Source organism: Copadichromis virginalis, linkage group LG12 (assembly GCF_057382275.1).
Source record: "Copadichromis virginalis isolate Kocher_CV1m ecotype Utaka linkage group LG12, C_Virginalis_male_GT1.1, whole genome shotgun sequence".
Classification (NCBI taxonomy): Eukaryota; Metazoa; Chordata; class Actinopteri; order Cichliformes; family Cichlidae; genus Copadichromis; species Copadichromis virginalis.
Window position 1 is genome coordinate 158954 of NC_140629.1, and position 72089 is coordinate 231042.

The 72089-nt window shown below is 41.2% G+C and overlaps 2 protein-coding genes, 1 long non-coding RNA gene and 2 pseudogenes across 5 annotated transcripts; 1 reads left to right on the forward strand and 4 right to left on the reverse strand.

Moving 5' to 3' along the window:
- Positions 1–19951: 19951 nt before the first annotated feature.
- LOC146696137 (glutathione hydrolase 5 proenzyme-like) lies at positions 19952–33786 on the reverse strand. The gene is made up of 11 exons (XM_085474040.1): positions 33645–33786; positions 33463–33570; positions 27390–27567; positions 27141–27301; positions 26766–26912; positions 26501–26631; positions 25448–25623; positions 25190–25281; positions 21916–22022; positions 21636–21746; positions 19952–21549 (listed from the first exon to the last, which is right to left on the reverse strand). The coding sequence occupies exons 1-11, from the start codon at positions 33784–33786 to the stop codon at positions 21313–21315; spliced, it is 1590 nt and encodes a 529-aa protein (XP_085330166.1). The 3' UTR covers positions 19952–21312.
- Positions 33787–38784: 4998 nt separating this feature from the next.
- LOC146696138 (uncharacterized) lies at positions 38785–41158 on the reverse strand. Its single transcript, XR_014923074.1, has 3 exons — positions 40841–41158; positions 40215–40758; positions 38785–39242 (listed from the first exon to the last, which is right to left on the reverse strand). It is a non-coding gene; the product is annotated as an uncharacterized LOC146696138 (long non-coding RNA).
- A 13568-nt stretch (positions 41159–54726) lies between these two features.
- Positions 54727–56465, forward strand: LOC146696139 (ribosomal biogenesis protein LAS1L-like; annotated as a pseudogene).
- Positions 56466–59614: 3149 nt separating this feature from the next.
- Positions 59615–65563, reverse strand: LOC146696140 (uncharacterized). 3 transcript variants are annotated; one of them, XM_085474258.1, is made up of 7 exons: positions 65264–65563; positions 63431–63549; positions 63160–63348; positions 62409–62561; positions 60813–60971; positions 60273–60368; positions 59615–60194 (listed from the first exon to the last, which is right to left on the reverse strand). In XM_085474258.1, exons 4-7 carry the CDS (start codon positions 62529–62531, stop codon positions 59874–59876), a joined length of 699 nt encoding a protein of 232 aa, XP_085330384.1. In that variant the 5' UTR covers positions 62532–62561; positions 63160–63348; positions 63431–63549; positions 65264–65563; the 3' UTR covers positions 59615–59873. The 3 variants fall into 3 exon arrangements, with proteins under 3 accessions (XP_085330384.1, XP_085330385.1, XP_085330386.1); XM_085474259.1 differs by lacking the exon at positions 65264–65563 and adding an exon at positions 64542–65237; XM_085474260.1 differs by lacking the exons at positions 63160–63348; positions 63431–63549; positions 65264–65563 and having other exon boundaries at positions 62409–63152.
- A 3616-nt stretch (positions 65564–69179) lies between these two features.
- On the reverse strand, positions 69180–70920 carry LOC146696141 (ribosomal biogenesis protein LAS1L-like; annotated as a pseudogene).
- Between the last annotated feature and the right edge of the window lie 1169 nt (positions 70921–72089).

Sequence of the window (72089 nt, forward strand, 5' to 3'; positions counted from 1 at the left end):
TGTTTTCTCATAATGTTACATGTACTCCCTGCCTTATCATTTCTTTCCTGCTTGCAGGCTAGTATTGTACCAGAAATAGAAAATAAAAGCAGTCACACCCGATATATTGCATAGATTAGTTATTAAGGTCAGAAACTGAAAGCACAGAAACATTGTTTAGTCTAGTAAATTCAACGTTCTGTAATGTTACTGATCGGCTCCACCTTTATAGTGTGTTGTTTTAGTTGTTTGTTTTCTGCCATAAAGTATTTACTTAAATTCAGTGCACATATCAAGATGGTAGTGATTACACCATTCTTTCGGAATCTTTCGAAATTCATGGATTATCTTTTTAGCATTCATTTTGAAGCGAGTTTCATAAGAAAATCGGCTTTGTCTATGACAGTGGAATATGTTCATTCTCTTTGTCTATCTGATAACGGAACACGTATTGAGAATATGTGAAATCCTTTCTCGCTCTTGACGGAAGCAGTTGCATCTTTTCCCTCTCCCTTCCCTTATCTTTCCTGCTTGACTTCTCATGTCCTTGTGTATTCTCGTGTAACTTTCTAACCCTCAGAGAGTCTCTCAGTCTTGTTCTCTAAGACCTAAAGAATTATGAATTTGATCAACTGGTCCCTTAACGAAATTGACACCCTATTTTTGATGAGAAGCCTGGGCTCGGGAGAGCAGAGCCCCTTGCTGCCGGATACTTGATGGTCGGTTGCGTCGTGTGTCTGGCGACACTCTCAATAGAGGACGTTGAACGAGATCTACCCATTCGGAACCATGATAACAGAGTTCTGGCTGATCGGAGCTGGCTTGAACCTGGCTTATCGAAAACAAAGAAAGCGGTCCCACAAGGCTGGCCGACGTGATTGACGATGGGCAATCTCTGAGTACTCACACTGCGTTTATTGAACGCAATATGGATAAGATCTTAGAGAAGCTCACGGCTCTGCAATGGGAAATTGACAGATCAAGTGACCAGTGATGGACATTAGACCAACTGTGAAATTGCATGCAGTTGTTCACATTAACCCAAACAATCATCTCCTTCACTCATTTGGCTCCTGAACAAGAAATTCTCTCTGATCGTATCCTTCAAGGACACCTGCGTCGGATCAGGACTGTTGACTTTGCTTAACCAGGTAAAAGGACACTCTCTCTCAAGTTGAACAGGACACACACACGTACACTGACGCAGATGTACACTCTCCCCCCTCCAAACGCCTCCAATGGTTGCACCCACCCGATGCAGACGGCGATTGACCGGGCCAGCGTGGAATCATGCTGCTGTCTACACTGGCAACCTCTCACCCCATTTACCCATCCCTGTTGCTTGTCATGTGTTTTCATGGTGTTACAGTGTGAAGATTCATGTGCTTTTTGTGCTGAGGAATTTTTGTTTTCTGTTCTCATACTGATCCCCTACCAGGAGCTCAGTCTGAGTAGAGTTCTCTTTTTTCCTCCTCCACTCCCCTATTGTGTTGTACATTTCACTGTTTTTCTGTAAGCTCCCTGTTCTGACCTGTCTCCCCAATGTGATGTTTGTGTAATGTATGTATGGTCAGAAGGGGTCCAATTTTGCTGCAGGCAACTGCAAGTGACGAATAAAGCTTCATCATCATCATCATAATGTGAGCTATTTTTGGAAAAAGTAAATACACAGTTGTACTACTATAAAGTAACAAAAGACTGCATGAGCTTGAATTGGAATAAATAATGGAGCAACGACTAGCCACGTCTCCCTGGCTAGTAATTTCTTTCCTGGTTGCAGGAAAGTAATTTTGGAGTAATTTTTGACCAGGATATGTCCTTCAATGCACATATTAAACAAATATGTAGGACTGCTTTCTTCCATTTGTGCAATATCTCTGAAATGAGGAATATCCTGTCTCAACGTGACGCTAAAAACCTAGTTGTAACACATGATACTTTACCACTACAGAACGTAGAGGAAGTTAGGATCTTGGGTTTATGTTCTCTAGAAATCGACTAAGGAGCACGTGACACACAGTTAAAAGAACAGTTAACATTTATTTAAACAAAACCATAAATAGTCATTCAACAATTCACAATGAGAAAATTCCAATAGTCCATGTTTGTCAGCCTGTGTACTCAGTTCAGAGTTCTTTTCAGTCTTTTCTGTTCAGGTGTGTGAAGTGTGTGTGGATAGTGTTAATGTTAGTAGTACTACCCAGGCAGTGTATTGTTTTGAGATCTCATAAGCTTATCTGTCAGGAAGTAACGCGTCTGTCACTTCTAAGTAGGCTGCAAACCTTCCTCCATCGCAGCTGGGATCCTGAATCCTGGCTCGCTGCAGGTGAATTTACTGGTCTCACTCGCACAATTTCACACTCCAACAAAAAGACCAACCTGCACAGGGCAGTGAACACATTTTGCATTAATATTATAAAACAACTTAATCAACACTAGTGACCATACACCTCTCATTTTCGTAAATGACAACTTAATGCAATCGATAATAACAGAATTAAAGAACCTTAAAACGGTTTCCATAGGCACTTATCACACAAAATTAACTCACATCTCCTCTTTTGTGAACAGCAGTAACAATAATCCAGCGCTTACTGAATTGTGAGAATGCACCTCATCGATGCACGAGAGAAGTACAAAACGTGGTCGCAGTACTATTTATTCAAAGACTGGTCATATTTATTTCACTTCAGTTCATTTTTATTTCAAACATGTACATTCACCATCATTACATAATATCATTCAATTCTTTTGTTTGAAAAGGAGTAGGCAGAAGTATACACTTATTTGCCCCTACCCCCTCAAATTTTACATCTCATTCATTTAATTTTCTTTTAGTCTTAAATTAAACAAACAAACAAATGAAACAACAGCAAAACAAACAAAAAAATGACAATATCATTTCTTTCATATAAATAAAGACAGAATATGTAAATTCGATTCACAAATAATGAAACAAACAAACCAAAACATCACTTCAATTACGGTCCTGGGTTTACCCCGTTTTCTTCATTCTTATATTTGTTTTTTATATTTTATTTTAAACTGGTTTATGTTAGGGGTGGGTGATATAAACGATATAATTTTGGCCAACGATAGAGATTTTGACTGTATCACTCTATCGCGATGGCGCATGTTGATGATGTCATCAAACTGCGCCTGTTTTGGTTGAAAGCATCGCAGCGGCTACAACCATTATCATCTGCAAATTATGCTGGGCGACAGTCATAGCAAAGAGATGAAGCACTTTTGAAATATGGGGAAAGCCAAAAACTGCGCTTCCTCCACTTCCGTAACATTGATTCATTAATGTTGAATTCTCTCGCAGCTGTTCTATTCTCATGTTGTTGCAGTATATTAATAACTAACCTCGTATTGTGGATGAATAATCTTAGTTGTTCTCCTGACTGAAGTTTGGCCCGTGTATAGCATCCTGCTATGCGATTGCATTTGTCCCTGACCACCAGAATCCCTCACGTTAAGTTTTAATGAGTGATAAAAAAAAGTTGGCGTTCATCCTTCATCCTTCACTGTGCTAATGTTATGCTTAAATAGCTGTGTCGCTAGCAATCACGTAGCACAACATTATATACCAGGTAGTCCAACTTCAGTAACCCTACAAACACCACTGCTGTTTAGTTTCCTGTTTTCATTTATGTTGGAAGTGGTAGCAGAGCTGTACGTTTGAATTAGTTTCAAAAATCTCTCAGTCAGAACATGGTATGTCATGTTTAGGTGTAAACTAGCGAGCTAACTTCCTGTTAACTTCTAACTCCGTTAAATGTAATAACTTCTGTTTTCATGGACGCATGGATGTTAAACTTAATTGTTACACCTGATAAAGCAGCAACGCTGATAATTTTATTAAAGATGAAAGAATTTAGACCGTTTTTAACTCTCAGTGTTCGTTTGACTTTGGGACCTGAAGCAGACGGAGTTTTGGACCCAGATTACTCCGCGAGGCTCCTCACTACGGCAGCTGTAATGCTCTGACGATCCATCAAGCAGTGCGGCTTAACAAAGTTGTACTAAAACATTTTTTAACAGATTTCTGCACGCCAAAATCGGTTCGAGGTCCGTAAGCACAACCAGAATTCATACATAAGGCACACTCTCGATTTTTGAGAAAATTAAAGGATTTTAAGTGCCTTATAGTGCGGAAAATACGTTATACAGAAGAAAAGAATATATCGCGATATATATCGTTACTGCACATGCTTCAAATTATATCGCGATATGAATTTTAGGCCATATCGCCCAGCCCTAGTTTATGTTGTTACTTTCTTTTATTTGTTCTGTTCTGACTGTTCCGTAATTTAACTCCCGCTATTGAGATAGACATACTTTGTCGTTCTAGGACTTTGTATTTTTAAATTCCATTTTCCTCTTAAGTTATACCCCCCTTCTCTTTCTATAAACAATTTACAGATGTCTTTTGGAAGCATTTTATTTCTTGCTTTATATATTATTTGCGTTGTTTCAAACTTCACCAAGTCTTGGAATTTCATGCATTTTGATAAAGAGTGCATTTGTATGTTCCCTGTACCCTGCATTATTTATTATTCTAATGGCCCTTTTCTGCATTATAGTTATTGTTTGTGTATTACTTCTGCATGTGTTTCCCCAGACCTCTACACAATAGCTCATATATGGTAGTAGTGAAGCACAGTATAATATGTGAAGTGCTTTCTGATCCAAGATTTGCTTTGTTTTCCCCAGAACGGCAATGCCTCCTTTCCAATTTCCCCCTAACAATGATGGTGGTCAATGATCACACCAAGAAATTTTATTTCATTTACTCTTTCTAAATATACATTGTCAACACATATTTCTACTTCGATATTTTTCTTATGGTTTCCAAATAACATAAATTTGCTTTTATCTAGATTTAATGATAATTTATTTATATCAAACCACTTCTTTAATATCTTTAATCCCTGTGTGATCACCTCCAAAACCTGTGGCAATTCCACACCTGAACAAAATATATTTGTGTCATCTGCAAATATTACAAACTTTAGAATCTTCGATACTTGGCAAATATAATTTTTATACATAATAAACCTTCTGCCCCCCAGGCAGGAGGCTCAGGAGCATTAAATGCAAAACCACCAGACAGAGAAACAGCTTCATTCCAGAAACTGTGAGACTTCTCAGTCAATAATGGACAAGAACTGTTATTGTAGCACCTAATCACTACTGACATCGTCACTTTATCAATGCTAGACATCATGCCATTTGCTGCTAAAGTATTTATACCTACATTTCTATATCTATACTCCATACTGGTACTCAGGTTGTTGCACTCTATTTATTTTATTTGTATTATTTTAATACTTGCATTTATAATACTCAGGTTGCTGCACTTAATTTATTTGAAATACTTATTACTTGTTATTCTGTTTTCTTTTTATTCTGTTTCTTCGTTACTCTGTTTCTTTCGCTCCGGGACCACGTGCACGTAATTTTCGTTACACCTCATGTAAACATGTGATGCGAATGACTATAAAGAATCCATGAATTCTTTTGGACCTAATACTGATCTTTGAGGTATGTCACAAGCAACATCCATCAATTTAGATTCCTACTCATTTATTTGTACATATTGTTGCATATTCACTACATAGCTTTTTATCACTCCAAAACCACTCCCCTAAACCCATACTTTCCATTTTTTTTATTAGAATTTCATGACTGACAGTATCGAATAGGGCTGCCACAAACGTTTATTTTGATAGTCGACTAGTCACCGATTATTTTTGCGATTAGTCCACTAATCAGATCATGCAACACAGAGCTTACTGCACCAGCATGCATCTGCTCTAATATAACTATCATTAGCTTACAGCTTTAAGTGTATGTGCTAACTAAAAAATAAAGACAAGATGATAGTTTATTAAATTTTAATTAAATTTGCAGATTGTTTCGGTGAAGTTTAATAAACTCAGCCGTCTGCTCCTTGCTATCTAAAATATAACAGGGCACCGGAGTAAATTCTCAAGCATCTCACACTTCTGATGATCAGCTGTCTGCTTGACGTTTATTCAGCTGTGTAAAAACTATAACTTTAATCTTAGCCAAACCAATTTACTCAGGAACAAATAAAATACTGAAAAAAGCCAAACAATAACATTTTTAAGTTATCTAAGTGACTTGGATATCATGTTTAACCTGAGTAGCGAAAGACGGCGGTGGGTTTGAAAATGGTTTGCCAGGAGTCTGGTGTTCTCACCGGCTCTAGCGAGCCTTGAACCCCGGCTAGCTATCGAGCTAGTGGGTAACAGACGTCTCCGAAAATGTCGGGGCGCTTTTGAAAATATGTGGTGTCTTGATAAACTGAGCACATATTTGAAGTTTACACAGCTACATTCTCTCCTGAAATATGTTAAACATTTATTTTGTGACCCAGAAAGAATAATAAGAGTAATATTAAAACTAACTAGCTGCTGCCATTTTTGGAATCTTCTGTTTCAGTCCGTTATTACACTCTTAAATCCTACTACTTATTCCTGTGTCTTTTGGGATCTTACAAAGCTTCAAACGACGCGTCGACTATTAAATTAGTCTTCGACGATTTTGATAGTCGATGTAATCGTGACTAGTCGACTAATCGTGGCAGCCCTGGTATTGAACAGTTTTTTTAATTTAAAAAAACTCCAAGTGTGTACTTCTTATTATGTAGGCAATTCACATTTGTCCACAAAACTGTCAAATCTTTTTATAAATTTTTATAAACTTTTTATAAATAGTCACTGGTCTATAATTTGCAAAGTGATGCTTTTTACCTGTTTTGTAAATTGGAATAACTTGAACAACTTTCATTTTTTCAGGAAAAAAACCTTTTTGAAAAGACAAGTTGAAAACGTATTTTAACGGTTTTCCAATACCATAAATAATCAGCAACTCTCTTACTGTTACAACATCAATGTCATTCCAATCTGTACTGGTTTTGTTCTTAAGTCCTCTAACGATGTCATATATTTCATTCTCTTCCACTGCTCTTAGAAACACTGAGCTTCTATTCCTTTCAATATTTTCACCAGTGTTCCTTTCTATTCCATCGGCCTTTATTTCCTCTGCCAGTTTTGGCCCCATATTTACGAAGAATTCATTAAAACCATTTGCTTTCTCTTTCATTTTGTTAATGCTTTTTGTCCCTTCTATAAAGTACCCAGGGTAATCATTGTTCCTTGATTCATTTTTGATTGTACTGTTTATGACATTCCATATACCTTTTGTGTTTTCTTTATTGTGTTCTAACCTTTTAATAAAATATTATATATATATATAAGATATAGGGTGTTCTTTTTTTCCTGGCATTTTGCAGTCCTTTAGTCATCCATGGTCTTCCTGCATAGTTGTGTTTCCTGTTGATTTCAATCACCTGGCAGTTTTTACCAAGTAATGTGTTACTAATGTGTGTTTAATGTGTTCTTAAAAATGCTTCATAAGGTTTATTAACTTCTTCGTGTTCATAAACATGAACATGAAGAAGTTTCTTGCTTTAAAAGTTAATTTTTAAGACAGTTAAATGTCTTCTCTGTTCGAATTCTTTTGTAAATAATCTTGTGTTCATTTCTGTTAATTTTATAATGGCAATTATAAGATGCAAAGACTGGTAAATGGTCACTTATATCATTGATTATCATTGATTGATTATCATCTCCTTACAGGAAATAAAACTTACTTCCTAGCTTTCAGAAAAAAAACATCTCCGATTGGCTTAGAGTATCAAAGATAATACAGCACTTAAAAAACACATAGAATTTACACTACACTTAACTAACGATTAGCTTGCTATGCTAACGTAGTGAGTCAACTCACCGGAAATGAACAGGGATCATAAAAGAGGTACATCGGCATCAACCAAAAATGTCCGCATTTCCCAACAAGCGGAAGAGTAAAATCCTTTTTTTTTTTTACAAGAAATAGGGAAAAATTCCTGGTGAGTTGCTCCGACCAGCATTTGTAGCCTTAACGTTGTTCTCCTTCGCGATAACGATTCAAGTTCACAAGCACTACACAATCTCAGAGTGCCACCTACTGACATTCTTTGGGAACTGCAGTTAATTTCATGATGCAATTTTAGGTGGGTTACATAGTTCATGCATTTATTACTTCTAGGCTGGACGACTGTAATTCATTATTATCAGGATGTCCTAAAACTCCCTGACAAGCCTTCAGTTAATCCAAAATGCTGCAGCAAGAGTACTGGCAGGGACTAGAAAGAGAGAGCAAATTTCTCCGATATTGGCTTCCCTCCATTGACTCCCTGTTAAATCCAGAATTGAATTCAAAATCCTGCTTTTTGCATACAAGGTCTTAAATAATAAGGCCCCATCTTATCTTAATGACCTTATAGTACCGAATCACCCCATTAGAACACTTCCCTCTCGCATTGCAAGCTTACTTTTTGTTCCTAGAGTATTTAAAAGTAGAATGGGAGAGAGTTCTTCAGTTTTCAGGCCCCTCTTCCATGGAACCAGCTTCCAGTTTGGATTTGGGAGACAGACACTATCTCTATTTTAAGATTAGTCTTAAAACTTTCCTTTCTGAAGCATATAGTTAGAGCTGGATCAGGTGACCCTGAATCCTCCCTTAGTTATGCTGCAATAGGTGTAGGCTGCTAAGGGATTCCCATGATGCACTGAGTGTTTCTTCTTCAGATTCACATGGACCAAATTCAAATTCAAATTTTTATTTGTCACGTACACAGTCATACACAGTACGATATGTAGTGAAATGCTTTGACAACTGCTCGTGACCTAAAGAAAACAAAAAAGGAAAAGGCTATGAATAAGATAGGAAATAAATATGAAAAATTAAAAAGGGTAAATTTAACTAGGAAGGAATAAAATATAAATTAAGGTTAAAAATGAAATAACTGTACAACACACTGGGAAAGAATAAGATAAAATATATAAATTAAATTGAAAATAAAATAACTGTACAACAAAATACACAATATAGAACTATATAAGAATGTATGAACAAAATACACAAGAAGTATAAATAAATATATACACAATAACAGCAGCAGTGATTTAAGTGATGAAGTGAAAACAATGTCCAGAATGTCCAGTGTGTGTGTAAGAACTATATGTGTGGGTCAGTACTGTGTGGTGGTGTGATTGAGAGACCGTATCGCCTGCGGGAAGAAGCTCCTCCTCAGTCTCTCTGTGTTGGTCTTCAGGGAGCGGAATCGCTTTCCTGACCTCAACAGAGAGAACAGTCCGTTGTTGGGATGGCTGAGGTCCTTCACGATCTTCCTGGCCTTGGTCCAGCACCGCCTGCTGTAGATTGAGTGCAGGTCAGGGAGCTCGGAGCGGATGGTGCGCTCAGCTGACCGCACAACCCTCTGTAGAGCTCGTCTGTCCTGCATGGTGCTGTTCCCGAACCAGGTTAAGATGTTTCCCGTCAGGATGCTCTCTATGGTGCACGAGTAAAAGTTCCTGAGCACCTTGGAGGGCAGTTGGAAGTCTCTCAAGCGTCTGAGGTGGTAGAGACGCTGACGGGCCTTTTTCACCACGGAGTTGATGTGACAGGACCATGACAGGTCCTGCGTGATGTGAACTCCGAGGTATTTGAAGCTGTCCACTCTCTCCACTGGGCACTCGTTGATGACGGGGGTCTGGTAGTTCCTCTCCTGCTTAGTGCTGAAGTCCACTATCAGCTCCTTTGTCTTACTGACGTTTAGAAGGAGGTTGTTCCTCTGGCACCAGTTCTCCAGATTCCTAATCTCCTTCAGGTAGGCCGTCTCGTTGTTATCAGAGATCAGGCCCACCACGACGGTGTCGTCAGCAAACTTGATGATGGTGGTGGAGCTGGTAGTGGCCACGCAGTCATATGTGTACAGAGAGTACAGCAGGGGGCTCAGAACACACCCCTGGGGGGCTCCAGTGCTGAGAGTGGTGGAGGCTGAGACATGTCCGCCCATCCTTACTGCCTGTGGTCTGCCAGTTAGGAAGTTGGAGATCCACTGACACATAGATGAGCTGAGTCCCAGATGCTCCAGCTTGGTGGTGAGTGTGGAGGGAATTATGGTGTTAAATGCAGAGCTGTAGTCTATGAAGAGCATTTTAACATAATTCCCCCTTCTAATGTCCAAGTGAGTGAGTGATGTGTGGAGGAGATGAGAGATGGCATCGTCTGTGGAACGATTTGGACGGTAAGCGAACTGTAGTGGGTCCAGTGTGTCTGGTAGTGAAGAAATGATGAAGTCTCTGACCAGGCGTTCAAAACACTTCATCACTACTGAGGTGAGGGCTACAGGGCGATAGTCACCAGATTGGACACCAGGGATCAGACATCAGTTATAACAGCATCTGTCACCAGATTGAAGAGGGTCTCAAAGAACAGTTTAATGATGCCGAAATTGTGATGTCTGTCATGATATAAAACCTGGTAATTTCAAAGACGTGCTAATGAACAATGATGAAATGACTGTAGAGGACAGTAGAAAGTAGAGCTCAAAGTGTCATGGTCTGGAGTCTGGTGACTCCATGTTCATGTTTTGTGTTTATTAATATTTAGAGTTTTCAGGTTTGTTGTTGTTTTTTCCAGTGTTTAGGTGTTCTCTGTGCTTCCTTTGTGTTTCTTGTGTTCATCTCATTTTACTTTGACGGTCCCGTGTCTCATGTCAGCGTGTCTAGTTTTGTTTTCCCTTGAATGTTATGTCTTATTACTCCCAGCGGTGCTCCTAGCCCTGGGTTTCTCTCTATCAGTGTCGCGTCGTCCCCTCACCACTCCTATGTGTATGCGTTTTTCCTTCCGAGTTCCCTAGCTCTGTTAGCATTTAGTTTCGAGTTTTGGTTTGTTTTTTGCAAGTGTTTTTTCATGGTGTTTTGCAAGTGCAATAAAGCAGCCTCCTTTGGTTAACACTTTGAGTTCGAGTCCTGCATTTGGGTCTACATCCTGCCTGCCACACAGCCGTATCATGACAGAACAATGTGACCAAACAATGGACCCAAAAGTGGCTGGATCATCCTGAGGAGAAGTATTGCTTGGTTTCCGGTCTCCCCTGGCTACTGAGTTCCCTTCATCCGCTTATACAGGATTTTCTCCTTAACACTTTTCATCTTCACTCACCAACTGCAACCAATCACCTGCCACCTCCGCCGGAGGATTTGCTGCCTGGCCTGCCGGAGGACTTGCTGCATGAACTGCTGGACGTAATGTTACCATTAGCAACTTTGACATAGAGGCATGTGGCTCAAGTCACTTCCATTAATATTTATGTGGCGGGGTGTGGTCAGTGGTGCAGCTGCGGCAAGGTGGACACACCTGAGTAGCATCAGTGATCATCTGTATTAAAAGGCTGTATTGGGTTTTGAGTGTTGTTGTTAGTAGTGTGTATGTTCGGCTGCAAGCTGAAAGGCTGCAGCCGTGTCTCTAAAAACACCAGCCACCAGCCAGGTGATAGTACCTGATACCTGGTACTTTTTTAGTACCTACTCCGTCAGGGTTCCAAGAGATTTGAGGTGATGCCCAACAGTGTGAGCATTCATCCATCCACCTATCATCCAGTAGAGTTAGAAGTCTCGCCTGTATGGGCAGTTAGCTGCCAGTGTCCATCCCAATTATCAGACTCAAGCACCCATCAACCATCTGGGACCAGCACCATTCTTTAGCAGCACAAAAACCCATCATAACATCATTCCAGTATTTTTTTTAAAAATTTATTTATTTGATTAGCATTCAAATCTCTCAATGAATACAGAATAAAGATCTACCACAAAGTAAGAATGCACGAGATGAGGCTAATCAAAAAGGTACTGGCTGAAGCACATGCTTATTATGCCAAGCCTTTTAACAAAAGATCATTTAGCATGCAGCTCATGTAGATAGAGCTCGAAGCAAAAGATTAAAACAAAACAAACAAACAAAAGAACAAAACAAAACAAGTATAAACCTCATTCCTCCCTTGCATACCAGCCATCATACATAACTGCACAAAAGAGAATGTAAAACTCCTTCTATTCCAGCCCCACCAGTTAAACTCACAGAAAGATTGCAAGTGTCATGGATGCACCAGATATCCGTCGTGGGGATGTGGGGACTTTTGAGAATTTTGTGCTGCAGATTTGTGCTCTTGTTGGTATGCTGAAGACCCTTGGTCTGGATGGTTAAGTGAAACTGATTTGCGGTTCTCACGTGTCATGACTCCTTAGTAAGCTGCCAGCTGAAATGAGGTTTGAGTTTTGGAGACACATGTGACTGGTTGAAGCTGAAAACATGGAAACATTTAGATACTTGGTAAGTTTATAGCAAAAGGACAGAGAGAGGACCATCCAGAAATCAGCACCTGAAAGAGTCAAAGCCAGTAACACGCACAGCCACTATACTCCATGGCACAGAGAATCTGCTGGCAAAGCAGTCTATTGAGCTACTGAACTGCAAATCGTCTGCTCAGAGCAAGAAAGGCCCACTGAAAGCCTACTGTCCATACTGCAATACAGAGGACTAACATTCAAATCCTTTGATAAGGTTCAAATCATAGACTGGGTTAAGACAAACCAACATTGCTGGTGATGTGAAAGATCACATCTAGCAGTACAGTGCAACCTGAAGAAAGTGTGCACCATACATCAAGTCAAACATCTCGGGATCCTACATGAGGTCAACATCAAGAGTGTGAAGGAAGGTACTTTCCTGGTGAGCTCTGCCACCGAAGTCCTCCAACTAGACAAACCTTCAGACCTCTCCTGTGTTCTGCTTAAAGTGATCAAAGTCCTACTGAAACATGGAGACATGACACTGGACACTTATGCTGTCTTGCATGATGGCTCTGACTGCACCATGCTACTTTCATCTTCAGCTTAGCAGCTAGGATTAACAGGCACTCCTGAGGACCTTTCCATGAGAACTAGCAAATATTTCATGCCTTCACTACTTAGCGTTTTGATTTAGCTCAACATTCATATCCAGCTACTTTCCTCAAGCAATCTACAGACTTCTCGAGTATTTACGCCTACAAACCTTCAGCCAAGTTTCGCAGCTGCACCTTATAAACTCTGCAGAACCTGTGCACTTTGAATCACTAGGGGGGACAGCTGCAAGGGTTGGACACTGCAAGACACAGCAAAGACTCTTGAGTCACAGCTAGAGCTGCAACTGTGCCTCCTGCAGCCCCCTATCTGTTGAGCTTCAGAGGCGTGTTGAAAAACAGTGGCAAGTTGACATTCTACCATAAAAAAGTGAAAAGGAGGTAACAAAGTCCAAGGAGGATCAGAAAGCCCTTTAGATACTGTACCGGTATGCCAAACCCTTGTTGAGGAGAAAGGATATGCCATTTTTCCAAGCAACCCAAGAGGCAATATTGCCAAACTATAAGAGTATAGAGAAACATCTAAGCAATGGGTGCTGCAAACAATGCAGAAATTGAAAAACTGGTAAGCTGTGGTGTTGTAGCCAAACTGCAACCGGATGTTACCTCCCAAGAGCAAAGAGAGATGGTAAATACTTCATCACATGGTCCAGCGCAATGGCAAAAATAGAATGGTGTTGAACTGCTCCTTTCATTACAAGGAACTTAATTTGAACAAGACTCTATTGCCTGTCTTGAGTTCTTCCCCGGTTGGAGTGCGCTTCAAGGAGCACAGCATCAGTGATGTAGGGGCATGTTTCACCAGGTGTGCCTACTCTCCAAAGACAAACAATTCTTGAGGTTTCTTTGGTGCATAAACAGAGATGAGCCCCCATCCATACATGGATAGCAGGTCCTTCCATTTGGGAGTACCTGTAGACCATGTTGTGCATCTTTTGCTTTTCAACCTGCTATCAACATGTCGTCCTACACAGCAAACCCACAGAGGATGTAAGGTTTTTAATCCATCAGACAGTGATTCTATGTAGACAATTATCTGAAAAACTGTTTCATCAGTTAAAACTGGGGTGAAGTGCACCAAAGCGTTGGATTTAGTTGTGATCATGTGATCTGTGTGTTTTGAAAGGCATTCTTTTCTATAAGCTTCTGCAGCTTCATAAAGTTTCCTACGGAGCCCCGCAGGGGACATGGGAGAAAAAAAAATTAAGACGGACTTTTGCGAGATCTCGCAAAACAAACTCGAGATCTCGCAAAACTTTTAGCCGCATTCCTCCCGTTAGCTCGAAGCTAACGGGAGGTCGAGACCTACTACAGCCGGGTGGAACACCGCTTTCCTGGCACATCGTGCCTCGACCTCCCGGTTGGCTTCGAGCCGGCGTCTGAAGAATGCGGCTAAAAGTTTTGCGAGATCTCGCCGGAGTTTGTTTTGCGAGATCTCGCAAAAGTTTTGCGAGATCTCGCAAAAGTCCGTCTTAATTTTTTTTTCTCCCTCCGTAGTTTCCGACTTGTGATTTCCATAAGGGAAATTTGGATGCAATCCAACAATAAAAACAAGGCAGACATTAAAAACTGAAGAAAAGAATTTATTGTACACAAAGCTGACAGTTTCAAAACAAAACATATCCAGTTTAAGTCCAGGTTATCTATTCCTATCAGTAAAACACATAAAACAACTAAAAAGTTCAAGGTCAAATTTATTTATATAGCACATTTCCATTGATTACTGTGGATATATTTCATGGAGCCTCTCGACAATGGTGAAGCCCAAACTTAAGAAGAACGATGCGAGCGATGTAGGCCTCGAAGCCTCTTCAGACTCTGGTCTGATGTGCCCCCCCGCCTGCACTGGAAAAGGATGAATGCGAGCCGTCGAATAAAGCGTTACTAACCGCTATAACTAGCTTACGTTCAGAGATAAATTCCATCAAGTCTGAATTGTGCGCTACACTGGACACTCGCATATTAGAGATTTCTACCACCATAAGAGGCGAGATATCATCCTTGAACCAGAGCATCCAGGCCTCAATTTCGGACATAAAAAGCGATGTGGCCAGGCATGATAACACTTTAACTGAACTGCAGGCCTGTGCCTCAAACCACTCTGACACCATTGGCACTCTCGAGGCCACTGTGGAGCGTTTGTCTACAGAGTTAAAGAAGTTAGATGAGAAATGTGAAGATCTTGAGGCACGCTCCAGGAGGAATAATGTAAGAATCGTGGGAATACCAGAGGGCACAGAGGGAGTTTGTTTCGCAACTTTTGGCAGAGGCGCTATCTCTCGAGGAGAAGCTACTTATCGATCGAGCACATAGAGTGAATCGCCAACGTCCCAAACAAAGTGATCCTCCTCGGCCCATCATCTTGAGATTGCTCTACTACAGGGGTCGGCAACCCTGGGCACACGTGCCACAGCTGGCACGCGAAGGGTTAAATAATGGCACGACCATAGCTGGACTGGCCAGCGGGCATTTATTTGCCCGGTGGGCCGATGTGATATTTCATTTTTATGGGCCGATGATTTTTTTTTTTTTTTTTGTAACGGTATAAACAATGAAAGGTGGTGGATTGGCCAGATGCTGGTCGTTGTGTAAAAATAACTCAGGATATACAGGAGGAGGAGAGACCCAAGGCGGTGAACTGAACTTCAGGTAAGAAGTTATGAACTGCAGTCTATCTGGGTCAGATATAAACCAAGTTTAGATGTTGTTTATTTTCGTTGTGCTGACTTTTTACAGTCAGTTACAATCAATAGCGGTTTTTGATACGGGCGACACAGGCGGTTGCCCGGGGCGGCATCGTGGTGGGGGGCGGCATCACAGGCATCGGCAAAAAAAAAAAAAAAAAAAAAATGCTCGTACTCATGCTGCCCCGACGCCAGCCAGCGCATATTGGGAATGGTACAGGCACCGATCGGTTTTCTATCGCCCATTTGCTGGGAGTAAGGGCGCCCTCCGTTTGCGACGTGCGCCTGCTGCTTGCGGTGCAGAGAGGAGAGGGCGGGGCGGCGGGGGATTTTCTGACCGGCTGGAGCAGCATCTAATAACCATCTCGCAAAGTAAAACAAAATAAAAACAAACCAACAAACACAAAAACATCAGACATCATGATACAGATTTGTAATTTGCACCGATGTTTTTTCGAAATTCTATACACAAAAAGTGAGCGCGAGAGCCCTCGGTGCGCCTGCTCGCTGCTGAAGTCAAAGTAAACTTTGTCATCTCCGCTACATACAGTCCAGTATATAGAGAGACGAGACGGCGAGGCTCCAGTTACAGCAGTGCAAGTAAACAAACAATAAATATAAGAAGAGTAAGAAAATAAATATACACTTTAGGACCAGGGGTAAAGGGAGCAATAACAATTTAAAATTTACAGTTTGATGATTTAAAGTCTCACACACACCCATCGAAAGGGGAGGGGCCGGCTGCTTCCAAATAGAGCACATTTCATTTATAATATTGTAAATCCAAGCCCATTATGTATTCATGATTTGAATCCTGGGTTGTGTGAAATCTCAGAAATGCACCCTAGACAAAGTGAATCTGTGAACTAAGGTGTAGGTGTGTTAGATCATGTTGTGGTGATCCTTGGGTTGGGGGATGGGTGTTCATACTGGAGTGCAAAATTAAAACCAATGGAAGATGGACAAGAAAAGTTCAAAGCCATCAGGTCCTCAGTTTAGAAAAAAGAGAAAACAAGAGGAGGAGAAACGAGCAAAAGATACAGGTAAGCAGATGTCTGATTGGACAATGGCAGGTCATCCTGAAACAATCAGAATCAGAATACTTTATTAATCCCTAAGGAAATTATGTGAGTTACAGTTGCTCCAAGAAGAAATGGTAAAAATAGCAACAGTAACAGACTAAACTCCAAACAATACATTATGTTACAGATTTTAATATTAATTAGTCATTGTCAATTGTTGATTTGTCCTGTTCTCATTGTATGACAAATTATGATGGCTGTTTGGTAGCCATTTGCATACTATGCATACTCTCTCTCTCTTCATATGTGTGTGTGTGTGTGTGTGTGTGTGTACAACAGTTTTATGTTAATGTACAATCCTTAATATGTTTTGTGTGTGGCAGAGGGAGTGTTCGAACACGCCAGAGGGAGTGTTTGCCCAGGGCGCCAAACTGGCTAGGACCGCCACTGGTTACAATAACTTGTACTGCGTGCTAGCTAGCATGACGGAGTTTCTATACATTGGGTGGGTGCTATGATGTTACTGATAGTGCACTATTAGACGGAATCGTCCCGTATTCAGAGAAAATATTGCGCGTTTCGTATTGAGCTGAAAAGAAACACAGTTTGTCCCGAACTTCAGCTAGAATGAAAAAGAGACAAAGCTGGAGTTATTCTGTCTTTGCTGCACAGCTCTTTCTTCTTCTCTCATTTTCGCCCCTCCCTCTCCTGTTGCTACTTCAATCATGAAACTGATCAATGATCAGCTGATCGGCTTTTCTCTCTCGTTTGTTTATCGCCCACTTTGCGCCTGAAAGAGGAAACCAGCTGATGTCGCGCTAAACAACAGCAGCACGTTTAAGCTTGATCAGCTGTTGTTAGAATTTATTTAATATTACGGTAATTTCTAGTATCAGCTGATGTTTGCTGGAGCCACAGCTGTAAAAGCTGCTGGTCATGATGTCGGTTTGGTTATTTTTGGAGAGGGAAACATGAAGATGAAACCAGGAGATGTCCTTATTGAATCATCAGAGCTGAACAGGTGATGGAGAAACAGGTTTACCTTTTAGGTGACATGAATGAGTTGAAGGGGAGTTATGAACTGTTTCTGAGAGACAAATAACCCCAGGATCCTTTTCTAAGTAGCTGACAGCTGGTAACTGTGCAGGGGCAGGCCTAGCAATGTTTTGCCAGGGGGGCCAGGTAGGGCATTAACAGGGAAAGGGGGGCACAAAGAAATACTTTTCTTTCTTATTCTCATTTAAAATGTCTCGCTTTTAACAAATAATTATCTGAATCTTACAACAAACGTTTTCATCTGATGTAAAAAGTATAGAAATCATACATATACCAACAAGACTGTACATCACTGTCACAACAGCGTTTGTTTTCATTCAAAGGCTTTATGGCTTTAATACCTGGGGGGCCGGTCTCTTGTCAAAATGCCCGTGCCGATTTTTTGTTCCAGTCCAGCCCTGGGCACGACACGCAGTGAGTTTATCTGAGAAGGTGCATTAAAAAATAAATGGCCGGGCCATCACTACCTGGCAAGTTTAACTGTCTTCAGAACATTGCAGAGGCCTTATTGACTCTGGCTCTCCAGATCTGTGTGAGAAGATTTTCTCTCACATGACTGTCCTCAGGTAGCCGTCTGAACGCTGGACACTCGGAGACCTGTATCTCTGAGTGGGAGACCAGAGATCACATTAAAATGTGTATCTCTGTATTAACAGACATGCCATATTGGCCCAGTTTATTTTTCTATTCATTGTTGTGAGGAGACAGTCAATAGCATTTGCATTTTCTGTTGTACAGTTCATTTGCTGATATGGAGTTCTTGTTATGGATCAAATGTCTTTTTTTTTTTTGTTTCAAAATATCTGATAACTATTCACTGATAGCTGCCAACATCTGCGAACAAATGTAATTCTATAAAGTTGTTCTATATAGTGTTTAACTGTTAATATAGAGCGTTATTAAATTTATTGCTAATGCAATCATATGGAAGATTGACTTCTGAGGAAATTTTAGATGGCACTCATCAACCAAAAGGTTGCCTACCCCTGCTCTACTACCACGTTCGCAGAGAACAGGAACCTGACGTATAAGGGGCTTAAAATAAACATCTTCCCAGATTTCCCTCCCTCTGTTGTCAAGCGCAGAGCCACATTTGCAAATGTGAGAGGAATGCTACATGGGATGCCCGGCGTCGGGCACGGACTGGTATACTCTGCAAAGCTGTTAGTGACCCATGGTGATGTGAGGAAAACTTTTACCGATCCCAAAGAGGCCCTCGACTACGCAGAGAAGCACCTTTCCCATCCACCTTAAAATGTATTAAAAGCACAGATATATCTATATCTATAACATTGACACAGGACTGTGTTTTTTCTTTTCTATTTATATCCCACTTAAATGTGAATACGGAGCGTTTATTACTATTGACGAGCTGTCAGTTAGAAGGTAAGAGTTACTAGGTTAACAGAGGTTAGCAGTAACAGTACGGGGAAGTATATTGTGTTGTTCTTTATTTGATTTTACTTTACTTTTTGATTGTTATTTTACCTGTTGTGAGTGCTTCCCGTAGTTCTCTTTTCTCACGCCGCTGCTTGTTTACCCTTGTATATGCGGCCAGAGTTCACACCCATGTTTACTGATTTAAATCTGTTTTTAAATCTGTTTCTGCTGTCTCCCCTGCCCATTCAAAAGTCTACATATGATGGCAATGTGGTAATACATAGCACCATACGTATTCTTAAGCAGATTAAACTACACTTTAATTTGAAGTCTCTATCCCCCATTGAACCCATTGTAGGGAATCCATGTTTTAAACTGTCTATTCTAGACAATACATTTAGACTTTGGAAACAGGTAGGACTTTGCACAATCAGTAATCTATACTGGGAGGGTGTCTTTGCCTCTTTCAAGCAGCTACAAGAGATATACAAGCTATCAGGGAGAGACTTTTTAAGATACCTGCAGATAAAGGACTAATAATATTTCCTGACATAGTCTCTTATTTATCCAGGTAAAAATCTCATTTCCAAGAGAGAATTGGCATCATGGCAACATTAGGTTGCAACATGTACAGGGCTTCGAGAGTCTCAACATTTCCGGTCTCGAAAAGTGTCTCCAACTTTCACCTTGTAGTGAGAAATTTATCTCTGGCACCTATCAGAATCTAATGTCAATAAGCCCTGTGACCTCATCCTTTATCAAATCTAAATGGGAAGAAGAATAAGGGATCACAATCACAGACATTCAATGGGAAGAAGGTTTACAAAATATCCATAAATGCTCCTATAATGCAAGACACTGCTTGATTCAGTTTAAAACTTTACATCGTCTATACTTTTCAAGAGAAAGGTTAAATAAAATATACCCTGAGGTCTCTCCTATCTGTAAGAAATGCTCCCTAGCTGAAGATACGTTAAGCCACAGTTTTGTTTTTTGTCCCAAGGTAAAAAAAATATTGGGCCGACATCTTTGATTTAATCTCTCAAATTCTTCATGTGCAGTTGAACCCTGATCCACTAATAACTATTCTGGGCGTATTTGATGATACTGTGGGAATAGTCCTTGCAAAGTGGTGTTTTATATCCTATTGTATTGTTATTGCAAAGAAACTATAACAAGTTATAACAAGCAGTTATAGTTTCTTGTCTTCTCATTAGGACAAGCTAGCTGGACAGCTGGGACCGGGGTTGTGGGTGTGTGGGAGGGTATTGTACCATGTTATGTTATGCTACATTTTGTTATGCTATGTGATGTTAATGTACAAAAGTAGAGCAACTATCTGATGCTCTAAATTCCACTGTCATACAAACATGTGAATTGCTCAATAAATATATCTTGAAAGAATTAAAACAATAACTAATATTATTAAATAAGACCAAAATGCTTGGGTCATAATGTATTAAAAGCCAGGCCATAAAAATGTGTCTTTAGAAGTGATTTAAATTGATCAAGTGCTTGTGCAGATCGAATATTTATTCCAAAGTCTGAGACCTGCCACAGAGAAGGCTCTATCACCACGAGATGTGAGTTTAGCCCGAGGGATATATAGCATTAATCTTGAACTGGACCTCATGTTTTTTTCTGGAGCATAAACAGACAGGAGCTCAGACAGATACCGAGGTAAAAAGAAAACTGTTGCCTCACAAACTGCTTGTCAGATTAACTTTTACCCTGAGCACATCAGCAGAATTACCCACACTTTATAACAGCAAAACAATAGCAGGATGAACTAACGAAGCACAAAATCTTAATATGAAAACTAAATATAAAAACATAATAATAAAAAACATTGGGTGGGGGCTGGGGGGTTAAACTACAAATCAATTGATAGATAACTTAGGGCTGCCCTAAAGTGTACCCTACTTTATCTCCCTTCTGGACTATCCAGTGGGCTAAAATCTACAAAGTAAACATGAATTTGATGAGACTTGAAAATATGAATTGTTTACTATAACCAAAGATTTCTGCAGTCAGTCTCAACCTGCTGGCCTGCTTTTTAGAAAGAATGCAGGTCAAAGAAACAGGCATGGGCTTCACATTTTGACCTGAAAGCTGTTTCCTTGTTTAGTCAATTCTATATGCATCAAAACCCAAAATAAACAAATATTTAGAAGGTCATATTGATTGTAAAAAATTGAGGCGGATATCAACAGCAATCCCTACTTTTTAAAAAAATTACATTTCTAGTTTTTACAGTGCTATCTTTGCACATTTTTGCATGAAATTTGTGATTTATCGTGATCGTTGCATTATGTTTTCAATATTACAAACTTTTTAGACACATAAGCAAAGCATGAATGATCTATCAGTTAACAGACGAATATAGATTTACCAATGTTGTAGCTACAGCAGTGTCCATAACCTTAAGACCATGCTGTATAACTGACATCACTGACTCTTGGTCTCGGTAACCAGCTGCTTTGCCTTTTTTCCTTTCATCAGACCATGCAGAGATACAGCTGCCCGCCTTTTCCACAGCGTTAACTGTGTTGTAGAATTTTGCTATTTTATGTCCCAGAGCTTCAAGACCATCAACTACATCCTGCAGGGCAAAGAGGAGAGAGACTCAGATGGAACAAGAGAAGTAGAACTTATTAATTTATCATTTAAATACATTGAATAAATTACCTTTTCAAGCTTGGGTTCAGGTTTTACTTCACTTTTAGAGTCTACAAGAACAACAGGCGTAATAATTGCCTCCTTAAGGCTCTTTCCAAACCAAAGGTGGTTCATGAGCGCCTTGGAGAGAAAAAAAAATGAGATGAGAAAGTGATGATTACAGGATAAATTAGGGTGAAGAATCTTGTTACTATGATGCAAGCTTTAACAGCAAAGACCAGCATCAGTCCACATCAATTTATTTTATTTAATATGTAACGGCACCTTTGTGTGTACCATGCATACATACCGAGGCCACAGCCGGTGGAATCATTTCAGAACCAGACCCTCCAATCACCAGCGTCTTCGATGGAGACTTCAGCACAGAAGGGGCCATATTGGAGGGAGGCCGCTCCCCTGAGAAATACAACAAAGACCTTGAATGACAAAACTAGAAAACAGAAATCAGTCTGTACACACATATCTGTGCATAAATCATTTACACAAATGTTTCATACACGAATCAGTGACTGTATTTTCATGCAGTATTTTCATACCTGAATTTTTTATACTCTACAACAGGGGTGTCAAACTCCAGGCCTCAAGGGCCGGTGTCCTGCAGGTTTTAGATAAGACTCTGGGAGAACACACCTGAATCAAATGATTAGTTCATTACCAGGCTTCTGGAGAACTCCAAGACATGTTGGCTGTATCCCAATTCAGGGTCTGCAGCCTTAAAGTACGCATTTCAAGGCCGATTATGTTAAAGTGAATTGTTAAATGTTTGTCATTTTTATGCTTACCATCTCTACATTGTTTTAACTCTGTGATGAAAGAAATTCTTCTGTCCCCCCTCCCCAGATTCTCGAGGTTCTGGGTGGGGGCTGTAGTGTTTTATCACAGGCACATCCTTGTGAAGGTCTGTTTGATGTTGGTAAACTTCCTCCCCTTTGTATGGCTTCACTTTGTTATCTAGGGTGAACCATGAATTGGGTGTGGGGGAGACTACCCTCTTTATGACCAAGGATGTTGCTCCTGCTTTTATGCTTTTATGACCCTTTTTGGTCAGCAGGAGAACACACACATACAGTGCCTTGTCTTTGTAACCAAGGGGGGTTATGAGGGGAGGTGTTTGTAAACTATTGTTTATTGTGTGAACGTTTTCAATAAAAGGCAGCGAGAGGAGGCCATCATCGGGGTCACTCGTAAGGAGATTCGAAGTGCGTTTCTGAGATACCGACGAGGCCTCCCTTGCAAGTAAATCGATTGATCGCTGTTGCCTTGTTTTTCTTTCACGGGAATAAGTCCTGGATACAGCAGGGTCTGAGTTTAGACCCAACAGATTACGTCACAGCGACGCGACGAAGGCTGTCCCAATTCAAAGGCTGCTCGAAATGCTGCCCTCAAATGCGTCCTTCATTTCCCTGAATTTTAAGGATGTAGCAGTGTAGACTTCGTGGCCCAACATATCCCATAATGCATAGCATGGCGGTGGGTGTCGATAATTTTGCCAAAAAAAAAAAAAAACGGCGGATGAGGGGCGCCCGAAGAGTAAACTTTAAGTAAGTACTGAATATTATGTCACTTATTTATGTGCAAATGTTTAATAACGAAGAACATTAAACATTACTGTTGGCCACATGTCGGCAAAGTTATGTGACATTAGTGACGTTTGTGCTAACTTGGTTTTAAAGCCTTTACTTTAAAATATACGCCGTTCAATAGCTGAGCTTAATCTTACAGAGAATGATCAAAGCTCATGTAGAAACAAACAAACAAATGAACAAAAAGGTTTCTCCTTCATTCCTGTCAAACAAAGCTGTATGAAACGTTTCCAGCTGTTAGTATCATGGTTGCTAGGCAACCTGGGCAGCGCGACGGAGGCTAGACCGTCCCATTTCACAAGCCTCGCACTTCCGGCCTCAGCGGTCTTTGATTACGCGGCCCTTGTGGACCGTTAAGGCTGCGTACTTTAAGGCTGCAGACCCTGAATTGGGATACAGCCGCTGAGGAGGTAATTTATCTGTGTTTGATCAAGGACACATGTAAAATCTGCAGGACACTGGCCCTCAAAGCCTGGAGTTTGACACCTGTGCTCTACAAACAAGTTTAGAATTGCATCCGCCCATGCTTATCAACAAATGATGAAAGTGCACACACAACAAGTGAGTTATCTCTACTGAATCTGTATCAAACTAAAGTGAAATGTCTTTCAAAGTGCAGCTATTACTGAGACTCTGTCAGTGTGTTAGATTAATGTTTGAATGATGCTATGTCCAAACTGAATTATACAGAACCTTGAACACACTTGAATCAATATTATAGATCTATATATAGATTCATCCATCGATTATCTTCAGCTTATCCTTCTCAGGGTTGCAGGGGTGGTGGAGCCAATCCTAGCTACCATAGGGCGAGAGGCAGGGTAAACCGAGGTCAGGTCGCTAGCCGGATGCAGCGCTAACACAGAGAGACACTCGCATTCACACCTATGGGCAATTTAGATTCACCAATTAGCCTAACCCTACTAACTGCATGTCTTTGGACTGTGGGAGGATGCTGCAGTACCCAGAGAGAACTCACACAAACATGGGGAGAACATGCAAGCTCCACACAAGTGGGATCAAACTCAGGGCCTTCTTGCTATAAGGCAGGGGTGTCAAACTCAAATACACAGTGGGCCAAAATTCAAAACTGGAACAAAGTCGCGGGCTAACATTAATATTTATTGAAATATATTTATTCCTCCAGATATAAGAATGAATCTTTTCTTATGGACTCAAACACGTTTTGCTGAAAAACTGAATATGGAACAAGCAAAGCTTAATACTAAACAATATATCTATTAGCTGTATAATACCAGTAGGCCAGCTCTAATAGTAATTTGGTATGGCTTTGCGGGCCAAATGTAATTAGGCTCCGGGCCAAATTTGGCCCGCGGGCCAGAGTTTGACACCTATGCTATAAGGCAACACCGTGCCAGTGTGCTGTCCTCTATATAATTTTAAATGAATATAAATATCCATATACCGTCAAATCACAATGGTACATTTATATTATAAGGTTAACCCACTTCAGTAGAGAGAAACCCCCAACAATAAGAAGAGCCCCTTATGAGCAAGTACTTGGTGACAGTGTGAAGGAAAAACTTCACACAACAACACGTTGACATGGAAACAGATTTTACTACAGCAGTAGTAAAACTGTGCCTGTTCTTGAACATTCAAACATTTTAGCAGGCTATGGTATTAAACAGAAAATGCAATTTTAGTCCAAATTCACATGATGTGTTTCAGTTTGGCAAAACATCGTGGAAATGATCAACAAGTTTAGTTTTTCCATGATCAACAAAATATGATGCATCACAATGAATTATGAAATGCCATTTTCTCCTCTCATTTCCTCAATGGCACTATTTTGCCATTATTAGAAATTACTTAAAGAAATATGTCCTGTCAGGAAAATAATTTCAGGAAAAAAATTTAACTCTTTGTGGTATTAGTTTTGAAATAATCCACCTTCCTCGTCTGATTACTTGTATTTCATAAATAATAAATGTAAAAAGCATCCTACTGATCTCTTACCAGGAGAGACGCTATCAGCTCTACCACAGAAGTCAGACAGCTGGTTGTTGAGAATGATTCCAGTGCTTGGAGAGAGGACCCCGGAGCCGAATCTGTAAACAAAAAAACTAAATTAACTACAAAGCCAAGACACTCTTTGTAGTATAGAAATAGTCTAAAAATAAGTTCCTCCATAATCTCTTAAATCTTCAGTTTCAAGAAAGAAAAATATCTGATAGCTGGTTTCTAGCAGTGAAACAGAATGATGCAGGTACTGACTCGTCGTTGATGCTGCTGGTGACAGACACAGCAGATCCATCTTCAGCCAGCACAGATACATGTGTGGTGCCGATGCTGTCCAGATACAAGTTGATGCCAGGATCACGAGTCTTGTCGCTGCTGATCAAGCTTCGTTTGCTGTCTGCAAAGCTATCCTGTGTCAGTTTCTTTGCCATCTGTGTGAAATACAGAGAATTAATAAAATGAATTAATAAAACTAAATAAATATGCACATTACAGAAAATACATTGCTGTCAAGAAATTTATAAAATTGGAGCCAAATGTTAACAGAATTTTGATCATTGATCCATCACTGATGTAAGATGAATGAATGAATGAATACTAGAGGTTATAATATTGGTTAGTGATCAAGCTCAACATATGACTGCCAAAGATAGAGTCTCTGAAATTCAGTCATCTGTGTGAACTACAGAGTATCTGAAAACATCACATTACACAAAATTATACTTATATTTAAATACTAAGATAATAATAACAATAATATATACATACTAAATTAAAGACAAATATTAAGCCAATTTAGGTTTATGTGCTTTTAAAACTTGTATTTATATGTATATGTTTTAAAAGCTACATCACTGCTCAGAATGATGCTGAAATGAAAATGCTGAGACTCAAAGAAATTCTTACAGCACTCTACTGGTTTTCTACACCCTTAGTGCTTCTATAAGAACTTTAATTGTAAGTAGCAGCCAGGTACTGATAATCAAATGCCCCTGATTGATCATTAACAAAGGTGAACACTTCTGTAAAAGCACTTTGTTAACACAAAGTCACAATCTCAACCCAACAAATTAACCTAAAGTCCAACTGTGCAAAACTCAGAGATATTACAAAAAAACCTCAACTCATTATCAGTGTGCATAAACTGACTGTGGTGGGGTGTAGTTTGTGGATGAGCTGCAGGCAAGGGGCGGTTTGTTTTGTGTTTTGTGATGTGGTATTGTTACTTTTAATTGTTTAGTCACTTAAATAGAATCATTCTTTATGCAACAAAGCAGGTGCAAATCTGTAGGATTTTCAGATACTTACTTCATCTGAGCTGAAGTTTGGATCGCTGATATTTGTCTTTAATTCATTGGCAAATTTTAAAGCTTCAATATAACGGTGATAAAACAAAATCTTTTCATCAGTCGTCTTAGGTTCTGAATTCATTTTGTATCCTAAAAATACTTTAAAAAAAAAAATTTTTTGGATTGAAAACATCAATTCTTAGTGTATCACATTTGTAAAGATTGATAAGGATCATTTTCCTATATGAATCAAACTCTACATGCTAGAAGCAACAATCAGGAACCTTTCATGATGTTGAGGATGAGGCTGAGGATGGCTCCTCCTGCAGGGGGCGGAGGGAAGTACAGCTTATACTCTCCCAAAGAAATATTCCACGCATCAGTCACTTTAGCTTCATACAATTCCAAGTCCTTCCGTGTGAGGTTTCCTCCTGAGCAAGAACAGTGAAACAAATGATTCTGCTGAGTACAAATGAACACAATGAATTTCATAATCAAGAGTTTGAATGGATCCAGACAGATCACAGTGTAGCCTGTGAGGGATCATGTTACAGTTTTCCAAAACCAATAGATTTTTGTAATTTATAATTAGATCATTGTGCCTGGCAGACATAGAAAACGGTCAGAAAGAGAGCAGGATGAAACCCATCTGATAATACCTTCATCCTGTATGTCACTGGTTAAATTCTTTGCTATTGTTCCGTTGTAAAACACATCTGGTCCCTCGTTTGCGATCATCTCCAAAGTGTCAGCCAGTTTCTCAAATTTCACAGTATCACCGGTCTTAAGCTGGTTCCCATTTTTATCTAAATATAACTCCCTAAAAGACAAAGACAGTGAAATAAAGCTGAACCATTCATTGTTTGCTCTTTGTATTTTTGAAATCACATTGTGGGTGTTTTTCATACCGTAGTGACGTGTTACCAATGCGTGGGATGTGTTGACCTTGGTAGTAAGAAATAGGGAATCCTTCTCTGGCTAATTTGATGGTCGGCTGAAAGAGGTCGGCCCACGGCAACTTCCCATAAAGCCGGTGTGCCGCTTCATAACCTCGAATTTCCCCAGGAACCCCAATCCATTTGCTACCTGGTTAGATAGATAATGGATAGTCAGTGCTGGAAAGTCCCACATACATTTGCTCGTGTTTTGAGTAAACTGTAAGGTCCTGACCTTTAATGATCTGAGATGATGTCTGTTATAATTTGGTGCTTTGTAAATACTCTATTCTATTCTGCTCCATTTCAGAGGGAAATGTGTGTCTGTTTGTAACTGATTATGTTAGAGATAACATTTTGCATCTTACAGTTATTTTAAGTTTATTTCACTATATTTACACTATTTCTGGCTCAAAGAAGCATTTAGCATATCTTATATTTACTTTTCTTACTGTTTATGCAGCCTGTGTGCAGGAGTGTAGCACAGAACTCTGGGCCCCATAAATAAATAGTGTCTGTAGCCCCCTTTCTTTCCTTGATTCATCTTTCTCACACATATTCTAATGTCTAATTTCTTTATTTTTTAATGTCTGCCACAAGTGAACTGCTCCAACTACTCCCAGTTCTTATTGCTATCCATCCCATACTCAAATGCTGTCAAAAGACGCTTCTTAACAGAGACTATGCTGATTCTACATATGGATCCACAGCTTCCCTTCAAAGTCAACACACTATAGACAATCAGGGAGTAATGCATGAAGGTCATTTGTACTCTGCTGACAGCAACATAAGGGACAGGGACATGTGCATCCACAGCAGCCTGTGTCTCTGGCCCCACTTTAGCATCTCACAACATTTCCAGCTTCACCTCCACAGACAGATAATCTGCCAGGGAACGAGTGGAGATTAGCCAAATTAGAAACAATGACTGATAAAGATGGACTTGTGAGGAGAGTTAAGATTTGTCCTGGGGAGGAATTAACATTAATTGAAGACCAGAAAATGGGAAAGATGGGACAGCATTCTGGCAAGCTGTCTATTGTTGAACAGCCCATTCAGTAACTGATCTTGCTCTTAGAAGCTGTTTAATGCGACGATTATATCTATATCTGGCCACAACCAGGCTCTACCACAGGTCGACTGGGTCTACCTTTTTTTTCCCTGTTAGTCAGCATGTTATCCTCAGTAGCCTTTTTTCCTTTATTGATTTTATTGACAGCTTTTTGTCTACATGAGGTGCAGGAACAGTCTGCAGAACAAGGGAAATCATACTTCTTACTCCTCTCAAAGGGAACAAGGTGGGATTTTACATCTTTTAGAAGCTTCTCAAATGTGATCATCAGCAGAGATCTCATTCCATCTGATTTAACTGATTTATTTATTCCATATCACTGGTTTATTTCCCAATTCTCTCACCACCCAAAGAGATTGAGCTGTAAGAGAAATCAGTCTGTTAAACTACAAAAAAAATCTGTGAAAAGAAAATGTTTTTGTTCTTCTGCTTCTTTTATCTGGAAATACAACCTAATCCTGGTCCAGATTGCAAATGCTTGAGTACTCCTTGTGATTTTAAAGCTTGAACGGGTCTTGGTATCACTCATTTAAATGTCAGAAGTCTTCTTCCCAAACTTGATTTCATGAAAATTTGGATGAAAGAGTTATATACTGATATTCTTACATTATCAGCAAAGTGGCTTACAAAATCGGTTACTGACAAAGACATTGCAATAACGCGCTATAATCTTTTCCGTTGCGACCGCACCAGAAAGGGTGGCGGTGTTGCAATTTACGTAAAAAACAAATTCCATGTTACTGTCCAATCATCAGTATCTGTTTGTAAACAGTTTGAACTTCTTGCCCTCAAGCTCTAACTTTTGAAGGGCTATTTTATTACCATTGTGGGCTGTTATAGACCCCCCTCAGCTAGTAGTGAGGCTTTAGTTTCACTTAGTGAAAAACGATCTACTTTAGATTTTAATGAAATTGTGCTGGCTGGAGATTTCAACTGGGACTGGTTGTCTTAGGGTTAGGGTTAATTAATCTAAACTCGCTTTGTGAAACCGAAAACCCAGAGTTTTCGTTAACTCAGGGTATACTTACTCAGAGTTTGCACTAAACCGGCTTCCTGAAATAGGGCCCAGGGCTCGTCGGGGGAGCTACTTAGGAGAATGTTGGAGCTCCCACTGGCGTGGGATCATTGAGTTATCGTACCAAGTTAGTGTGTGTCAGTATATGTCAGTGCTGTTCGTATATACCTGCCGAGGGTTAGTGTTGACGGCTGCTTCTATGGTTTCCCTGCAGGAGGAAGAGTGGTCCAGAAAGGCAGCACGCACGGGGTGTGCGGAAACACAACAGCAGGGAGCACGAACACAGACGTCGGAGGGAAGCATGCACACGGGGTTCAAGGGAGCAACGGGGAGTTATTGTGTTTACAGCTTTTCACTGTAAATAAAGAGCACTGTTTGCATCGCAGAGTCTGCGTTTTGGGTCCTCCTTTCCCCACATCCCCACGGTCTGCCAGCCAGACCATGACATCAGCTCTCCAGTCTACTCAAAAAAAGGGATGCCAGAAAAACCAAATCTGAAGCGGACTGGCTGATTTTTAGACAGCTCAGAAACCGTTCAACTTCCTTAATTTAAAAGGCCAAATCAGAATTCTATCTTTCAAAAACTACTAAACATCTGAACGATCCTAAGAAATTCTGGAAAATAATAAAATCTTCTTATGGAGACATAACTACAAATGAGATGCCAGCCTTTGTCGTAAAAGACTCCTGCACCTTAATGGAGAAATGTGATATTCTAAACTGCTTTAATGAGCTTTTTCATTCTTCAGGATCTCTATTTGAATCTTTATATCCAGATTTAAAACAGCTTAATCAACAGGAGGCTCTCTCTGCAACCACTCAAACTGAATCTTTGGTCCAACCCTTCAGTTTTTCTCCACTAAATGTTTTTGAGGTCCACAGGGCTTTAAATCTGTTGGATCTAAATAAATCTGCAGGACCAGATCAACTTGATCCTTATTGTCTTAAGTTGGCTGCAGATTTTATAGCAGAACCACTAACTTACATTTTTAATCTTAGCCTCTCGAAAGTGAGATCCCTGTAATACAGAAATCTGCCTGTGTTCTCCCTTTGCTGAAAAGAGGTGATCCTTCAGATGTTAATAACTACAGGCCCATATCGAAATTGTGTGTTCTAGCAAAAGTTCTAGATTCAGAGTTTAGCTGTTCATTAGTGAACAACTGAAAGACTTTTTTGACAAAAATTCAGTTCTTTCCAACATCAGTCAGGATTCAGAAAACAACACAGCACACTAACTGCTGCTATTTAAGTGGTTAATGACATCATTGATTCAATGGACTGCAAACTTCCTCTTTTCTCCCAGTATCCAAGTATCCAAAGAAGTTCCACAGGGCTCCATATCAGAGCCATTGTTCTTTTCGCTTTACATAAACAACCTTTGTGATAATTTGTCAAATGCTGCATTTCATCTTTATGCAGATGATACAATTATCTATTGTTCATCTCCTTCACCAACCCTGCAATTTCTGCAGTCTGCCTTTGATGTTTTTCAGTCCCATTTAACCCAACTTAAGTTGGTGTTAAATCGATAGAAATACAAGTTCGTGTTATCCTCAAATGGCAAAGAGTTGTTAGCTACATCTCCTAAGATTACAACAATTCAAGGAACTGAAATTGAAATGGTCACATCTTACAAGTATCTAGGGATCATTATAGATCAGAATTTGTCATTTAAAACTCAAATTCAAAGGCTTGTGTCGAAGTTAAAACTAAAACTAAGTTTCTTTTTTAGAAATCAATCCTGTTTCTCCCTCCAAATGAGAAAACACTTGATTCATGCAACTTCTTTACCTTTAATGGATTTTGGTGACCTGCTTTTTATTTTTTAATGCACCTGCTCACTACCTAAAGAGGTTGGATACTGTGTACCATTGTGCTTTACTTTTTATTACTGGTTATGGAAATTGTGTACATCATTGTTTTTTGTATGCTGCTGCTAAATGTCCATCTTTCCATATTTGTAGACTCTCCCATTGGTTGATGTTTATCTATAAACCTCTCCTTGGGCTGGTTCCATCTTATTTATGTGTTTATATGTGTAAAAACCACAACCAATACAGCCTTCATTCGCACAATATCATACAATTGATTGGCCCAAAAATCAGAACAGAATTGGAGAAAAAGGCTTTTAATTACGCTGCCCCTGCTTCCTGGAATAATCTGCAGGAGGAACTGAAATGATCAGAATTGGTTACCTTGGGAGAGTTTAAGTCTGTCTTAAAGGAACGAGAGAATAACTCTTTTACTCAGTGTCATTGTATTTAATGTCGCTCTTAATTAGATCTGTTATTGTATATTTCTCACATGTTTGTACGGGATATTGTATTTTTTTAAATGTTATATACTTATGTGGTACGTCTATTTTGACTTTTGTTGCCATGATGCCATGGCTCTCTTGGAAATGAAATTTTTAATCTCAATGAGATTTTTTACCTGGATAAAATAAAGGACTAATACTGTATGAAGACCTTATGTGTGGACATTCTCTGCAGACTCGATTAGAGTCTATTAGAGTTGGCTGTACCACAGTCACCTTTCATTATTCTCTGGGCTGCAATTGCTTATTAATCCTTTTTTGTCTTTTAACAAATGCATTTAATAAAGGCATTTTAATATTGGAAATTCCCCTAGGTGGCGGTGTTGCATTTTAAACATAAACATGTTGAATGGGCCAAAGCTCATTCAACAAGGACTGAGGCAAAGTGGAGAACTGTTCTAATGTCAGACAAATCAAATTTTTTTTTAGAAAATGTGGATCCTGCATTCTGGGCTAAAGAGTAAAGGGCTTTAACGTTGTTAAGTGCTGCTGTTTTTGCAGCTTGTTATCAACACTCAATTCAAAACCTCTGAAGGTATGTAATTATTTTACTGCCTATAGAATTGGCTGCTTGCACATCTGGCAATGCACCAGTGCTGAAAGGTGTACACAGGCAACTTGTGCTCCCATCGAGTTGACATCTATTTCAGCAAGACCACGCTAAACCGCATGCTGCATCTATTACAATAGCATGGCTTCACAGAAGAAGTACCTGGGTGTTAAAATGGCCTGCCTGCAGTTCAAACCTTTGACCAAGAAAAAACACATCGAGTGCATCATGAAATGACATATATGACAAAAAGGACCCAGGACTGTGGAGCAGCTATCCTTTGGCAAACAAAAATGTGGGTTTTTTGACCCAGTATTTGAATTTCTCTGGTCTTGTTATATATTTCTTTGAAGAGGTATAAGATCATTTAGGTTTTTGTTGCTGACTTTATTATTATTATTTTTTTCCAATAATTATTATTTTCAATAATTAAATAAGAATAGTTGTGCACTCTTTAGTGTATTAGAGTCTTGACTTTAATTCAGTAGATGAGGTTAGAGGTGAGGAGGAGGATGACATTTTAACAAGACACCAATCATGCTGTCTCTTTCCTCCGCTTCTTTGATGACAAGAACCCTCTCAGGTGATAAAACAAAGGTATGATCCTTCATATCTTGAGTTTGACTTGCAGATTAAGGTGCAGAATTTAAAATATATCTCTACAGATAACTGACTACACCTTTAAAACCTTTGTGTTACATCTTGTGTATCATTTGGAGAAAGACCTGTTAAGACCAGTTTGGAGAAAAACCTGACTACTTCAATCTCTCTGGTTGTTTCTGAAACTAAGGAGCATGTATTTCATGGTGTTTATGCTAGATTATTCTGATAGTGTCATATACGACACCGACTCATTGTCTTTAATATCTGCTGACAGCCAAACCCTCTGTAGTGGTTTGCTTTATCTTTTTTCTTTTCTTTTTATATTATCCCAGTTTTGCTTTTTTGAGGAAAGCTGAATGAGGAATGACTCACAGTGTGCATTAGCAGTGACCTGTACAGAATAAATTAGCTGTGTCATAAAGGTGAGTCCAAGAGCAGATTAGACTAAAACCTTATAAATATTAGCATTATGCCAGATAAACAGCCCACCGTGCGGCCACTCCACGGTCCACTCTGTGGTGTTAGGACACGACTTAAGCAGGTCAGAGGTCACGTTGCTGGGGACAGTCTCTCTGGAGGTGATGATTTTCACTTTACCTTTGAAAAGATGACATATTACTACATTAATCCACAGCAGAGCTGAGCAAAGAGTAGCGAGGGTGTCTTGTTACCGGAGCTGTCCATCACAGTGAATATGACCCCGCCTCCAATCCCCATGCACTGTGGGTTCATGATGGAGGTGCACAGCAGCGCAGCAATGGCAGCATCTACTGCAGAGCCATTTTTCTGAAGAATGTCCCTGAAAGAGTTCATCGTTATCACTTTAGTGTTATTGTTATCATGTGTGCACAATTAATTTAATTTTAATCTTCATCAAAATTGTAATGTCCCACAATTAAATTGTCATGACAGAACAAAAAGAACATGCATACTCTCTGTCATATGGACCTGCATGAATAAACTTTCTGAATCCTTTATCATCCGCAACTGAAAATAGTTGTGGATGATTACTATACCTTTCTAATCTGACGTTGTTGTCCCTGGCTCTCTTTCTCTCTCTCTCCCTCCTGCTCTGTTCCTGTGCTACTGCCAGTGTAACTACCGCCCCTCCCCCCTCATCCCAGCGCAAAGCTCAAATGCTGAATGAAGCAAAAAAAAAGTGCAAGAGGGAGAGAGGGTGAGAGAAAGAAAAAGGTGGCCATGTCATTATGTCATTAGTTTTTCTTCTTTTATACCCTTTCTTGCCAGCCACGCTGTGGAGTACTTGGACTCGTGTGATGGAGCATTGTCCTGCATGAAAATCATGTTTTTCTTGAAGGATGCAGACTTCTTCCTGTACCACTGCTTGAAGAAGGTGTCTTCCAGAAACTGGCAGTAGGACTGGGAGGCTCGCGATAAGGAGCCGGCTTGCGTCGTTCACGTCAAAGACCCGGCTCTAAGAGCCATTTCGTTCACAACTGACACATCACTAAGGCACACACAAATTCTTTTTACACATACAAATCCTGATTTACAAGTACAAAATATTTATGACCACAATTTGAGCCCATATGTTCGCAGTTCTTGGAGATTTTTTAGCGTTTGCATTTGGATCAGTGCATAATCGTATGTGTAATGTGAAAAAAAATGTATCAGAAGTTTCAAATGTTACTCACTTTCCAATCTCCGAACAATTCTCGGAGTCTGCGGCCACTGCAGCTTTTGAGAAACGGCAATTAGGGTCCTCGTCGTCCGACGGGGCAACCTGACCTTTACTTTCACATACCCCTAACCAAATACCACAAACTATTGCACAACCAAAAAAAAAAAAACAAAACAAATCCAGAAGATGGCGTGACCGTTTGGGCTGCATATTTTGGGACACCAAGAGAAGCAAGGTAGTGTCACCATAACCCCCTTGGGGCTATTAGGAGTCGTATTTGCCCCCTCAGTGTTCTTGCTGGTGCGGAAAGTATGACGCTCCTCGTCTGACTCAGACATCGCTGTTTTCTTCTCTGCGTAACCGTCAGTAGTTCACTTCCTCTGAAAGTTTACCGCTTGTTGATGATTCCCCAGACAGCACAGCTACGTGTTGCGCACATATTTCCGCTGTGTGGGCACTGATAGGCGCAGCGTGGCGCAGACGTGTTCATTGGTAAGCAGAGGTATCTGCTACGTCGTTTGACGCTGCTTCTCTCTCTCTGGCCACTCCACACAGAGAGGGGTCCGGTAGCCAGTAGCGGTTTTTGATACGGGCGACACGGGCGGTTGCCCGGGGCGGCATCACGGGCATCGGCAAAAAAAATAAAAAAAGAATGGTCGTACTCATGCTGCCCCGACATCAGCCAGCGCATATTGGGAATGGCACAGGCACCGATCGGTTTTCTATCGCCCATTTCCTGGGAATAAGGATGCCCTTCGTTTGCGAGGTGAGCCTGCTGCTTGCGGCGCAGAGAGGAGAGGGCGGGGCGGCGGGGAAGTGTCTGGCTGGCTGGAGCAGCATCTAATAACCAACCAAAATAAAACTAAATAAAAACAAACCAACAAACACGAAAACACCAAACATTATAATACAGATTTATAATTTGCATGTTTTTCCGAAATTCAGGCGCACCGAGGGCTCGCTGCTGAAGTCAAAGTAAACTTTATTGTCATCTCCGCTACAGTCCAGTATATAGAGAGACGAGACAACGAGGCTCCTGTTACAGCAGTGCAAGTAAACAAACAATATATATAAGAAGAGTAAGAAAATAAATATACACTTTAGGACCAGGGGTAAAGGGATCAATAACAATTTAAAATTTACAGTTTGATGATTTAAAGTCTCACACACACCCATCGAAAGGGGAGGGGGCCGGCTGCTTCCAAATAGAGCACATTTCATTCATAATGTTGTAAATCCAAGCCCATTATGTGTTCATGATTTGAATCCTGGGTTGTGTGAAATCTCAGAAATGAACCCTAGACAAAGTGAATCTGTGAACTAAGGTGTAGGTGTGTTAGGTTATGTTGTGGTGATCCTTGGGTTGGGGGATTTGTGTTCATACTGGAGTGCAAAATTAAAACCAATGGAAGATGGACAAGAAAAGTTCGGACCGATACGGTATCGGTCCAATACTGACGTAAAATACTGAATCGGATATTGGAGATGCTCACGTGATAGAGCGGCTGAGTGTATTTGTAGCCTCGCTACCAAACCAGCATTTCATCTGGGATGAAGTTATCTCAGAGAGAAGTAAAGCAAGTGTGTAAGTTCATCTCTGAATGTTTGTAAAGCATTCCCACGTTAAGCTTAACAACCGATATATGGAGCGAGTGCCTCTCCTTGCTGCTACTTCAATCATGAAACTGATTAATGATCAGCTGATCGGCTTTTCTGTCGGAGTCCGTCTCTCTTGTTTGTTTTTGGCCCACTTCGCTCCAGAAAGAGGAAACCAGCGGCTGAACAACAGCAGCACGTTTAAGCTTGATAAGCTGTTGTTAGAATGTATTTAATATTACTTTCTACACCAGGATCTTTTTCTACGTAGCTGACGGCTGGTAACTGTGCAGGGGCGGATCTAGCAAAGTGTAGCCAGGGGGGCTGATAGGGCATGAACAGGGAAAAGGGGGCACAAAAACATACTTTTCTTTCTTATTCTCATTTAAAATGTCTAGCTTTTAATAAATAATTATCTGAATCTTACACCCAATGTTTTAATCTTATGTAAAATATATAGAAGTCCATTACTGTATATGGTAACTGTTAAGTCTAATATACGCTAGTACAGCGGTCCCCAACCTTTTTTGCGCCACCGACCGGTTTATGCCCGACAATATTTTCACGGACCGGCCTTTAAGGTGTCGCGGATAAATACAACAAAATAAAACTAGTACCGGTACCGAAAAAAAGACAATTTATTCATAACACACGTGAAAAGACCCAGGAAGACCGAGTAAACGATAAAAACTATAACAAAATAACGCTGAAAACCAATAAAAACCCTGAAAACTATACATTTCACACCTGAACCTCAACTCTCGCGGCCCGGTACCAAACGACTCACGGACCGGTACCTGTCCGAGGCCTGGGGGTTGGGGACCGCTGCCCTAGTAAGCTATACTACTTTTTCCTTTGGGAAGGTACCATCTCTGCAGTCTGCAGTTCTGTTGAAGAAAGATGTTGAATCTATTTAATTATTCTTGAAAAATAATTTATTTCTGTGCATTTTTTCCCCCACACTGCATCAAATTAAAGTTGATTACGTCGATTAAGCATCATGAGGTGGAGGGTGGGGGGTGGTTCCCTATTTTTTTTTTGCTGGGAGTTTGCAAGTCTATTAGTTAGGTTGCTTAATACTCTTTAAAATACCAGAATAGGAAGGATCGAGTATATTAGATTGATCAGTATTGCTATGAAATATTTTGGGTGCAGTGAATTTTTTACATACAAGTATAACAGAATAGCTTTAGTGTTGTTGTTTATTTAAACTTGAGTATGAACTTATACAAAATGCAGCAAGATATTAAAAAAACAGTTTTATTGATTAAAACACACTATATCGGATTCATATTGGTATCGGACATCTGAGATATCCAAATTTATGATATTGGTATCGGACATAAAAAAGTGGTATCATGCCATCTCTAATATATATATATGCAACATATGATCCCTGTTGTTTCATCTTGGACAATGTTTTTGACACTCACTAGTCCTCGGCCTACTTCCTTCTCCTTAGTGTAAAGTCTCAGGGTGCTGGATTTGGATTGAAACCCTTTGATGCATGGTAGATAAATTTCTTGTTTGGATGTCACTGGCTTCTGTCTCATTTTTTGGCCAGCTTATTCTCTCAAAAGGGTATCTGATCGCGGGCAGGGCATAGATGTTGATTACCTGGGTCTAGTTCTTCCTAATTTGCTGACTCCTCAGCTATTGCCTTACTCTGGCTGTATCCAAATTCAGGTTCTGCAGCCTTAAAGTACGCAGCCTTAACGGTCCTCAAGTGAGAGGCTTGTAGGCTTGTTAAAGCCTCTGTCGCGCTGCCCAGGTTGCCTAGCAACCATGACACTAAAAGCTGGAAATGTTTCATACAGCTTTGTTTGACAGAAATGAAGGAGAACATATTTTGTACATTCGTTTCTATATGACCTCTGTGTGATTTAATAAGTATCTGAGGCTGAGACCACAGGACTGTAAAACATGATTGTTGGGCTTCATTTCTGTACTGAGCAGTCATTTAAGATTAGCTAGTAAATAACAATTAGCTCATGTTGTTCATGAGTTTAAAGTCTCACTGTGATAATGTAAATATAATATGGCCAATATTATAGTTATTATATTAATCATGATTAGTTATTACAGCAGTGAGTTTGAACTCCTTGTCAAATACTGAGCTTCAGTAAAGATTCAAGTTGCATTTATTTATATGTCCTATTACCTTAAATCTTCACTCAAAGACAAGTATCTTTGACAGTGTATCTATAGATGTATTATAAGAGGCAAATATTGTTCTTTTAATATGTTGGCATTACTAAATTTGGCTCAATGCTTATATATGTGTAAAAAGCAAATTTATGAGCTGTGATAACCGTTTCTGATAGAATGAAGAGTAGACTGATATATTAAATATTCCTTTATTGGGTGAGAAAATCATACCATGTCATAACTGCTGTAAGTCATACAGAATAGATATCAGAGCCTTAAACAGGCTGACTTCTGCTAAATGGGTCAAACTGAGCAGAAAGTAAACAAACACATAACATCCTTATAGAATATGATGTAACACTATAGATCAACTTACCTCAGGATATATAAAGCATATTTATCAATTACAGCAATATGATGCAACAAACACAGCAGTACTACTAATCCAAAATACTCAAAGCTTCATAGAACTGAAACAAACATGGACATTTATGATAAACACTTTAGGTTTCTGAATATCAAACTTGTTTCTGCCTTTCATAGTGTGTAACTTGAAGGCCCTGAGTACTTTCTCCCACACTGAAAACACTGGGATGATAACATTATTTGAACATTACCTAATAAGACTGATTCAGGACAGACAATTAGTGATTTTAAACTTTTCTAGCAGTCCTTCACAAACAGGGAACAGTCTGTCTATTCTCTCCATCTGTCAGCTGCTGCTGGCTCTTCCTCCTCCTCTTCCTCACACACTGCTGAGTTTGTCCTGGTGGATCATCAGGGATGCAAAGCCTCACAGATGATGTGCAGCAGTGGGTCCCTCAGTCTGTCCTCACTCTGGACACTTGCAGTTGTCACACATGGAAATCAAATGTGTGATAAGCTGCAGGATTCAAACACAAGTGTAACTTATAAATACATGTTCATACTTAAATTCCACGATCAGAGAGAAAGAAACAGAGAGAGAGTGCAGGACAGACAGACAGGTGGCAGTCTCAGGTGTACACACTGCTACAAAACAGCACAAGAGAAGGAGGATTTAGTGTTTGTGTTATTACGAGTGCTAAACAAGAAGAGTTCCAGATGGTACAGTGGACACATGTGTGACTGCTGTGATTAAAGCATCTTTCTTTCAGCTTAACGAGTGAACCGTCAGCTCGTTCAAACACACGTTAAAGTCCCTTTGGCTCGACACCAGCGAACAGAGGCAGCAATATAACATAGCTAACATTAACAGTGCAGTGAATCCTGCTTGTGCTGTGATATTCAGGACTGCAAACCGAGCAGCATCACTGACTTTCAGCTTGTTTTGTTTGTGGATATATGACTGACTTTAATTATCCATAAAATGTCACATTCTCTGTAAGATTAAGATCAACTATTGAGCGGCGTATATTTTAAAGTAAAGGCTTTAAAACAAAGTGAACGTTGAAAGTACAAACATCACTAATGTCACATAACTCTGTTGACATGTGGCCAACAGTAATGTTTTCATGTGTGCATCTTAACTGCAATGATACTTAATAGTAGCTTCCAGCTGTACTGAGGCAAGTTATTGCCTGGATGCTGGATGGGACCAATTCCTTCTGGAGATTATCCGGTTGTTCAGTGATGACGCGACGAATCCTACTTCCGGGTCTAAAGTAGTCTGCGTTTAATATGGCTTTTGTGTTGTTAACATGTTTAACGTTATGTATTTTCTTCTATTTGATCTCAAAAAGCTCCTAAAACAATCAGTGATCACTGTTGACCTCCCTCGGCTTTTATTACCACTAATCATTCATTTAAGCTCAGTTTTTAAAACCTTAGGATGTAACTACAGCCCATCCCATGCAGCAGTATATGAATGACTAACCTCATATGTGGATGGATTATCTCAGTTGTTCTCCTGGCTGAAGTTTGGTCCTTTTACAGCATCCTGCCATGCGATTACATTTGTTCCTGACCACCGAGAACACTCATGTTAACTTTTATCGAGTGGAAAAAAAGTTAGCTTGTTTATATTATGCTAACATAGCTGTGTCGCTAGCGGTCACGTAGCACATCATTATATACCAGCTAGCCCAACTTCAGTAATCCTACAAACGTCACTGCTGTTTAGTTTTCTGTCTTCATTTATGCTGGAAGTGTAATCCAGTATAATCTGGCCACTGTCATGGCACAGTGGCCCGTGGAAATGGGATGGACTCAAGTGCAGATTCAAAACCGGAGGCCAGGGGTGAGGTGTAACGAAAAGAGATTTTATTTTACAATGCTCAGAGGCTAACAGAAAGTGCAGACTAGAATCAATGAACATAAACTAGATGTCTGAGGCGAGAGAAAATACTGTGATGATAACTAGATGGCAGGGATAACTGGGTGCAGGTACTGGGCAGGGGAAACTGTGGCGGGCCAGGGCACTGAAACAGAGGAGAGAGCAGTCAGGGGAATCCCACAGAGGGTTGTGAGTGAATCTAAGGATAGTACACAGAGCTGTCTTACAAGCTTGCAGGTGGGGTTGCGTGGAGGGGGGAGGCAGGAGAGGTCCAGGTGGGTGCTGTATGCAATGCAGGGAGGCAGGCAGGAGAGAATGGCAGTTCCAAAACGGAGAGGGATTACCGGCGGCAGCAAACTGGTATCCAGGAGAACTTGGTAGGTGGGTTTCACAGGCTGACGAGAAAAACAGAGATACGGTTAATACACACGATGAGTCACCAAGGAACGGATATGAGGCCGAGAACTGACTAAAGTTGGCAGATAATCTGGCGAAGACCAGTTGAGTGCGCCGGTCATAAATACTGCTGGTACGATTGCCATCAGGTGAGGAACAACAAAGACTCCACCCAGTAGGGAGGAGCCGATGCTGTGGAAAACCACCCAGACCACGACAGGAAGTGATAGCAGAGCTGTACGTTTTAATTTGTTTCCAAAACCCCGCAGTCAGGACATGCTATATTGTATTTAGATAGAAGCTAGCGAGCTAACTCCCTGCTAACTTCTAACTCCGTTAAATGTCATAAATTCCGTTTTCATGGATGCCTGGATGTTAAACTCAATTGTTACACCTGGTAGAGCAGAACGCTGATCATTTTATTAAAGATGAAAGACTTTAGACAGTTTTTCAACTCTCAGTAATGCCATAGTGATCGTTTGATATATGGACCTGCAGCGGAGTTTAAACCCAGACACGGCTAGTAACGTCAGACTGAACAATCGGATTGGGGATCAGGCCTGTCTGCCCTTGTGTGTCATCCAACAGCAGCAGGTTTATTTGTGCAGCCAGGTGCTCATGGAGTGCAGTTAGCTTCTTTAGCCACTGGGCAGAAATCATACCAGGGCCTGGTGCTGTCTAACACTTCATGCTCGAGGCTCTTTCTTGGATGTCTGTCACTGTCATGGTCACTGGAGCTAGTTCAGGGAGGTCGCTGTAATGTGCTCTTATCTCCACTAGCCACTGGACATTGTTGTTATGTGTTGTGTCTTTTTCCATGTGCTATTCCAGTATTGCTCTGCAGCATAACTAATCAAGGATTCAGGGTCACCTGACCAAGCTGGTTCCACAGAAGAGGGACCTGAAAACTGAAGGCTCTGCCTCCCATTCTACTTTTAAATACTTTAGGAACAACAAGTAAGCCTGCAGTGCAAGAAGGAAGTGCTCTAATGGGGTGATATGGTACTATAAGGTTATTGAAATAAGATGGGGTCTGATTGTTTAAGACCTTGTATGTGAGGAGCAGGATTTTGAATCCAATTCTGGATTTAACAGGGAGCCAATGAAGGAAGCCAATATAGGAGAAATATTGAAGGGCATTTCCTGGTCAAAAATGACTCCAAGGTTCCTCACAGTGTTACTGGAGGCCAAGGTAATGCCATCCAGAGTAAGAATCTGGTTAGATACCATATTTCTAAGATTTTCTGGGCCAAGTACAATAACCTCAGTTTTATTTGCATTTAGAAGCAGAAAGTTAGAGGTCTTCCAGGTATTTATGTCTTTAAGACATTCCTGCAGTTTAAACAATTGCTGTGTGTTATCTGGCTTCATGGATTCATAAAATTGTGTGTCATCTGCATAGCAGTGAAAATATATGATATGCCTTTTGATTATACTGCCTAAGGGAAGCGTGTATAATGTAAACAGAATTGGCACAGAACCCTGTGGAATGCCATAATAAACCCTAGTGTGTGAAGAGGACTCTTCATTTACATAAATATATTGTAGATGTGATACAAACCACTGCAGCGCAGTACCTGTAATCCCTACAGCACGCTCTAATCGTACTAATAAAATATTATGGTCGACAGTATCGAAAGCTGCACTGAGGTCTAGCAGGACAAGTACACACCGAGTCCACTGTAAGAGGCAACATTTGTAACCTTCACTAAAGCCGTTTCTGTGCTGTGAGTTCTGAAACCTGACTAGATCTCATTTACAGTGGGGGCAGGCTCAATTACAGTGCATATGAAAAAATAGCTATTTACAAAATCTTTAAGCAAGGAAAATCTACAGTATTTGTTTGCAAAGTCCATTGTTTTTTTTTTGCCTGTCCCGTTTGGCTCTTTTGTCATCAGAATTGTTGTCTAAAGGCAAAGAAAGATGCCCAACGGATTTACTTTACCAAATTGACCATCCCAGCCTTGCCGTAATGGTCCATTTGATTCACCTTTTATTGTTTATTTTATTTTCACTTACTGAATACGGGACAGACTTGACTGGGGGAAAGAAGGGGAGAAAGAAAGAGGGAAAGAAAAACAGCTGAGAAGAGGGACGGGGGAGAAGGGCAAAAAACAAAAACCAACAGAATGAGCAGGAAAAAAAAAAAAAAATGCATATATCAATCACCTGGATCACCTGCTGAGAAAGAAAAAAGAAAACAAGCAGAAGAGAACAAGAGTAATAGAATAAACAACATCACAATGATATATGGGAATATGACAGTAAATACTAAATGTTAAACATTATTGTGCAGCACATAAGATCAACAGAACACAGTGTGCTTTGAGGTAGGAGCCAAAAAGGGTGTAGTTTGTGGGTGTGATCACCCGTGTGTACACCTGTGAGCATGGACGCGCTTGTTTTTTTTTTTGGTTTTTTTTTTTTAAAAGGTTCCTTCATGTAATGATCTGCTAGAGGGTGTGGGGGGGGCCACAGCCCCGTCCTCCAGGGCATGAAGCAGGTATGGAGGAGATCAAAACTCCAGACATCCAGAGGCCCCCAGAATACAAGAGACCAAGGAAGACCAACAGAGGGGCAGCCGCGCCACTGTCCCAGAAAGAGCTGAGGAGAGTCCCAGATGAGGGCTCACTCAGCAGCCGCGGAGCAGAAGCCAGGGGGAGTTGGCAGCCAGCCGTGCCTGAGTGACCGAGCCCCAGGCCGAGAGGCCGGGGGCACCCCACCTCCGAAGTGGCCCGAGCGAGCCCCAGGCTCCAGGCCCCGATAAGCGGCCGCCAAGGAGTGAGCCGGTGTGTACCCGGACGCCCATCCCCGGACACAAAGAACCACCAACGCACCGATGTCTGAGGGAGTCCGCCACCGGCAGGGGAAGTGGTGGTCGGGGGGAGATGTAACACACCCAAAGAAAGATTCTAGGTCTGACCAACCGTCTCTGTCGTGGGCAAAAAGATGACAGTCAATAAAATTCTAAAAGATAATTTATTGACAAAAAAATATATCAAGAGATAAAAGATAAAACAGTCCAGTGTCCCATTTATGAATTGTATAAAAAACACACAGTCCCAAGGCCAGAGCCAGCTATGCCACACGGCCAGTTGCACTCCACGTGTTGCCTGTAACAGGGTTAGAAGTTGTCCTTGGAGACCCACCACCCTGCAAGCATATAGCCAGTGGTCACTCCAGCCTCTGCAACTCTGCTACCTTTAGGCTGTGGCATATAATAGGCCCTGGCCTGCACAGAGAGACAAAACGACACTTTCACTATAGAATTCATAGCACAAAATCCATCCATCCCAAACATATCTGATTTCATCACATTACATACCTGCACAGAGAGACAAAACGACACAGCAGTGTTTGTAGTGTGGGCTATAAGTAGACCAGTGTATCAGTGCAATCAAGTACACCTGCCTCTAATTAGTCCAACCCCATTCCAGCCATTGGCTCACCAAAAATGTGACACACACACAAAACCACTCCCAACCCAGTGCAACTTCACACAATAATATGGAGCTGAATTAACACAGGCACATTAGTCTACCATGTTACAGGAGATAGGCCTCCAAACCTTGGAGGGCCTGAGATGTCCTCAGAGAGGTGGCGTCTGACACCCAACCTGACATATAGACACAGACATACAGGCACACACAGATACACCATATATAAAAATAAACACATCTAACCCTCACTTGATGCTACTCCAGTGTTGTTTACGTCCTGTTTGTAAATTAATTACTGTGCTGTTTACAGTCAGGATTGCACATGATGGGCTTTGGCCTAAAACTTCTGATACAGTTTAGTTGTTGTTGTTTTTTTTTACCTGGCCAACAGCCTGTATCCACAGGCTGTGAGGCTCCTGAACTCTCTGCCCCCCTCTCACGGACAATAACCATATCCAACTTCTTAATAGCACTGAACTGGTCTGGTGCATCATATCTTTATTCTCTTTCCCCCTCCTGCCTCTTTCTTAAATAGATAACTATTATATCTGACATCATATCTCACAGTACAATAATATTGAATGGGTTGCATTGTTATACTTTGTCATGTTTCTCAGGTCTTTGTCTGAATTTCTTATGAACATTACTTGTCATGTTCTTATGTTGTTGCTAAGGATTGTCTTATTGCACTGGAGTCACACTGGGTTAAATATTTACACTTGGGTTTTAAGGGGTATTTATTATTTTCTTCATTATTTTATTTACGGGTTGTACGGAAGCCCCAAACGCAATTTCATTGTTCTCTGACAATGACAATAAATACTTAAATAAAATAAAAATAAATAAAATAAACAAACATCCATTCCCACCCTCATGCTCTCATATGCACTTACTCCACACTCAACCAACGTGGAGACAGACATGAAGAGACGCTGTACACACGATCACACTCCCCAAGCGTACTCTACGAACCGGGTCTAGGTACCCTTGCCCCTGGAGGGGGGAACTGCACCCAGACCCAGGTGGTGTTACCCTTTTCCCTGCGGTGGGGGGAGGCAGACCGCCCCGACTCCGCAGCAGCAGGAAGGCCCCACACTCCAGACCGCAGTCGGAAGGCCAACTCCTCCACCTAGCCCCCCCGCTCCAGCAGGCCGCAGAGAACGGGGGTGAGAGACGACTCCAAACCTCCCTCCACCCGCTCATTGTAGTGTTGATGCATGTGTGTTCTAAGGTGCATTTAAAACCCAGGAGGGCATGGAGCTACCTGCCAGAGAGCAGCAGGTAAGCGCATAGTCCCTCCTGCTAGCCCTCAATGTCTACGTGTATTTAAAATTGAGAGGTGGGCAACAACGCCAGGGGTGAGGTGTACACCCTGATGGTAATTTGGATTCCGTGTATCGTGCCCACCCCCAAGATCCTATATGTATGTGTAATGAGAGTGTGAGTAATGTGAATGTCTAAGTTGTGGGATAAAATTGAGGCAGAGGCAGCCAGAAGGGGACAGAGGGGGGGGGGGGGGGGGGGTAGCCTCCTCTGCACCCTGGTGACATACCCCTACTCCAAGGTCCTGCATGTGTGGGTGGTTGTGGTGGAGCGGGAAGAGGGAGGCAGCTGGAGATGGGGAGGGAAGGAAGGGAGGGGCAAGTGACCCCTCCCTGGGGCCAGCTCCCCCGCTGACCCCAGTAGGCACCCCCATACTCCGCGACCCGCCAGGGAAAGGGGGCCCAGGCCCATCCAGACCGGGGCCCAGTGCAGCAGCGCCGCCCGGCCCCACAGAGCCCGGGACAGTCCACCCAACCCCACCACAGAGAAAACTGCACCCACCCCACCATCCACTCATCTTCCAGACTACATAAGACAATAAACACACAGGCTGAGATCTTCCTCCACCTCTCCTGTATCTCCCCCTCCTTCAGAGAGAGTTCCTGAAGAGAGGAAAGTTCCTGCAAGATGTGACAATCTCCCCCACCACTTGAAGAGCCCCCCAGGTGGCTCGATGCACCGGCGGCACCCTGCTCCAGGGATGGGCCCCCATGCACCCACCCGCCAACAACCCCGGCAACACACCAACCAGGACTCAAGCCCCCGAGGCCCGGCCCGGGCCCCAGCCCAGAGACGGAGCGCCCCCAGAACCTCACGCCCATCCCGGACCCACCCAGGGGCAGCCAGGCTACCAGGTCAGTAACCCACGTCCGTCAGCACAGACCCTCCCCTAGCCCCGCTGCACGCAGCCGCGAGGAAACAGTCACCTGAGAGCCAACAGAGCCCCTAACCGGACATGACCGCTACCCCGGGTTGAGCCCCCCAAGGAAGATGCCTCCGGGGAACCCCCCGACGCCCTAAGCCTGTCCCTACCCCCACACCAATCACAACAGTGAAGGCGGGACCAAACTATGACCCCCCCCCACCCCCACTAGGTGATGGAGCCCAGAGCAATTGATCTGATGTGGTGGCAGAGGCTGTATCAAGACTAATGTAATCTAATAGATAATTTCTATATTGGTTAGAATTAAGATTATTTTTATTTTTCCAGTTCATGAGGACTGTTTTCTTGGCTATGCATAGGGTAGTGAAAACCATATGGGCGATATTCTTTTCTGAAGTGACATTATCTAAGCTGCCCAACAAACACACTAAGGGGGAAGTTGGAATGTTACATTTCAGACACTTCGATAAGTCTTCACATATCTCGCACCAAAACTTCTGAACTGGTGGACAGAACCAAAGAGCGTGGATATAATTGTCCGGTGAATTGGTTTGGCAGTGTGAGCAGTTGTTGGTAGACGTAAAGCCCATCTTGAACATCCGATGACCTGTATAGTGCACTCTATGTAATATTTTGTATTGAATTAATTGAAGACTGGGATTTCTAATTAGATGAAAGGTTTTTAAGCAAATCTGAGACCAGAAGTTTAGGTCTAAGTTAACTGATAAATCCGCTTCCCATTTTGCAATAGGAAGTGATATTGATTCATCTGTTTTAGAAAGCATTCTGTATATTTTGGATAGTAATTTGGGGGTTTTAAGAGTAAGAAATTGAACCACACTTGGTGGTGTTTGTAGTTCAACTTGACCCGGTTTAAATTTCTTTTTTACTATGGATTTAATTTGTTGATATTCTAAAAATCTTTTCTTGTTGATCCCATATTGTGTAACTAGTCCGTCAAATGAAATAAATTCTGTTCCTTCTAGTATATGTTCTAAATATTTGATTCCTTTACCACTCCAATCTGAAAAGTTTATCATATTATTGTTTTGTAATATGTCAGGGTTGTTCCAGATAGGTGTACGTTTGCATGGGATTAATGAAGACGCCGTCAATGTTAGAAACTCCCACCATGCTGTCAGAGAAGAGCTGATGTTGATGCTTTTAAAGCATTCATGTCGTTGGATGTTTGAGCTGATAAATGGTAGGTCTGAGATCTCTAGATTATTGCAAAGTGCTTGTTCTACATCTAGCCAAGGTTCATCTAAGAGGGTATGTTTTAGCCATCCTGAGATAAACTGAAGCCTGTTGGCTAAGAAGTTAGGCAGTTCTATTCCTCCTTTATCCTTGGTCTTTTGTAGTGTTTTTAAGCTTATACGTGGGGGTTTATTTTTCCAAAGGAATTTGGACATACATGAATCTAGAGATCTGAACCTGATCTTGTGGCGGTTTAGTTGGGATCATTGAGAATAAATAATTTATTTTTGGTAAGACCATCATTTTTATAGCGGCAACCCTTCCCATGAGTGATATGGGTAGACATTTCCATCTAGCCAGATCATCTTCTACCTTCTTTAAAAGTGGGATATGGTTTAATTTAGTTAGATCTGCAAGCTTGGGAGAAACATTAATACCTAAATATTTTATATTTCCTGATTGCAGTGGTGTAGAAGAGGAATTATGGAGGGAGCAATTAATCGGTAGGACTGTAGATTTTGACCATTTAATTGAGTAATCTGATATTCTTGCAAAAGAGTTTATCAATTCAATCACCCCAGAGATATTGGTTTGTGAATTTTGGAGAAAGAGTAACACATCATCCGCATAAAGGCTGATTTTATGTTCCACGTTCTTGCATTTTATGCCCTTAATTACTGAATTCTGTCTAATTGCTGCTGCTAGTGGTTCAATAAAAATTGCAAACAGTGAAGGGGAGAGTGGGCATCCCTGCCTGGTGCCCCTCAAGAGACAGAAGCTGGAGGATGTCTGGTCATTTGTTCTAACACAAGCTGTTGGGGAATTATATAATATTTTAACCAGTTTATGAAAGAGGATCCAAAACCAAATTTGTGTAAAGTTGCAAATAGAAATTTCCAGTTAACTCTGTCAAATGCTTTTTCTGCCTCTAAAGAGAATATTGTAGTTTCTAGGTTTTTACTGTATGAGTAGTCTATCAAATTAAGTAATCTACGTGTATTTGTTGATGAGTGCCTACCTTTTATGAAACCAGTTTGGTCAGGATGAATTAAGAGGGGGGTTATTTTCTCCAGTCTCTTTGAGAGAGCTTTGCAGATTATTTTAAGGTCTAAGTTTATAAGGGATATTGGACGATAGCTTGAGGGATATACAGGGTCTTTGCCTGGTTTTAGCAGGAGATTAATGTTTGCAGAATTCATATTTGATGGAAGTCTGCCCTTTTCTTTAATTTCCAACAACGTTCTGTAGAAAACTGGTGCTAGAATCGACCAGAATTCTTTGTAGAATTCTGCAGGAAAGCCGTCTGGACCTGGAGCCTTATTATTGGGCATACTTATCAGGACTTCCTGGAGTTCACCTGGTGTCAGTGGTGAATCCAGTGCCATTGCTTGAGTGTCCAATAATTTTGGAAGAGCTATGTTGTCCAAAAACTGATCAATTTCTTTTTTAGATGGGTTTATTTGTGGTGAATACAACATTTTATAGAAATCCCTGAAAATGCTGTTTATTTGTATCGGTTCATATATTGTGTTCCCAGATGAATCTTGAACAGCACATATAGTTGTTTTTTCTTTATTTATTTTTAGCTGGTTTGCTAGAAATTGACCGGATTTATTACCATGTTCATAATTTTGTAGGTGTAGTCTTTGTACTAAGAATTTTTTTTTTTTTTATCAATTATCTCATTTAATTCTAGTTTTGTTTTGCGTATTTTGTTCAATGTTTCCTGATCTTGGTGGGACGCGTAGGCTTCTTCTAGTGATTTGATGTTTTTTTCCTGAATATTTTTGTTTTCTTTTTTCTTTTTATGTGATGAGAAAGAAATTATTTTACCTCTCATCACAGCTTTCCCTGCTTCCCATAGAACAGAAGCTGATGTTTCGGGAGTGTCATTATAGTCCAAATATGAAGTCCACTCTTTTTTAAAATATTTAATAAAGTCTTCATCTTTAAGTAGTGATATATTAAATCTCCAGTTTTTTCTTGGCGTAGTATTATTCTTGTGCATTAGTGTTAAAGATACAGGACCATGATCACTGACAGCTATAGGGTGAATCTCCATTGTAAAGGTAAGTTCGACAGGAAAATCCAGAGCTTACGATCACACACCACACAGGAACAGATTCTCCTCCACAACTTTCTTACAGAGATAAACATGGAGCATCTGCATAGAGGCGAGAACAGTCATTGAATTTGTAATCATATCATCAGATCTGTGGCTGTATGTTCTGGAGAGTTGGGTGAAGAGAGATGCTGAGCTGTCAACTGATGAACACCTGGTGGTGCGTTGGATCAGGTCGTAGGAAAGGATGTTGGACAGATCTGGGGTGCCTAAACGTGAGGGTGCACTTGGAGCGCCTGGCAGAGGTCCCCATCTGTATTCTCACACATTCTCGTGCATCATGAATTCTTTCTAGAATTTTATTTTTAGCATTTATTTTTATATTGTAATATTTTAATTCTTGTTGCCTTCTGACCAGTGCTGTTTTGACTGTTTTTATTGTAATAAACTACAACTCCTTGGGGTGGAAAAGGTTTGCCCTGAGTAACTGAAGGCTCTGGATGTTATAGGGCTGTCCTGGTTGACACGTTTCTACAATGTTGCATGGAGATTAGGGGTACCTCTGGATTGGCGGACCGAGGTGGTGATTCCCATCTTCAAGAAGCGGGTCAGGAGGATGGATGAGTTTCTTCCACTGACAATATGTATGTCCAGAGGCATAGATTAAACTTTTTGTGATTTCCTTACCTTAAGAGGGTTGTTTTTTAATTTTTTAGTTATAAGTTTTATTCACGACAAAATAAGTGTTTGTTGTAGAATGTGCAGCATGAAAGTAGCATGCATGTTTTGCATAGAACTGTTTTATGCATCTGCATTTCACAAAGAATGACAAATTGGTATACGGGACAACAAATAAAATCTAATGTATAGAAAAAAGATAATAGGATATGCCCATGACAATAAGAATGATAAAGGACTTCACAAAGTCAATTTATTGCTAAAGTGTGATCTTAGAAAATTGCTATTGTGCACCACACTAAACAGAACAAATTCTGTCAAAACTTACTTTTGCAAGATCCCACAAATGTTTCGCAAGATCTTGAGAGTTTTTTTCTTTGCATTTATCATGCTTCCATCAGTATCTGTAAAGCTGTACAGAGTACTGCAGCTGGTTGTTAATGAATGCAACAAAGACCACCAGATCAAAGTACACCTAGCCACGAGTGTTTCCCCTTCCACTGAGCACTATCTTCATCTCGCAAAATACATGTTCAAATTTTTTTTCTTCAATGTGCCTTGCGAGGCTCCATAACATACCTATCAATCTGTGAGCATTTCTCAGAGGCTGCAGCAACTGCAGCTTTTGAGGAAGTTGCAACAGCACATTTGTGAATTCTCACGCGTAGCCCTACAGGAACACCCACAGTTACAAATACCATAGCGACCAACATCAGTGCTACTACTGCCCACAGTTCATGTAAAGGAAACATAACGGTGTCATACAATAAACTACAGAATCAGCATTGTTGTCTGTGAAGGTTCTCAGTCATTCAGGTCATCGTAGTCAAAGGAGCTTGTAAAGAAAAGCATCTGGACTTCTTTAAGTTGCTTGAAGACGTTTCACCTCTCATCCGAGAAGCTTCTTCACTTCATCAGCATTGTTGCACAACCGTGTATTCAATCTTGTTACCCTTCTTTAAAGTCCACCACCTGTGCTGCAAGTGAAGTTGAGGGCAACTGTGGCTCAGGGAGTTGGGAAGCACATCTGTAACCGGAAGGTTGCCGGTTCGATCCCTGGGCTCTCTGTCCTGGTCGTTGTGTCCTTGGGCAAGACACTTTACCCTACCGCCTACTGGTGATGGCGCGATATGGCAGCCTCGCTTCTGTCAGTCTGCCCCAGGGCAGCTGTGGCTACAACCGTAGTTGCCTTCACCAGTGACTGAATAGTGGCATTGTAAAGCGCTTTGGGTGCCTTGAAAAGCGCTATATAAATCCAGTCCATTATTAACACATTGGAAGTTGTGGCACTTCTCATTATTTGACGTGCACAGCCGCTCTGTGTGAGGGTCAAACATTTGTTTATTCAACACCTGTGAAGGTATCAGAAATCGGCTACTGAGAAAAAATGCATAGATAGCAAGAGAAGCAAATTAAAGCACTGCACGTGCTTTACGTGCTATGACATGCTGCACGTCATAAAACCCAGTTTCTTGATTAACATTTTTAAGAGTTAAGTTGTAATACTTTTGTGCATTATTAAAACAAATCCTAAAATTCTGTATCACTGTGCTGTTACGAGAAGGTAGCTTGAATGTAGGTATCTGGCCCTGTGTAAATCTTGAGCATGAGTGATGTTGTGGGACAGTGCACCAACTACACAGGTACAGTGGCGTGTCTAGAAAATTTTTGTTGGGGGGGCCAGGTAGGGGCACAGATTTGGAGAAGGGTGGCAGATTTAATTGGCAGATAATGTTTTAAAAAAAAATTCTACCAACCCTTAACCATAATTCAATAATCCTATAAACCTAATAACCAAATGCACTTTTAACTCTTATTAGAATGAGATTTTAACCACTACGGTGCAAAGTTTTTAGATACTGCGTTGATAAAGTACAAGAGATACAATCAGTGCTTTGTCAGTGTTTACTCAGCATTCAAGGACATCAATATTTGCATAGTATTTTTACTGACATATACTGCACATATGTTTTGGGCAAAAACATTTTTGAATATTAAAATACGAACATTTGTAGCAAACAATTGACAAATTAGCCATTCCAATGCAAAACTTTCTCTGCCTGTTAAAAAAAGAAGATAATCTTCTCACAAACTGGTGTTTGATTTTGAAACAGGAAAAAAGTGGAGAAACAACTGAAAAGACTAATATTTGAATAAAACCTGAAAGCAAGTAAATACTTTCTATGCTGCCTTATGGTAAACTTTGGTAATATTGATAAAGAACAACACTGGCTGATGATGAAATACATTCAGCTGGCATGGTGACACTGCCAGTATAACCTGCAGGGCTGGACTGGGACAGAAAATCGGGCATTTTGACTACAGACCGACCCACCAGGTATTAAAGCCATAAAGCCTTTGAATGAAAACAAACCCTGTTGTGACAGTGATGTACAGTCTTTTTGGTATATGTATGATTTCTATACATTTTACGCCAGATAAAAACTTTGGTTGTAAGATTTAGATAATTATTTAATAAAAGCTAGATATTTTAAATGAGAATAGGAAAGAAAAGTATTTCTTTGTGCCCCCTTTCCCTGTTAATGCCCTACCTGGCCCCCTGGCAAAACTTTGCTAGACCCGCCCCTGCACAGTTACCAGCTGTCAGCTACATAAAAAAGGATCCTGGTGGGTGGTCTTCACGTTTCCCTCTCACCAGATATCCAAACCGACATCATGACCAGCAGCTTTACAGCTGTGGCTCCAGCAAACATCAGCTGATACTAGAAATTAATATTAAATAAATTCTAACAACAGCCGATCAAGCTTAAACGTGCTGCTGTTGTTTAGCGCGACATCTGCTGGTTTCGTCTTTCTGGCGCAAAGTGGGCGATAAACAAACAAGAGAGAAAAGCCGATCAGCTGATCATCGATCAGTTTCATGATTGAAGTAGCAACAGGAGAGGGAGGATGAGAGAAGAGGCAGCTGTGCAGCGTAAAGACAGAATAAATCCAGCTTTGTGTCTTTTTCCATTCTAGCTGAAGTTCGGGACAAACTGCGTCTCTTCTCAGCTCAATACGAAACGTGTAATATTTTCTCTGATTGAGGGACCATTCCATTTTTTTAAGGAGCCGTTGGCAACTCTACTAACTAACCTTATGAATAAAATAAAGTTCACTATCAGTAACATCATAGCAACCGAACAGCTGTATAAAAACTCCAAGCTGGCTAGAACGCAGTATGAGTTATTGCAACTGACAGTAAAAAGTCAGCACAACGAAAATAAACTCCACCTAAACTTAGTTCATATCTGACCCAGATAGACTGCAGGTCATAACTTCTTACCTGAAGATCAGTTCACCTGACACTCGGACTGGCGGCTGCCTCGGGGCTCTCCTCCTGCCTCCCCTTCCCTCATCCACCTGCTGCCTCTGTGGAAGCCCCGCCATAGCCACCACCAAACAACGGAGTTATTTCTACACATCGACCTGCATCTGGCCAATCCACCACCTCTCATTGTTCATGCCGTTACAAAAAAAATAAAAAATAAGTCAAATAAGCCCGATGGCCAGTCCAGCTATGTTAACCTGCAACCAAATCTGCAGCTCCATACAGCAATGTTACGACTTAGATTACATCTTATAACTCATAACTCTTATGTTAGCTGCCCTCTGTAGCATACTGTCTGAAATATTCCACGGCTGCAATAATTCTTTAAGTGTTATTTTTTCCTTGGTATTCTAATTTCGCCGAAGTTTACTAAACTCAACAAACTTAATATTACTTACCGGGACATTTATTCTGTCCTCATTTTCTTTCACCGAAAAATTGTTTCCTGCAGTGACGTCTTTCGTGCTTGGCTCTCCTACCTTTGCTAACGTGATGCACATAGCGCAGAAGCCGATGCTGCATTCACTTACACTCGGATATCTGAGCGTCACCGTGAAAACATAATCGGACATTTGATATTTGATTGAATTTTATTGTTTTGCCTTTGGGGTGGCACCTGGGGTGGCCAGTCTGGTTGGGGGGGTGGCCTGTGCCCCCCCAGGCCACCCCGCTGGACACGCCATTGACCATAGCCAAAGAAAGCTCGTTTATGACCAGCATCATGTAAATAAGCGCTCTGTAGAACCATCGCTCCATCCTCCAATCCAGCAGGTGGCGTCAGCGTGCCCGCAGGGTGAACGTCAGCCACAAACGAAGCCGAAGAAAACGTTAGCGTCATTTCCTGGTTGCTGTGCGACAAGCAACTGTAAAACTCGAAGCTCTGAACGCGGTCCTCTGTCATATAAATCTGCGAGTGGTCTCTGCGTGAGGCGAGCGGCTTTTCCCGGTGAGTGAGAGATTGAGCGTGAGGTCCGGAGCGCGCACAATGAATAAAAAGGGCTCTGAGAAAACACGCCATGTGGTAGCCTGGCTTAACAAAGCGGAGTGGGATCAGGTTCGGGACTACCTTTACTCGATGGACTCCTCTCTGCAGAGGTTTGCGTTAGAGAGGATATCGGCTTGGAGGGCCAGGTGCGCTGATAGTTTTCCCGTGGCCGTGGACTGCACAGCAGACCTCGTGCGCTGCCAGGTGCGGGACCGGTCCGGACAGCTTACCGGAGATGACTTGACCCTGATGTACGGGACGGCCCTGGTAAGATTTGTTAATCTTATCACGGATCGCCAGCAGGGGAGAAAGGCCCAGCCGCTGAGGCAACTGGCTGGAAACTTGAACATCCCCGAGTGGGTGGTGGATCTGAGGCACGAAATCATGCGTGGGACTCTTCCTTCTTTGAAATGGTGCCGAAAGGGATGTAAGGTGGCCCTGGAGTGGCTCCAGCAGGAGTTTTGGTCCAGACAGCTGGGAGGAGGCCCCGATGAGCAGCTCGTTGCCAGGCAGAAAGAAGTGGATGCCTGCAGAAACGCTCGGGAGCTGCTGATCTCTTTTCAGAAGGACCAGTACCAAGCTTTTGATGATGGGTCTCCTGAAGACAAGGGGAAGAGCTTGTGGCAGGCCCCCTTAGCAGACATGAGTTCGTTGCTGGGTGAGATCAAGCAGTTTGCACTGGGGTCCAGGGAGCTGTTGATTGATGTGCTGCTGGAAGACGGTTTTCTTGTTCCTACCATGGAGCAGCTGGAAGCATTAGGCTGTGCAACATCTGACAGTGCCAGTCCCACTGAGCCCAGAGTCCCACAAACCTTCCTGCGCTTTTGGCTGCCCCTGCTAAAGATGCTTAACTCTTCGTCTTTCATTCACCTCTTCCTGGAGAAGCTCTTTGTGGAACTGAAGCTGCTCAGCAAAGAGCCCAACGGTCACAGGTGTTTCTATATTTCTGCATGGATTTCAGAAGTCTTCCTCTGCAACAACAACAAATTTGAATATCATTTTGAGACAAGGTTGCAGAAGAAAGCCAGAATGAAGGACAGGATTTTCATCGACCGCATCAAGCTGAGGTGGCAGCAGCTTCTCTCTGCATGTCTGGATGCCCCCTGCATCAGCACACCTCACCTGATCCAGCTAGTCCTGGATGACATGGAGCATCCCCCCCCTCAGGAAACCAGAGAGAAGCTGTTCCAGCTCTGCTCCATCTACACACAGACAGAGCGCTCAGAGGCCAGCACACCTCTGCAGCAGCAGCAGCCCATATATACTGTGAGTATGCTGCTGGACCAGATGCAACACTCCTCACCGATGGACTCGGAGAGAAGTGAGGACCGCAAATGGGCAGACGTGCAGGCTGAAAGAGCACTTGCCCTCAGACACGTAGCAGCATCCCCGGGGCCTCGGCTCCAGCCCGGCCAGCTGAGGGCCTCCTCTGGAGCAACAGCGAGCTCAACAAACTGAAATGTGGACTGAAGCTTTTTTAAGTTACTTGTGTTATTTTTGTTACTTGTGTTATTTTTTGTTTTATGTTAAATGGTAAATGTTTTATGTTAAGCACAAGATTGTTGTTGTTGTTGTCATTCCAGCCTCCGCTGACTCTTGTTGTGCTAGAAGCAGTTTTGAAGCAAAAATACAATATTCAGAAGACAAAATGTTGTGGAATTTTAACCATGAGCACAGTGCAGGTTCAGCAGTTGTGATTGTTTCTGTCCAGTCGAGCTCGTTAACTAAACATGTTGGCAGAAGCAGAAATAAAACTTTCAGAAGACAAAATGTTCTGATTTAAAGAAGGACCAAAGGAAGGAAAGCATAGGTTTTGATTAAGTCTGATAAACTAGAATTATAAGGTATTGTTACATTAAAAGGAGCAAAATGAAATAAAAAGGCTATATCAAAAACAGGTTATAACATAGGAAATGTGAGGTTTTAAAATGAAGTTAGTGTCAGCGTTTTAAGAGAGTGGTAAAATGATGAGTAACGTTGAAGAATATATATAAATACAAGTCTATAAGTCAAGAACATAATTAGGATAAGGCTTTTGATTAAAGAGTCCCAACTATGATAAGTTAGGGAGATGCAGGAAAAGGTGTTTTGTTTCCTTTGCAGAAGATCTCGGCGACCACAGGGGGTGAGGATCCTGGAGGCCCGAGGCCGGATGGACCACAAGAGAGGGTCAGAGCGAGGACACAATGTATTGCGACCTCTGGTGTACCAGAGGTCGAGAGAGGGAGTGTGGAGCAGGGAAATTATTTTACTGCTATTGTTAAATAATCGTCATCGTCACCATTGCATTAATAATATAATCTGCAGCATTGATATTGCATTCAGAGGTTTAAACAGTGTGTGTCTTTCAGAAAGACTAAGTTGCAGAAAGTTTGCATTAATGAAAGCAGAGTCTAAGTTATTCTGAGGAGCAGGTTAGACGAGGCTATTTGATGAGCCTCTGGTCTGGTGGAAGGTCAGAAGTGCAACGGGTGAGATGAGAGAGCATTTGAGGACGACATATACACACACACACTTAGTTAGAGAGAATCATTTATAGGTGAGAGGTTAGTTATGTTTACTCGCAACTGTGAAAGAGGAACAGTTTCTTGTTGTCTCGGCAAGAAAGAGGAAATACCTGGTGTGAATACGTATGAATGGACGGTGACTGGACGGACGAACTGAACTAAGGTTGGACCAACTGGACACTGAGGTAAAGACTGGACTAAGGCTAAGCACATGACTGATGACTGTTCTGTTTTAAGTTCATTTTCATGACATAGATTGGATCATGAGTGGGGAAAACTGAGCATTTTTAGTTTTGTACATTATTTTGACACATGAAATGTGTCAAAATAAAGGGGGGATTTAAGGTTTAAGTTGAAATGGGTTTAGGATCATTTTAGGACTTTTGGGGTGTTTGATGATTTAGATATGGTAAAACTGAGGCAGACATTGTTATTTTCATGTTTAAGTTGAAGGATTAAAATGAACTGAATCCTGGTTAGAAGATAAACTCTTTACACACATAAAGAGCATTTAGATTAGGGCTGAACGATATATCGCATTTGCGATAATATCGCGACATGATCAAGTGCAATTTTCTAACCGCAAAGGCTGCGATTATACTGCGATTATATTATACAATTCATGGGCTGCATCCTCCTGAGGCCGCATTTGTAGACCGATTACGTCACAGCGACGCGCCGAAGGCTGTCCAAATTACTACCATATCCCAGAATTCATAGCGCGGCCCAGCCAAACTCCAGTTTCCAGCAATGGCGGCCGCTACTAAGTTTTAAAATTACTCATACTAATCTTTCTGGGTCACAAAATAAACTTTTAACATATTTTCAGGCGAGAAAGTAGTTGTGTAAACATCAAATATCTGCTCGGTTTATCAAGATATCCCATATTTGCAAAAGTGCTTCGACGTTTTCAGAGGCGTCTGCTACCCACCAGCTCGACAGCTAGCCGGGAGCTCGAGGGTTACTGATGTGGCCGAGAACGGCACAACTCCCGGCACATCATTTTCAGATCACCGCGGAGTTTCGCTGCTCGGGTTAAACGTAATATATAAGTCACTTAGACAACCTAAAAATGTTATTGTTGGGCTTTTTTCAGTGTTTTGTTTGTTCGTGAGTAAATCGGTTTGGCTGAGATTAAAGTTATTAGATTAGATAAAATAAAACTTTATTAATCCCCCGGGTGGGTTCCTCCTTGGTTTTCACACAGCTGACTAAACGTCAAACAGAAAACTTATTAAACAGAAGTATGAGACAGTCGAGAATTTACACCAGTGTCTGGTTATATTTTAGATAGCAAGAAGCAGACGGCCGAGTTTATTAAACTCCACCGAGACAGCGGTGACGCTAATCAGAAGGCTAGACCGTCCAATTTCACGCCTTTAAATTTTAAAGGCGTGTTTGTGTGTGTGTTTATACAATTGCTATTATGTTTGCACTTTATGTGTAATGTTACTGACTGCAGAGATCAGTAAGATGTGTGTATTTTTTATTTATTAGTTTTATTTATTTAATATTATTTTTTAACTGAATGACTGTGTTCACAGATGTCGAAAAACTGTGTGGTAAAGCCACTGATTTTTTTTATGTATATTTCTGCAATCTGCACATTGTACTGACTTTCATTTTAATGTTTACACCAGGGTTCCTTGTCAGCACTTTATGCTCAGATGTTTGTAAGCTAAAAATAAACTATTGTGTATGTTCAAATATACTGTTGTGATTGAAGAAGTTAAATAAAAATGTCAGTCATCAATTCATGCATCACCTCATGTCATCATAACAGAGGTCTGTCTTCCAGGAAAGAACAGTTTAAAATTAATGTAATATAGTATTGGCCATACTATATGATGTATTGCTTGTCTTTGTTTAATAATACAGAAGACAAAGACCTTAAAAAATAATCGCATATCGCATCGCAATATTGGGGCAAAAAAATTGCAATTAGATTATTTTCCATAATCGTTCAGCCCTAATAGATAGTCACTAACAAACAGATTCAAAACATCAGATGGCAGGATGTGAACAACTTCCTGGTTTCCATACAGCTAACAACTTTCAAACAAATTTTTCCACCACTTGTCTTTTAATAGTAATGGTATCAACACTCCAATTTCCTGTGAAGTTCAGTATCGCGCCACATTTGTTATAAAACTAATACAAATGTACCTAAAACCAGATTATAAAATTTTTTAAAACAGCTCAAGTTAGAATAAAACCTTTCAACATTTTATAATAACATGTTATACATGAAATCTGCAATCAGCCATGCAAGCTACATTAAGTAAAGTTAGAACAGAAGACATTGATTCAGAACTTTCTGCACCTTACCGTTTTCTTAAAGACAGAAATTAACTTTTTTCAGAGCAACTTGCCACGAAACCCAAAAACAGTAAATCAAAACAAATTGCCATTCTGTTTTACACAAGTTGCATTTGAGTTGAACATGTTGTCAAATAGGTTAGACTTTGGTTAAGAGCTTGGTTTTGAAGCTTCTTATCCTCTGGGAACAGGTAGATGTCAACTCCATAAAAATGTGTTGCACAGCTTCAAATGTGTACTTGAGTTCTTTGGGAAACTCCATGTTGAGCCCATAAAGTAGGCCAAACAAGTAGGCAAAGGCAGTGGGAAGGTCTGGCAGATCATCAAGAATAATGTCCTCTTCCAAAACAATGGCAGTGTTGACCACTGTGGACTGCGAGTTGGGTCCCACGTAGTCCTCCAGAACAGTGAGGATGCCCACCGTAACACCTCGGGTTGCCCTCTCAACTGGATCTGTATCCTATGCAAAATAAAAAACAACAGTACATATAAGTCTCTGAAAACCAAAACTGAAGATTGAGTAGATTTGCATACTCACCAGACATGTTAAGAAGAGTTTGGTCTCGTCGTCGCGAACAAATATCGGTAACCCTTCCAAACTGATGGTTCGTCGATGCTGGACTATGTTTGAGACCTAAAACAAGGAAATCAAATAAGACTCAGTCTCATTTATAAACCTACCATTTTGTTTTTAAAACACATTAAGTGTTGTTGCTCAAAATACAGCCTTAAGAAATAAGATGTTGAAATGAGTTATTACAGATAATTGGTCATGTTTTTGTCAGTTTTTTTTATTTATTTATTTTTTAAGTAATTTTGATGTGCAACAAATGTAGCACACTTATTACAACATTTATAACAAAAAGTGCCATGAGTGGGATGAGAGTTGAACTGTCTGTCATTACCTGCAATCTGCCAAACAGCGCTGCTTGTTAGCTTGTAATCCCATTCAGGACACACTTTTTGAAAACTAACAATTTTTACATCAATTTAGTAAATATTTAATAAAGTATCTTTCGTTACAGTGGGAACTTCAGGTTCCTCATAAACCAGACACAAATACATTTTTATATATTACCTGTTCATCAAACTTCTGCAACAGGGAATCCATGTCATTGCGGAAAGCAGCTTTTCTAATTCGATACAGCTTAATCAGCCGAAGTGAGTAAGTGTCGAGGGCAGTCATGAAGGTCCCCATGAGATCCTTGGTGGTAATGCGTGAGAATTCCGCACAAATCTACAAAGCAACAAAAAAAATATAGAAGAAAACTTTTAAAGGTACATTATATAAAAATCACATTGTTTTCAAATTTGGTTAAAAGAGCTTAATTTCAAAACATTTAGTTAGTCTCGGTTGATCTATTGGTCAGGCCTTGATTGGATTTTTTTTTTTCTTTTAGTGGTAGTGGTGGTACAAATTATAACTGACGTATTAAAAAAAAACAAAAAACAAGAAAAATCTGATCGGCAGATTTTACAGTAAGTCTATAGAATACCTAATCAAATGTTGATAAGACAAAATAATGGTTTCAATTGTTACAGGATGTATTGCAGAAAAGAAATAAATCAATAAATTGTATTTTAAATTCATTGAAAAAATTCCATTAATTTTATAGTTATGTAGAAATGAAGTAAGAATAACATCCTGTGGTCAAATTTGTATACTTTCATAACACGTAAGTGACTTTCTCAATCCTGTTCTGTGAGTTTCATGGCTGTTGCCCGCTAAGGGTCAGCACCAAAAGATTCTAGATGCCCAGTGAAGACAAGTCATTGCGGCGACCGTGGTTCAGGGGGTTGGGAAGCTCATCTGTAACCGGAAGGATGCTGGTTCTATCCCCAGCTCTCTCTGTCCTGGTCGTTGTGTCCTTGGGAAAGACCCTTTACCCCACCGCTTACTGGTGTTGGCCAGAGGGGCCAGTGGCGCGATATGGCAGCGTCACTTCTGTCAGTCTACCCCAGGGCAGCTGTGGCTACAACTGTGGTTTCCCTGCACCGATGTGTGAATGTGAGAGTGAGTGAGTGAGTAGTGGAATTATAAAGCGCTTTGGGTGCCCAGAGAAGAGCGAAATAAAAGCAATCCGTTATTATACACAGCAAGTTGACAAGTAAATAGATTTCACTTCAATAGAGTTCATATTTTTAGAGCCAAGTATTTTTTTATATTTTATTGTTCTGCATTGTTAGCTCAACGGTAGCCTTCAACCTTTTCTACAAGATATTGGAGTGATACAAACAGATGCTTCTCAAGGGCACAAGAAATGGAGCTCACGTTCATTTACTCACCCAGACAAGTTTCGAGGCATTTGGAGTTGTTCAGAAGGAATTGTAAAGGTCCTATATCATGTAAAATCAACTTTTTGGAGCTTTTAAACACATTTTAATGTTATTTCCTTAGATTAAAATCCCTCCAGAGTGGTTTTTGGCTTAATTCAGGCATTTCTTAGTTGTCTCAGTGAATCCTTTCCCCATAACCGTGGCTCAGCTCTCTCTTGCAAAACGACTGACTCGTAACATTGGGATTAAAATTTCTTTCTAACAACTCCAAATGCCTTGAAATTTTTCTGGGTGAATAAATGAACGTTTTCAATTTTAGAAATAAGACCACACTGGGGAAAAAGGGAAGAAGAAAAAAACGGAAGTTTTCCTTTAAATATTTAAGAGATTATCTTACCTGTTCTTTCAAGAAGAGAGCTGGCCATCTGAGCTGCATTTCCTTGACCAAGGGCTGCATCTCCACAACTTCTTTCCTCCTGAGAGAGAATGTGATGTCCATCTTTTGGGTGATGAGTGCCATGTTCTTATCCCTCTTCTTCACCTTTTGGTTCTGTTGAGATAATTAATGGGTTGGTTTTGAAAAGTGCATCATTTATATTTTTAATTACATCATCATCTGCCTCAATGTTCTGTTAAGCAAGCACCTGTTTGATTCTTTGAAATGAATGAACCTGAGAAAATTTTAAAATGTCACTAATTTCCTCAATAATTCTCTGCAAAGCACTTTTAGAAACATGTAACAATGTTTGCATGCATAGAAAAAGTCTAGCTATTTTATGTTCAAGACATTGGTAATCTACAAACTCATTGTCCTCTTTATCACTTGATGCTACACCTGAACCACTTGGTAATGTCTCTGGCTCCTGAGAGGTATTTAAGGATTTATCAGGGGAGCTACTTTCACTAGGACATGCATTTGCATGAGAAATCAGTCTAATACAGTTTTTTATATCTTTTGAGTTTTTGTGCTTTCTGCTTGTGTGTGACGTAAAGGTTGTTAAATTGTTGGTAGCATAGTCACATTTTTGGAAAGGACAGGATACAGTCTGATTTTTTTTAAGTGCCTTAAAATATGTGAAATAAATGTATGCTGTGAGCAGTTTTCCTTAAATTCACAAAAATCACAAAAAAATGTTGAGATCTCCTGCCTTTTCTTAGCCCTGTTGTGTGATCTGCTGAGGTGAGACTTCAATGCCCCTCGTGTCCTGAACGAACAGACGCAGTCACTGTAAACACAGGGCAAATGAAATCCTCTTCTATGTCGTAGCTGGTGATGTCTTAAGAGTACTTCTTGGCTTGAACAGACAAAAGAGCAGAACTGGCACTGCATACAAAAGCTATAATGAGAAGAGAGGAGAGGACAGTGTCAACAATTCAAAAGAAACCTGAATTAATCTCAAATTACCAAAGTTACATTACCTGATAATGTGTTTGGGGCGGGGGGCAGGCACTCCTGTTCTGATTCCTCTCCTTACCAACTCCTCATCAGTCCCTCATAAATCAGGACAAGCAGTGGTCTGGAGTTGGCTTTTAATTCTCTAAATAAATAAAAATAGCAATTAGTTTTAAAATAAAATACCAGCTTCCTGACATTACTTAAGAATTTTTTTGGCTCACTAAAGTGAGCTGATTCTGCCTTGTAAAATGCCATGTGAAACACAGTAAAACAAATAATTTACAAAACATACATTACATCAAATGTTTAATTTATTTAATTTATTATTAACAAATTGTATTCTACATGGAATGCACCAACAGTATACTGGGATGTATTATGTAAGCCAAGGATAATTTTGTGTGATTGGTTTTACAACTTAGAATGACAAACATTGGATTGAGAGTATGAGTGGGATAAAACTCCTGAAGCATCTGTTTAAATTATCAGTGCATTTATTAATGGTGCTCCATAAATAAACCAAAACAATGTTGTTTTGTGCATAACAAAAAGCTCACAATTGTGCAGTCAAAATGTAAAATAAAAGATGCTGAGCATAATAACAAAGACAGATTTTGCAGTTGCTCTGTTTCCAAGTTCTACTGCGCAACTGACAGCCTGGAGTTTGAAATTCTCTTTGTAACCGTGTCTCTTACAGGTGCCATTTATGGTCCTTACACGCATAATATGGTAATATTACGTTGAAGCAGAGTACGTATCACTCTGCGAGGCTCCTCGGTAGCCGTAATGCTCCAACAATCCATCAAGCAGTGCAGCTTCATAGCTTACCAAAGTCGTACCAAAACATTTTTTGACATATTTTTTTAAGCTGTGTACCACATAAAATTGGTTCGAGGTCAGTAAGCACAACCAGAATTCATACATAAGGCAGACTGTCGATTTTTGAGATGAAAGGATTTTAGGCCGTGCGTCAACGCGTTAGCCCGGTTAGCTCACTAACGCCACCCAGCCCCACGCACGGGGTGATCCGCGGTAACTAGTTAACGGAGATTTGCCCCGTTAATGCAGTTATGGCATTAACTTTACGCTGACAGCACTAAAATAGTCATCTTCAAATGTTTTCTTTTTACCGACCAGCTCCTCTTTGATAGCTGCCGTGTCCATCTTGTCGTTGCCTGCAGGTGAAGCGATGGGGGAGGGGGAGTTGTGTTCAGTGAAGGAGAGAGGCGGAGTAACACAGCGTAGAGACAAAAGTGGACGAAAGAGAGGCAAACTTGCGGCTCCACGAGTATAATGATAATGTAGACTATATCGATATAAACTATATTGTCACATCTCATATTTCATTTAGTGGAGCTCGCTGGCCATGAGGACTCCACCACCCCGTTCACACAGAAACTAAAGCACACATTTTATTGGCTAGATGTGATTCGAACAAATTAAACAACATGGCAGCAGGCGCCCCCGAACTTTATTTTATTTTATTTTATTTAAATAGCGGCGGGGGGTTGCTGCCGTTGGTCATGAGTGAGCCAGCCTATTTTGTTTCGTTCGGTGGTATGGCGGCCACAGACTGCACTTCATGAAATACGCATAGGGGGTGTCGCGGAGGCTTGTCAGATATGAGCGCGCCTCTTTAGTAGCGAAGTTTGTCGGATTTTCATTGGTTTGTGACATGGAATCTTAAATGATATAGTAAACACATACCCATAAGCCACAAGGCTTCTTAGCCAAGAAAGTAATGCTATGCTAAGTTTCGGAAAAATACGAAGAACTTCAGTTGTGATATTTCTAACAGACAAATTGAGACTGTTCAAACATATACTGTCTGATATAATAAAAGAAACATTACTTGCCTTTAGAAACTTGAGATGAACGATCTATCCAGCTCCTAGCCTCACGTTCTCATTAAGGCAGACGGGCAGGTGGCTTTCAGTCCTTGCAAAAGCGCAAAGTAGACCCCGTAGCATCCAAAAATATGAGATGCGCATGCGTACTCAGGCACAGAAAGGCGCCAACAGCTTCAACTCATGTAAAACTTGAATTCATTCATTTTGCCAGCAATAAATTTCATCTGAGACCAACTTTTGCTCCAAAACGTTAAATGATTAGTTGAAACCCTTAATGTATTTGAGTTTATGGGCCAACTGAACTTTTATTGTTGAATTGTGAAAGAAATGACTGTAAGCTCAACAACTGCACGTTTGATTTTTTACAGTGAGACAGTCATTCAATTAAAAAATAATATTAAATAAATAAAACTAATAAATAAAAAATACACACATCTTACTGATCTCTGCAGTCAGTAACATTACACATAAAGTGCAAACATAATAGCAATTGTATAAACACACACACAAACACGCCTTTAAAATTTAAAGGCGTGAAATTGGACGGTCTAGCCTTCTGATTAGCGTCACCGCTGTCTCGGTGGAGTTTAATAAACTCGGCCGTCTGCTTCTTGCTATCTAAAATATAACCAGACACTGGTGTAAATTCTCGACTGTCTCATACTTCTGTTTAATAAGTTTTCTGTTTGACGTTTAGTCAGCTGTGTGAAAACCAAGGAGGAACCCACCCGGGGGATTAATAAAGTTTTATTTTATCTAATCTAATAACTTTAATCTCAGCCAAACCGATTTACTCACGAACAAACAAAACACTGAAAAAAGCCCAACAATAACATTTTTAGGTTGTCTAAGTGACTTATATATTACGTTTAACCCGAGCAGCGAAACTCCGCGGTGATCTGAAAATGATGTGCCGGGAGTTGTGCCGTTCTCGGCCGCATCAGTAACCCTCGAGCTCCCGGCTAGCTGTCGAGCTGGTGGGTAGCAGACGCCTCTGAAAACGTCGAAGCACTTTTGCAAATATGGGATATCTTGATAAACCGAGCAGATATTTGATGTTTACACAACTACTTTCTCGCCTGAAAATATGTTAAAAGTTTATTTTGTGACCCAGAAAGATTAGTATGAGTAATTTTAAAACTTAGTAGCGGCCGCCATTGCTGGAAACTGGAGTTTGGCTGGGCCGCGCTATGAATTCTGGGATATGGTAGTAATTTGGACAGCCTTCGGCGCGTCGCTGTGACGTAATCGGTCTACAAATGCGGCCTCAGGAGGATGCAGCCCATGAATTGTATAATATAATCGCAGTATAATCGCAGCCTTTGCGGTTAGAAAATTGCACTTGATCATGTCGCGATATTATCGCAAATGCGATATATCGTTCAGCCCTAATCTAAATGCTCTTTATGTGTGTAAAGAGTTTATCTTCTAACCAGGATTCAGTTCATTTTAATCCTTCAACTTAAACATGAAAATAACAATGTCTGCCTCAGTTTTACCATATCTAAATCATCAAACACCCCAAAAGTCCTAAAATGATCCTAAACCCATTTCAACTTAAACCTTAAATCCCCCCTTTATTTTGACACATTTCATGTGTCAAAATAATGTACAAAACTAAAAATGCTCAGTTTTCCCCACTCATGATCCAATCTATGTCATGAAAATGAACTTAAAACAGAACAGTCATCAGTCATGTGCTTAGCCTTAGTCCAGTCTTTACCTCAGTGTCCAGTTGGTCCAACCTTAGTTCAGTTCGTCCGTCCAGTCACCGTCCATTCATACGTATTCACACCAGGTATTTCCTCTTTCTTGCCGAGACAACAAGAAACTGTTCCTCTTTCACAGTTGCGAGTAAACATATGTGACCCGTGGTAGGTACCTATTTAAAATAGGACAGAGCCGTAGGCGCACAGTCAGTTTAAAAGAGTTTAATTTTTTTAATACAAAATAAAAGAAACAGTGTAACAGCGGCACCTCAAACCAATTAAAAACGTTACCTTATTAGAGACGATAAAACTGTGCGATTGCCCGTGAGACGGGACAAGCGCTGCGGGGAACCGTTTAAAAACAAATCGACATAGCACACAGGTTAAACATGGACGGCAACTCACACATGACCCCAAATGGGTAAACACTATAGAAAAAAAGTCAAATCTTCAGTGCCGTCTTCACTCGGGCCCACCGCTGTGCATGCAAAAGCGGGGAGACAAAAAAAGGATTTGTTTTCCCTGCAGCGCCTTCACCGTCTGCGACAATATATATATATATATAAATAAAAGGGTTAAAATACTAAAAGGATCAATATCTGTGGTGCCTACTGATACAGAAAAAGTAAAACCAAAAACCAAAACCATCGACAGCCGCAGCAGTCAGTCTGTCGGCTTACACCAGTTTAAAACAAATTAAAACACACTGATGTGTCGGGTCCTTTGCCCGCAACCAGAATTCCACCTGGCAAAGCAGCAGCTCGGTACTCTGTGAATAAAAGACAGGAGATCACTAGCTGGACAATAAAACACAGGAATATTCCTCCACTGAATTGGTTTTGTTACCTGTCCACAAGTTCGTGTCACACCCTAATAAATGTGGGTCAGTGGCGATGAAGTCCACTATACCGTTCTCACGGGAGCAATGTTTCCCACCTACAAGGGTGCAAATAACTGTAAACCTCTGCCAACAGCCAGAGCTCAAGTGGTACATTTTTGTGTAACCTACCGTTCTAACAGAAGTTTAGGGGAAGGACGCGTATCAGACTTTCATAGTTAAGAAACACCAACTTGCCCAACTCGGACCAAGCACTCGCAGCTTCAGGTTTGCAAAGGAATACCCAATTGCCCACACCTGCGCTTATGAAAGGAGCGAAGACCAGCTCCGCCCACCAGGGGCGGTCCCAAATCTCCAGGTCTCACCTGTCACACATAACTAACCTCTCACCTATAAATGATTCTCTCTAACTAAGTGTGTGTGTGTGTATATGTCGTCCTCAAATGCTCTCTCATCTCACCCGTTGCACTTCTGACCTTCCACCAGACCAGAGGCTCATCAAATAGCCTCGTCTAACCTGCTCCTCAGAATAACTTAGACTCTGCTTTCATTAATGCAAACTTTCTGCAACTTAGTCTTTCTGAAAGACACACACTGTTTAAACCTCTGAATGCAATATCAATGCTGCAGATTATATTATTAATGCAATGGTGACGATGACGATTATTTAACAATAGCAGTAAAATAATTTCCCTGCTCCACACTCCCTCTCTCGACCTCTGGTACACCAGAGGTCGCAATACATTGTGTCCTCGCTCTGACCCTCTCTTGTGGTCCATCCGGCCTCGGGCCTCCAGGATCCTCACCCCCTGTGGTCGCCGAGATCTTCTGCAAAGGAAACAAAACACCTTTTCCTGCATCTCCCTAACTTATCATAGTTGGGACTCTTTAATCAAAAGCCTTATCCTAATTATGTTCTTGACTTATAGACTTGTATTTATATATATTCTTCAACGTTACTCATCATTTTACCACTCTCTTAAAACGCTGACACTAACTTCATTTTAAAACCTCACATTTCCTATGTTATAACCTGTTTTTGATATAGCCTTTTTATTTCATTTTGCTCCTTTTAATGTAACAATACCTTATAATTCTAGTTTATCAGACTTAATCAAAACCTATGCTTTCCTTCCTTTGGTCCTTCTTTAAATCAGAACATTTTGTCTTCTGAAAGTTTTATTTCTGCTTCTGCCAACATGTTTAGTTAACGAGCTCGACTGGACAGAAACAATCACAACTGCTGAACCTGCACTGTGCTCATGGTTAAAGCTCCCACAACATTTTGTCTTCTGAATATTGTATTTTTGCTTCAAAACTGCTTCTAGCACAACAAGAGTCAGCGGAGGCTGGAATGACAACAACAACAACAATCTTGTGCTTAACATAAAACATTTACCATTTAACATAAAACAAAAAATAACACAAGTAACAAAAATAACACAAGTAACTTAAAAAAGCTTCAGTCCACATTTCAGTTTGTTGAGCTCGCTGTTGCTCCAGAGGAGGCCCTCAGCTGGCCGGGCTGGAGCCGAGGCCCCGGGGATGCTGCTACGTGTCTGAGGGCAAGTGCTCTTTCAGCCTGCACGTCTGCCCATTTGCGGTCCTCACTTCTCTCCGAGTCCATCGGTGAGGAGTGTTGCATCTGGTCCAGCAGCATACTCACAGTATATATGGGCTGCTGCTGCTGCAGAGGTGTGCTGGCCTCTGAGCGCTCTGTCTGTGTGTAGATGGAGCAGAGCTGGAACAGCTTCTCTCTGGTTTCCTGAGGGGGGGGATGCTCCATGTCATCCAGGACTAGCTGGATCAGGTGAGGTGTGCTGATGCAGGGGGCATCCAGACATGCAGAGAGAAGCTGCTGCCACCTCAGCTTGATGCGGTCGATGAAAATCCTGTCCTTCATTCTGGCTTTCTTCTGCAACCTTGTCTCAAAATGATATTCAAATTTGTTGTTGTTGCAGAGGAAGACTTCTGAAATCCATGCAGAAATATAGAAACACCTGTGACCGTTGGGCTCTTTGCTGAGCAGCTTCAGTTCCACAAAGAGCTTCTCCAGGAAGAGGTGAATGAAAGACGAAGAGTTAAGCATCTTTAGCAGGGGCAGCCAAAAGCGCAGGAAGGTTTGTGGGACTCTGGGCTCAGTGGGACTGGCACTGTCAGATGTTGCACAGCCTAATGCTTCCAGCTGCTCCATGGTAGGAACAAGAAAACCGTCTTCCAGCAGCACATCAATCAACAGCTCCCTGGACCCCAGTGCAAACTGCTTGATCTCACCCAGCAACGAACTCATGTCTGCTAAGGGGGCCTGCCACAAGCTCTTCCCCTTGTCTTCAGGAGACCCATCATCAAAAGCTTGGTACTGGTCCTTCTGAAAAGAGATCAGCAGCTCCCGAGCGTTTCTGCAGGCATCCACTTCTTTCTGCCTGGCAACGAGCTGCTCATCGGGGCCTCCTCCCAGCTGTCTGGACCAAAACTCCTGCTGGAGCCACTCCAGGGCCACCTTACATCCCTTTCGGCACCATTTCAAAGAAGGAAGAGTCCCACGCATGATTTCGTGCCTCAGATCCACCACCCACTCGGGGATGTTCAAGTTTCCAGCCAGTTGCCTCAGCGGCTGGGCCTTTCTCCCCTGCTGGCGATCCGTGATAAGATTAACAAATCTTACCAGGGCCGTCCCGTACATCAGGGTCAAGTCATCTCCGGTAAGCTGTCCGGACCGGTCCCGCACCTGGCAGCACACGAGGTCTGCTGTGCAGTCCACGGCCACGGGAAAACTATTAGCGCACCTGGCCCTCCAAGCCGATATCCTCTCTAACGCAAACCTCTGCAGAGAGGAGTCCATCGAGTAAAGGTAGTCCCGAACCTGATCCCACTCCGCTTTGTTAAGCCAGGCTACCACATGGCGTGTTTTCTCAGAGCCCTTTTTATTCATTGTGCGCGCTCCGGACCTCACGCTCAATCTCTCACTCACCGGGAAAAGCCGCTCGCCTCACGCAGAGACCACTCGCAGATTTATATGACAGAGGACCGCGTTCAGAGCTTCGAGTTTTACAGTTGCTTGTCGCACAGCAACCAGGAAATGACGCTAACGTTTTCTTCGGCTTCGTTTGTGGCTGACGTTCACCCTGCGGGCACGCTGACGCCACCTGCTGGATTGGAGGATGGAGCGATGGTTCTACAGAGCGCTTATTTACATGATGCTGGTCATAAACGAGCTTTCTTTGGCTATGGTCAATGGCGTGTCCAGCGGGGTGGCCTGGGGGGGGCACAGGCCACCCCCCCAACCAGACTGGCCACCCCAGGTGCCACCCCAAAGGCAAAACAATAAAATTCAATCAAATATCAAATGTCCGATTATGTTTTCACGGTGACGCTCAGATATCCGAGTGTAAGTGAATGCAGCATCGGCTTCTGCGCTATGTGCATCACGTTAGCAAAGGTAGGAGAGCCAAGCACGAAAGACGTCACTGCAGGAAACAATTTTTCGGTGAAAGAAAATGAGGACAGAATAAATGTCCCGGTAAGTAATATTAAGTTTGTTGAGTTTAGTAAACTTCGGCGAAATTAGAATACCAAGGAAAAAATAACACTTAAAGAATTATTGCAGCCGTGGAATATTTCAGACAGTATGCTACAGAGGGCAGCTAACATAAGAGTTATGAGTTATAAGATGTAATCTAAGTCGTAACATTGCTGTATGGAGCTGCAGATTTGGTTGCAGGTTAACATAGCTGGACTGGCCATCGGGCTTATTTGACTTATTTTTTATTTTTTTTGTAACGGCATGAACAATGAGAGGTGGTGGATTGGCCAGATGCAGGTCGATGTGTAGAAATAACTCCGTTGTTTGGTGGTGGCTATGGCGGGGCTTCCACAGAGGCAGCAGGTGGATGAGGGAAGGGGAGGCAGGAGGAGAGCCCCGAGGCAGCCGCCAGTCCGAGTGTCAGGTGAACTGAACTTCAGGTAAGAAGTTATGACCTGCAGTCTATCTGGGTCAGATATGAACTAAGTTTAGGTGGAGTTTATTTTCGTTGTGCTGACTTTTTACTGTCAGTTGCAATAACTCATACTGCGTTCTAGCCAGCTTGGAGTTTTTATACAGCTGTTCGGTTGCTATGATGTTACTGATAGTGAACTTTATTTTATTCATAAGGTTAGTTAGTAGAGTTGCCAACGGCTCCTTAAAAAAATGGAATGGTCCCTCAATCAGAGAAAATATTACACGTTTCGTGTTGAGCTGAGAAGAGACGCAGTTTGTCCCGAACTTCAGCTAGAATGGAAAAAG

Coding starts and splice junctions, on each gene's coding strand:
- LOC146696137 (XM_085474040.1), bottom strand. CDS start 33,786: ATGAACTCTTTCAGGGACATTCTTCAGAAAAATGGCTCTGCAGTAGAT. Junction 26,913..27,140: donor CAGTGACATACAGGATGAAG/GTATTATCAGAT, acceptor GTTCTTGCTCAG/GAGGAAACCTCACACGGAAG. Junction 21,550..21,635: donor CTGAACCCAAGCTTGAAAAG/GTAATTTATTCA, acceptor TTTGCCCTGCAG/GATGTAGTTGATGGTCTTGA.
- LOC146696140 (XM_085474258.1), bottom strand. CDS start 62,531: ATGGCACTCATCACCCAAAAGATGGACATCACATTCTCTCTCAGGAGG. Junction 60,369..60,812: donor TGCAGAAGTTTGATGAACAG/GTAATATATAAA, acceptor TCCTTGTTTTAG/GTCTCAAACATAGTCCAGCA. Junction 60,195..60,272: donor AACTCTTCTTAACATGTCTG/GTGAGTATGCAA, acceptor TATTTTGCATAG/GATACAGATCCAGTTGAGAG.